The 71,840-nt window shown below is 44.4% G+C and overlaps 4 protein-coding genes and 3 long non-coding RNA genes across 8 annotated transcripts in view; 1 reads left to right on the forward strand and 6 right to left on the reverse strand.

The window, feature by feature from the left end:
- Positions 1-9,107: 9,107 nt before the first annotated feature.
- On the reverse strand, positions 9,108-11,266 carry LOC120964317 (uncharacterized). Its single transcript, XR_005756181.2, has 2 exons — positions 11,030-11,266; positions 9,108-9,909 (listed from the first exon to the last, which is right to left on the reverse strand). It is a non-coding gene; the product is annotated as an uncharacterized lncRNA (long non-coding RNA).
- A 649-nt stretch (positions 11,267-11,915) lies between these two features.
- Positions 11,916-14,429, reverse strand: LOC109736376 (uncharacterized). Of its 2 annotated transcripts, none has more exons than XM_020295598.4 (2): positions 14,058-14,429; positions 11,916-12,767 (listed from the first exon to the last, which is right to left on the reverse strand). In XM_020295598.4, exons 1-2 carry the CDS (start codon positions 14,074-14,076, stop codon positions 12,214-12,216), a joined length of 573 nt encoding a protein of 190 aa, XP_020151187.1. In that variant the 5' UTR covers positions 14,077-14,429; the 3' UTR covers positions 11,916-12,213. The 2 variants fall into 2 exon arrangements, with proteins under 2 accessions (XP_020151187.1, XP_020151188.1); XM_020295599.3 differs by having other exon boundaries at positions 14,275-14,423.
- A 32,071-nt stretch (positions 14,430-46,500) lies between these two features.
- Positions 46,501-47,637, reverse strand: LOC141023281 (uncharacterized). Its single transcript, XR_012184066.1, has 2 exons — positions 47,108-47,637; positions 46,501-46,897 (listed from the first exon to the last, which is right to left on the reverse strand). It is a non-coding gene; the product is annotated as an uncharacterized lncRNA (long non-coding RNA).
- A 4,365-nt stretch (positions 47,638-52,002) lies between these two features.
- Positions 52,003-54,585, forward strand: LOC141022551 (uncharacterized). The gene is made up of 3 exons (XM_073498812.1): positions 52,003-52,058; positions 52,424-53,811; positions 53,973-54,585. Exons 1-3 carry the CDS (start codon positions 52,003-52,005, stop codon positions 54,212-54,214), a joined length of 1,686 nt encoding a protein of 561 aa, XP_073354913.1. The 3' UTR covers positions 54,215-54,585.
- A 3,004-nt stretch (positions 54,586-57,589) lies between these two features.
- On the reverse strand, positions 57,590-59,113 carry LOC109736384 (uncharacterized). The gene is made up of 3 exons (XM_045228119.2): positions 58,976-59,113; positions 58,700-58,849; positions 57,590-58,400 (listed from the first exon to the last, which is right to left on the reverse strand). The coding sequence occupies exons 1-3, from the start codon at positions 59,063-59,065 to the stop codon at positions 57,858-57,860; spliced, it is 783 nt and encodes a 260-aa protein (XP_045084054.1). The 5' UTR covers positions 59,066-59,113; the 3' UTR covers positions 57,590-57,857.
- An 8,232-nt stretch (positions 59,114-67,345) lies between these two features.
- On the reverse strand, positions 67,346-68,197 carry LOC109736390 (uncharacterized). The gene is made up of 2 exons (XR_012184067.1): positions 67,866-68,197; positions 67,346-67,776 (listed from the first exon to the last, which is right to left on the reverse strand). It is a non-coding gene; the product is annotated as an uncharacterized lncRNA (long non-coding RNA).
- Positions 68,198-70,168: 1,971 nt separating this feature from the next.
- Positions 70,169-71,840, reverse strand: part of LOC109736383 (uncharacterized) — a 2,150-nt gene continuing 478 nt past the window's right edge. Inside the window, exons 2-3 of the mRNA XM_045228341.1 lie at positions 70,584-71,840; positions 70,169-70,475 (exon numbers count right to left, since the gene is read on the reverse strand). The exon at positions 70,584-71,840 is cut by the window's right edge and continues 247 nt beyond it. The gene's annotated coding sequence lies outside the window, so the exon portion shown is untranslated. The remainder of the gene's footprint in view (positions 70,476-70,583) is intronic.

Here is a 71,840-nt window from a genome sequence, read left to right on the forward strand (position 1 = left end):
TATCCGCTTTGGGTTCGAGCTTATCAGCCTGAAACTTTTCACATAAGCATCGCAGCCCCAAACTTTTAAGAAACAACAACTTAGGTTTCTCTAAACGGTGTCGTCTCAACGGAATTGCGTGGTGCCCCTTTTAAAGTGAATGCGGTTGTCTCTAATGCTTAACCCATAAACGATAGTGGTAATTCGATAAGAAACATCATGGTATGCACCATATCCAATAGGGTGCAGTTATGATGTTCGGACACACCATCACACTATGGTGTTCCAGGCGGTATTAATTGTGAAACACTTTCCACAATGTCTTAATTGTGTGCCAAACTCGTAACTCAGATACTCGTCTCTATGATCATATCACAGACATTTTATCCTCTTGTCACGACGATCTTCAACTTCACTCTGAAATTACTTGAACCTTTCAATAATTCAGACTTGTGTTTCATCAAGTAAATACACTCAGCATCTACTCAAATCATCTGTGAAGTAAGAACATAACGATATCCACTGCATGCCTCAGCACTCATTGGACTGCATACATCAAAATGTATTACTTCCAATAAGTTGCTCTCTTGTTCCATCTTACTGAAAACGAGGCCTTTCAGTCATCTTGCCCATGTGGTATGATTTGCATGTCTCAAGTGATTCAAAATCAAGTGAGTCCAAACGATCCATCTACATGGAGTTTCTTCATGCATATATACCAATAGACATGGTTCGCATGTCTCAATCTTTTCAAAAAACGACTGAGTCCAAAGATCCATCTACATGGAGCTTCTTCATGCGTTCTATACCAATATGACTCAAATGGCAGTGCCACAAGTATGTGGAACTATCATTACTATTTTATATCTTTTGGCATGTGTATCACTACGATCGAGATTCATTTTAGGTGCAAGACCATTGAAGGTATTATTCAAATAAACAGAGTAACCATTATTCTTCTTAAATCAATAACCGTATTGCGATAAACATAATCCTATCATGCTCAACGCAAACACCAAATCTCGATGGTAGAGGGAGCATGCGATGCTTGATCACATCAACCTTGGAAACACTTCCAACACATATCGTCATCTCACCTTTAGCTAGTCTCCGTTTATTCCGCAGCTTTTATTTCGAGTTACTAACACTTAGCAACCGAACAGGTATCTAATACCCTGGTGCTGCTAGGAGTACTAGTAAAGTACACATTCATATAACGTATATCCAATATACTTCTGTCGACCTTGCCTGCCTTCTCATCTACCAAGTATCTAGGGTAGTACTGCTTCAGTGACCGTTCCCCTCATTACAGAAGCACTTAGTCTTGGGTTTGGGTTCAACCTTGGGATTCTTCACTAGAGCAGCAAACGATTTGCTGTTTCGTGAAGTATCCCTTTTGCCCTTGCCCTTCTAGAAACTAGTGGTTTTACTAACCATCAACAATTGATGCTCCTTCTTGATTTGTACTTTCGCGGTGTCAAACATCGCGAGTTGCTCAAGGATCATCATATCTATCCCTGATATGTTATAGTTCATCACGAAGCTCTAATAGCTTGGTGGCAGTGACTATGGAGAACCATCACTATCTCATCTGGAAGTCTGACTCCCACTCGATTCAAGCGATTGTTGTACTCAGACAATCTGAGCACATGCTCAACGATTGAGCTTTTCTCCCTTAGTTTGCAGGCTTAAGAAACTTGTCAGAGGTCTCATACCTTTTGACGTGGGCACTAGTCTGAAATCCCAATTTCAGTCTTCGGAACATCTCATATGTTCTGCGATGTTTCAAAAACGTCTTTGGTGCCACAATTCTAAACCGTTAGCAATACGCACTGAACTATCACGTAGTCATCAAAACGTGTGTGTCAGATGTTTCGCAACATCTACAGACGACGCTGAGGTTCAGCACACCGAGCGGTGCATTAAGGACATAAGCCTTCTGTGCAGCAATGAGGACAATCCTCAGTTTACGGACCCAGTCCGCATAATTGCTACTACCAACTTTCAACTAAATTTTCTCTAGGAACATATCTTAAACAGTAGAACTAAAGCGCAAGTTATGACATAATTTGCAAAGACCTTTTGACTATGTTCATGATAATGAAGTTCATCTGATTATGAACTCCCACTCAGATAGACATCCCTCTAGTCATCTAAGTGATACATGATCCGAGTCAAACTAGGCCGTGTCCGATCATCACGTGAGACGGACTAGTCATCATCGGTGAACATCTCCATGTTGATCGTATCTGCTATACGACTCATGTTCGACCTTTCGGTCTCTTGTGTTCCGAGGCCATGTCTGTACATGCTAGGCTCGTCAAGTCAACCTAAGTGTTTTGCATGTGTTCCGAGGCCATGTCTGTACATGGCGTTTTACATGCTAGGCTCGTCAAGTCAACCTAAGTGTTTTACATGGCGTTATTCAATGACACGCAGGTCATGCAAAATAATAAAGATAACTCCTATGGCTCCTGCCGGTTGTCATACTCATCGACATGCAAGTCGTGATTCCTATTACAAGAATATGATCAATCTCATACATCACATATATCATTCATCACATCTTCTGGCCATATCACATCACAAGGCACATGCTGCAAAAACAAGTTAGACGTCCTCTAATTGTTGTTGCAAGTTTTTTACGTGGCTTGTATAGGTTTCTAGCAAGAACGTTTCTTACCTACGTAAGACCACAACGTGATATGCCAATTTCTATTTACCCTTCATAAGGACCCTTTTCATCGAATCCGTTCCGACTAAAGTGGGAGAGACAGACACCCTCTAGCCACCTTATGCATCTAGTGCATGTCAGTCGGTGGAACCTGTCTCACGTAAGCGTACGTGTAAGGTCGGTCTGGGCCGCTTCATCCCACAATGCCGCCGAAACAAGATAAGACTAGTAGCGGCAAGAAGAATTGGCAACATCTACGCCCACAACTACTTTGTGTTCTACTCGTGCATAGAAACTACGCATAGACCTAGCTCATGATGCCACTGTTGGGGAACGTAGCAGAAATTCAAAATTTTCTACGCATCACCAAGATCAATCTATGGAGTAATCTAGCTACGAGGGGAAGGGGAGTGCATCTACATACCCTTGTAGATCGCGAGCAGAAGCGTTCAAGAGAACGGGGTTGATGGAGTCGTACTCGTCGTGATCCAAATCACCGATGATCCTAGCGCCGAACGGACGGCACCTCCGCGTTCAACACACGTACGGAGCGGTGACGTCTCCTCCTTCTTGATCCAGCAAGGGGGGAGGAGAGGTTGATGGAGATCCAGCAGCACGACGGCGTGGTGGTGGAAGTAGCGGGATCCCGGCAGGGCTTCGCCAAGCGCAAGCGGGGAGGAAGAGGTGTCACGGGAGGGAGAGGGAGGCGCCAGGGCTTGGATTGCTGCTGCCCTCCCTCCCCCCCACTATATATAGGGCCAAGGGAGAGGGGGGCGCAGCCTTGGCCCTTCCTCCAAGGAAGGGTGCGGCCAGGGAGGAGTCCATCCTCCCCAAGGCACCTCGGAGGTGCCTTCCCCCTTTAGGACTCTCCCTTTATCTTATCTCTTGGCGCATGGGCCTCTTGGGGCTGGTTCCCTTGGCCCATATAGGCCAAGGCGCACCCCCACACAGCCCATGTGGCCCCCCCGGGGCTGGTGGACCCCTTGGTGGACCCCCGGACCCCTTTCGGCACTCCCGGTACAATACCGATAAAGTGCGAAACTTTTTCGGCGACCAAAATAAGACTTCCCATATATAAATCTTTACCTCCGGACTATTCCGGAACTCCTCGTGACGTCCGGGATCTCATCCGGGACTCCGAACAACTTTTGGATTACCACATACTAATATCTCTATAACCCTAGCGTCACCGAACCTGAAGTGTGTAGACCCTACGGGTTCGGGAGACAGGTAGACATGACCGAGACGACTCTCCGGTCAATAACCAACAGTGGGATCTGGATACCCATGTTGGCTCCCACATGCTCCTCGATGATCTCATCGGATGAACCACGATGTCGAGGATTCAATCAATCCCGTATACAATTCCCTTTGTCTATCGGTATGGTACTTGCCTGAGATTCGATCGTCGGTATCCCGATACCTTGTTCAATCTCGTTACCGGCAAGTCTCTTTACTCGTTCTGTAACTCACATCATCACGTGATCAACTCCTTGGTCACATTGTGCACATAATGATGATGTCCTACCGAGTGGGCCCAGAGATACCTCTCCATTTACACGGAGTGACAAATCCCAGTCTCGATTCGTGCCAACCCAACAGACACTTTCGGAGATACCTGTAGTGCACCTTTATAGCCACCCAGTTACGTTGTGACGTTTGGTACACCCAAAGCATTCCTACGGTATCCGGGAGTTGCACAATCTCATGGTCTAAGGAAATGATACTTGACATTAGAAAAGCTCTAAGCAAACGAACTACACGATCTGGTGCTAGGCTTAGGATTGGGTCTTGTCCATCACATCATTCTCCTAATGATGTGATCCCGTTATCAACGACATCCAATGTCCATGGTCAGGAAACCGTAACCATCTATTGATCAACGAGCTAGTCTCCTAGAGGCTTACTAGGGACATGGTGTTGTCTATGTATCCACACATCCATCTGAGTTTCCTATCAATACAATTCTAGCATGGATAATAAACGATTATCATGAACAAGGAAATATAATAATAACCTATTTATTATTGCCTCTAGGGCATATTTCCAACAAGTAGGTTGTCTAGATATGCAACTAGGTGAGCAACCTATATGATGCAACAACAACAAGCACACAAGCAAGCAAGAGATGCAACACAATATAAGCTTGCACAAGTAAAGGTACGAGATAACCAAGAGTGGAGCCGGTGAAGACGAGGATGTGTTACCGAAGTTCCTTCCCTTTGAGGGGAAGTACGTCTCCGTTGGAGCGGTGTGGAGGCACAATGCTCCCCAAGAAGCCACTAGGGCCACCGTATTCTCCTCACGCCCTCACACAATGCGAGATGCCGTGATTCCACTATTGGTGCCCTTGCAGGCGGCGACCGAACCTTTACAAACAAGGTTGGGGCAATCTCCACAACTTAATTGGAGGCTCCCAACACCACCAAGAAGCTTCACCACAATGGAATATGGCTCCGCGGTGACCTCAACCGTCTAGGGTGCTCAAACACCCAAGAGTAACAAGATCCGCAAGGGATTAGTGGGGGGAATCAAATTTCTCTTGGTGGAAGTGTAGATCGGGGCCTTCTCAACCAATCCCTAGAAAATCAACAAGTTTGATTGGCTAGGGAGAGAGATCGGGCGAAAATGAAGCTTGGAGCAACAATGGAGTTTGGGGATGGAAGAGGTAGGTCTTCTTGGAGAAGAAGACCCCTTTATATAGTGGGGGGACACATCCAACCGTTATGCAGCCCGCAGCCCGCATCTGGGCGATACAACCGTTGCTGGAGCGGTAGTACCGCTGCCACAGCGGTAGTACCGCTGTGGCAAGAAGACATAGGAAAATCAGGGCTGAGGGAGAAGAAGTACACGCACTAGGGCGGTACTACCGCCCTAAGGGTGGTACTACCGCCGATAGCCGGTACTGCCGCTTCCTACAGCCGCTGGAAAACAGGGGAGGGCAGCGAGCTGAGCGGCAGTTGGAGCGGATGTAGGAGCGGTACTACCGTTGATAAGCGGTACTACCGCGCCCTACTGCCGTCCCTACTACCGCTCCCCTGCGTGGTCCTTTACGGAAACCTGACACGAAAAATCAAGACCACAATAGGGGCGGTAGTACCAGCGGCACTAACAAGCGTTACTACCGCCCTGGCAGCGGTACTACCGCTTAGCGCAAAGCACCCCTTGTTTTGCACATCACGGAAACTCCAAAGAAGCAGGAAGAAAGCGAGGGTGCAAGGAGAATGTGAACATGATGATTTCACCCATACTCTTCCGAAGCGGATCCCTTCTTGATAGTATGGTTATCCCTACGACTCAATTCCACCGAAAAGAAACGAAGGAAAATAATACGTCTAAAGTGAAGTCCCCGAGGGGTAACAATCGCATAGTGCTCTTATATTAGATAACCTAAAAAGCTTAATGCATACTATTAGTCCACAAACGTATTGTCATCAATCACCAAAACAACCGGCGAAAATAATGCCCTAACAGCGCCGCCGTGCTACGAGCCGGTGGTGCGACAGTAGATGTGCTGCCAGCCGGTCCTGCGACAATCGACGTGCTACTAGCAAGTGTTGCGACGGTGCCGCCATGCGGCAAGCCGGTGCTACAATGGGGAAGAACAAAGCAAGAACAAAATGTGGAGTGTTTGCGTTGACCGGTATGACCACAAGGAACGGTTAGATTAAAGAGACATTTGCGTTGACATACCCACCGCCACCCAGGCAACACAAGAACCAACGGTTGGCTTGTTCCATCGCACGGCTCGGAAGGCGGCTTAAAACTCACACAAATCATCCGGCTGACGCCTAGTGCGGGCCTTTGATTATCGAGTTGAAAGTTGTGATTTGATAGAGTTGAAAGCTATGATGCCCCCTCCCTTTTTACCCCATAAAACTCCCTCTCCCAGAAATACAATGGGGAAAAACATGAAAAAGTGAAACAAAGGGAGGCGAGAAACTAACCACAACCGTCGACAGAGTAGGGATCTGACAGGGAAAACGGTCGAAGCAGAGGAAGAGAGGAGCCGGCGATTGCGATTCGTCGGAGGACAGTGGGTGGCAGAGGCGGCGGCCGCGCTAAGGACATGATTGAGCCTAAGCAGCAGGTTGAGACGATCCGTGCGCAGATGCAGGAGGTGGCATCGTTCTTGACGAATAAGATGAACGCATCTCAGGCCGTACAACTCATGGAGAGGGAAGACATCTCGAACCACATCTCAATTCTGTGCGATAACTTGTCCAAATTCAGAGCATTGCTCGTCGAGATCGGATTCGATGCCGCGGGCAGCCGATCATCTATGAAGAAGAATGCTCAGAACTTTATGAAGGAGCATTCTGCCCGCATGCGCGAGATCCAGGAGCGGATTGCCGAGGAAAAGAAGATCCGGATCCGCGACAAGCTGCAGCTGATCCCTTTCCAAGAGCCCGAGCAGTACATGCATGAGTACTGTACGAGATTTGTCGTACAGTAGGAGGAGGAGGAGGAGACGGAGCTGACGAGATTTGTCGAGCAGCAGATTGCAATGGAGGAGAGACTGTACGCCACCTACCGCAACAGCAGCAGCAGGAACGGTTCATCGGGCTGGACCTTCAAAGCCGAGAGTAAGAAAGCATTACTTAATATGTTGAACAAGAATTATGGAACCTAGGGAGTACTCCATTAACTCGATTAATCTCTTCAATTTGCTTTCTACTCTTAATCAATGTGTAGATTCATGTTGATTCCTCACAGCTCCTTGCTTGATTTGCTTGCTGCCGCAGCCACGTTGAGCCCCATGTACTTTACACACTGCACGCCAGACGACCTTTATCATGCCACCGGGACCAGCTTGCAGATCTTCTCCGTCAAGATCGCTGGGATCAAAGGCGACTTGAAGTGGCCTCTCTATGTGTACGGCGTGGTCGCTGCCAGGGACAGAGTCGATTTCAACCGCAACATTCTCTTCCATCGAACAAGGAAAAATGCCCAACAAGTCACACAAGATGTATGTATGCTTTTGGTTTCCTGTTTTCTCTCCATTTTCCTTTTCTTTTCTTTTCTTTTCTTGACGTATGTTGCATGTGTCATTGTTGATTCGTTTGTTGCAATTAAGTGTATATAACGATGCTTGCAGGATCCTTTTTTGCGCTTGACCGGCCCAGCTCAGGCAATTTTGCCTGAGCTTGAGCTTGAAGTCGAACTAAGGGTTAAGGGCAGAACAGAGTCTCGCGACAGAGCATTGATCAATCAAGCATACCCTTACACCCATTGCTGTGCTGGCCTCTACACTATTGGCTTTCACAACTGCCGTTGTAGAATCGAGTTAAGCCTGGAGCAACTTGAAAATTCAGTTCAGGCCACTATCTTGAGTGTCCGCGTCGTTAAGGGCGCCCCGTGCACGTTCAAATACGGGGGTCGAGTTGCTTGCTCGTCGCCACCTCATGAAGTTGTGATCATGGATAGTCAAGGCTCTGTTCTGGAGGTTACTGACCCCCCATCGACGCAAGTTGTGTTGCTTGATTCTCGTCACTGCGATGGTGGAGAAATGCCAATGGATACTGATGGTTACCTTGATCTCACAAGGCGTGTTGTTTCTGTAGAATTACGACAAAGCAATGTTTTTTATCCTGAAACGTTTGAAGAGACCTTCAAAGTTGTCATACAAGCCTATTCACAGTCTGGTGATGTTGCGGCACAAGGTCATGTCAAGCTCGCCCCGAAACTTTGCAACATAAGTCAAGCTGTATGTGACCTTGGCGACTCCAAGGTGGAGATCACCATTGCTTGGTCGGTCCATGTTGCAAGTAACATGTTCCTTTGAGGCGTGAAACTACACCCTTGTATTACTAGTATACCGGTTTTTTGTATGGATCAGATATTTACACCCTTGCATTACTAGTATACCGGTTTTTTTGTATTTATGTATGGATCAGATATTTAAATATTTGTGTATCGTACCCTGTTTTACAAGTACTGTTTTGTTGATTGTCCAACTATTTATGAATGGATCAGATATGTAACTATTTGTGTATCGAAATCTACTCTAGTTAGTTATGTTCCATGAAGTATTTCTGTTTTGATTGTGTCCAGCAGCTGTATTAATTATGCAAATGTATGAATCTTGGCCAATATGTCATTGTTTATAATCTCTAGGCTCTAGACACAAGTACTTGGGTTTCTCAGAAGATAGATCCCTTCTCTTATAAATAACCCCAGCTGATGGGTATGATCGATCTGATGGGAACTGCTCTGCTTATTGCTGAACGACCTAGGCCACCACCCACCAGAAAAAGCAAGATGGTTTGTGACCATCAATTTTGAGTTGTACAAGTGTATGCAGGCGTGTCAACTTGTTAATGGACTGCCGAGTGAATTGCTTCCTTATTATGCAAAATAAAGGGTCCAGACTTAATCAGTGGTATTCAGAAACTCAATTAAATTGGAGCCCCAACAAACACTTCATTCTTCACAAAACAAATCGAGTAGAGAATAATGCCAAAAGGTTGATCTTCATATTAAACTCCAAGCTGTCATGGAAGAAACAAGCCAGAAACACTGAAACTGATCTTACATGTTTCTCGTGTGCGGTCGTTTGACTACATACAGCCGGTTTGGCTAGTTTCATCAACAGGCAGCACAACACACCTGACACATGAATTTCCCAAAATTTCGATCGATAAACCGCAAAAGTTTCGACAACTTTACATATACAACTTCTAAATGTCTCAAGACTTAGGTTGCGCTCTAAAAGGCACTCCAATGTATTCTTCCAAAAAGACAATAATTACAACTCTTTAAGTTGATCGTGCAGACTGGTGCACACTCACACTGGGCTGGGTGACCCAAACGTGTTCTTCCTTCAGCTCCAGGCCTTGCTCTTGCATCCACCACGGCCTTTAGAAAAATCCAATCCCTCTACTCTTACATCATCCAACCACCTTCTTTGTCACCGCTCCTAAAGGATCATATCAATGTCTTCGCCATTACGGTCACCCATAATCTCCAGCAACCCCCCTCCCACATCAAACTCACCTTCTTCTTCAAAGTCAACATCATCATCATTTTCATCCCCACTGTCAATACCCTCCTCAGCATCGTCATCATCATCATCATCGTTGTTACCTGGATCGTCGTCGTCCTGCTCTGTGTCCCCTGCGTCCTCCGGATCTGAATCATCGTCTATTGGTCGCTGTCTGCCAACTTCAAATAAGCGAGCAGAAGAGAACATCTCGCCAGGGTCAGCCATAGCATTGACACCAGGAAGGGAATCATTTGGCTAGACAGTGGTGGATCTGCAAAACACATTTGACTTTGTACTTAACACTAAATACTTAATGAGTTAAATGCAATTTTAGGACTATTTCTCGAGATTATGATGATGTTTAGACCAAATTATACCATATATAGTGCAAATTTTCAAAACAATTGGACACTGGCACCCCCAAGACTGATATTCTAGGTCCACCACTGGGGCTCGGTAGCAAGATCAAGGACACCCCGGTCTATTTGGATGGTTGCAATATCTGTGTAATGCAGGGAACAGAGGATGCCTCTGTCTTTTGGCTTCCCATTGCTTTCTTCTTTCCTTGGATGGCCCCGCACTTTTGGCTTCTTGGTGGGGTTTGCTGCTTTGTTTTCTCCAGAAGCATTTAGCAAACGGAGCTAGGCCTGGCAGAGGCGGAGCCAGGATTTCTCAAAGCCTAGGGCTAAAACCAGGTGACTAAAAATAATGTGAAATACCAAGCATACTAGTGTGTGTTAGAAGTATGCCAAAAATTCACATTAAAGATGAAATATTAATTCATTATTACCATGAGAAATTTTTTAATAAAACAAATAATTTAACAAAGTGCATAATCGAAAACATTGATACCAAATTAATGAAGAGCTGCTTAATTTGAGGCCATCGTTACTAGCAATATTAGAAGGACCTGGAGTTGCAAACGCAAAATCGTGTATTTAAAATCAAGACAATGGACATAGACCAGGTCAATTGTTCATATCAAATTTGCCAAAAAAAAAGGGGGGGCAAACTTAATATACCATTATCACAAAGTGCAAAAAAGGTTATATCCCCTTGCGTTTCCTCGTTCGGTTTTTGGAGACCGGGGTAAGGATAAATGTCATCTGGATTAAGCTCCACATTTTTTTTCATTATTAGCTCCGACTCCCGTTAATTCTGGTATTGTTGGATGTAGGCTGGCCGGAAGTTGCTTCAAAAGAAATTTAACCGTGCGTGTGTGCATCCGTGTGTGTGTGTTCCCTCTTTATCTTGGATTTCTATCATTTTTTCTGTTAACAAATAACTGAAATAGAATTCACTAAATAATAGTACAATTTAACATCTAGATTTAGAACGCTAGATCAAATCACCCATAGCAAAAAATAGATCACACGACAAACTTGAAATACCTCTAGCCAGTTGTGGAGACGCAGCAGAACAAGTGGCCGCCGGAATTGGAGATGGGGCTTGCTGCGATGAGGCGACGAGGCCAAGTACAGGTCCGGATCGTTCTGTCTGTCGAGCCGTCCAGGGGCTGGGGCGGCGGATGAAACGAGGCACCGAGTCAACGAGGGGTCTTTCGATCGACAGGCGCATGGTGAATGTAATTTTTCTGGTCGATCCCTCAAAAAAAAAAATTTCTGGTCGATCGAAACGTCGGGCGATCGATACCTTTGGAATCGCAATCGACCAATGACCAAACGTGGGCATGGGTTCCTGCTGAGCTAGTTAGTTGGGCTGCCGTTGAGGCCTTGGGCTGGGTATTCAGGCCTGGGGCTGGGCTTCTTTGAATGTGAAAATCTGAAAATTTTCTACTGGATATAATGGCACTAGTTGGGCCACGCCTGGGGCTATAGCCCCAGTTGCCCTAGGCCCAATTTCGCCCCTGAGGCCTGGTCCTTGATTGTTGCTCTGCCAGTGGAATGGCTGTTATTGCTTCTACAACTTAAATGTGCCGCGGTCGCTCTGCTCTTGGTCGAGAAGTGTCGGGGCCTGCGGTTTGCTGCTTCCTGCTGGCCCTGGGGGTGTGTTGTGTACAACATTCCTGTCATGTACCCCAGTGTTGTTGTATCTCAACAGAAATATTTATGCCTATAAAATAACACCTATATAAGGTTCCACATTTTCTTTATGAACCACTCAGACATGGATTTTGCCAATAACCAGCAAAAGCAGCAGCAGCAACAGGTGCATCTGAAGCTAAATCAACCTATAATGGTTATTCAAACTCATCCCTAACAAACGAGCACGGTTATTTATGTAAACATGCCAGGGCGTTGCAAGGAAAAGCAGCCATTTTACCTAAATATACTCATCGGGAAACATTAATTCAAACCATGCAAATTCATGTTTCGTTTTCTAGTATGTAAGTAAACATGGAATCAGGCCCTAAATTCATCAAGGACACTCATGGCATCTTGCCAGCACCGGTGCAGTACCTCACCAGAATTCTAATCTACACCTGATGATGTTTCAGGTCTCACCGAAAATCCATTCAGATTATTCAATCATCCCGACAAACCGATTTTCAGGTTATACAATCATCCCGACAAACCAAAATCGTGTGTACGACACCTCGCTCACTCGCTCCGACTCACTGAGCAGCCCCCATCCGACTCGCCATGCGAACGCACGCCTCGAACCTTTTGACCGCCTCGGCGCACTTGAGCGGATCCTGGGTGTTGCTCCGGTAGCAATCGGTGCAGCCTGCCCTCTCGTCGGTGCACGGCGAGGGGTTCTGGTAGAGCAGCTTGAACTCCTTGTCGTGCAGCTCCTTGGCCCTCCTGGTAAGCTCCTCACGCATCGTCGCTTCCTGCTTCTGCAGCTTCTCCAGCACATTCTCGCTCTCCGCCACCACGTCGCGTATGGTTTCAACTTCCTGGATTGCCGGCAGGGGTGGTGGAGGAGCAGGGGTCACTGGTAGGTACATGGGGGGCGGCAGCGCCCACCCAGGAGCGGGGGCAGGGCTGCTCTTGGGCTCGCTTGGAAGTTCCCGGCCATTGTCCTGAGGCTCCTCTTGTCGCTCCACGACCTTCTTCGGCTTGGGTTTCCTGGTCCTCCTTTTCACCTTCTCGTCATCGCGTGTGAGCTGGTCGATCAAGCTGGTGCTTATCCGGATTGTGTAGTCACCCATGGCAGACAACAATCCTGAAACAGCATGGCAATCAAAAGTCAGGCATTAAAAAGCAAGTGTTATGGATGTTCAAACAAACAAAAGTCTCATGCATGTCAAAGTAGAATGAATATCTGGGACCCATCCTGAATGCTTTCTAGTACAGTGTTATCCACATGTTAAATAGAATGAATTTCGTGGCAATAACAGTATGAGCAAACAAATTCAGAATGCACACAATGCTTTCCAGTTAGAATTTTGAAAGTTTCGTCCATTCCTGTTAAAGTGTTGCGTAACAGAATGAATAAGTACGCTCTGCACAGAATTCTACATTAAGAAGACGAGGACACCCACAAATGCTGAATGCTTCCCAGTTAAAATGTCAGCAACTAGCACGATCAACATTTTATTCTCAAGCTCTCAGATGTTACAGACATAGATAAGCATGTGCAAAGTAGTAAATAAAAGCTCATTAGTTTGCATCTTTCAAGAAACAGCAGGTCACCTGGTGGCCGCTATTACAGAAGCAAATGATGGCGGAACCCGCTTGTTTCAGAGGCTGATGGGTCTAAAAAATGGAAAGCAAGCTGACTGCTTTAAGTATAATAATTATACTGAACTTCACAACACAAGGATAAGGCAGCAAAGAGATCTCTCAGCGACAAATTGGACAGATGAATTGGTTGTAGAAGAAAGATCTGGATGAGTTTTCACACGTGGAGATGTTAATGGCAGCTCAATGACATTGATGGAAGAGGTAGAGAGATCTGCCGTGGAAACAAACGAGGGATGGAAGGAGAAGGGATACCAGATCTGGCAAGCAGTGGAGAAGAGGTACGCAATGCACTGACATTGATTGGGCTCTAGAAACAGGGGAAGGACAACACGCACCAGCCTGAGGAGAAGAGATACCAGATCTGGCCGACAGATGACAAGAGATGCACAACATTTCAATCTACGTCCTACCATTATTTTGGGGAGGGTTCTGGGTTCTCTAAGGATTAAAAGACAACCTACCTAGCTGACCAGAGGCGAGAGCACAAACTGTTGAGGTGCATCTGATTAGGTCATATTTTAGTTAAGTATCCAAATAATTCCACTCAAAATATGGAGTACCGCTTTAGTCAAACAGACTAACACATCTTCCTACAATTCTTCCACCTGCCACTTGTTTGCGCAAGAGTTCTTGACACTATATATGTAGACGAATTATTTGCCCTCGCAACCCTACTGAGATATACGCAACAGATAAACAAGTATCAAGCCATATCTAATAACTCTACATAGACTACAGATAAACAAGCATCAGCAGGGCGTTAAAGCACCGTCGTTCTGCAGCCGCATCCCCGGGTCTCCAGGGGCGTCGTCGGAATTAATCACCCAATTTGGTTCCCGAATCCCGTCAGAGATCGATCCCCAAATCCCCGTGGCAGAGCACGCGGGCGGATGCGCCGCCGGATGGGGCACCACGGCGGAAGAAGTCAGGGTGGTATGTGAGCGAGAAAACGAAGCGCCGTCCAAGCAAAGCTAGGGATTCCTTACCGGGAGACTTGCTCGCCTTCGATGGGGTGGTCCGGCGGGAGGAGGAGAGGGCGGCGAGGGTTTCCGGCGGCGAGACGCTTCGGGACGGGCGGGCGGGCGGGCGGACAGGAGGAGGAGCAGCAGACGGTTGACGCGGCCTCTCCGGGCTGAATCCCACCGACCAAGAAAACCCACGGTGGTTAATCTATTCTTGTCTACCCAAAAGTCATACTCCTATATACTTTGTCAAAAAAGAGTCATATATACTCCTAAGAAAATTTAAAATTAAAATTACAAGAACGACCCCGGTAAAACTAGAAATTACAAATAGGTTCAAATTCGTTGGCGCCGCTTCCACCTGGCTCCACACTTGTCCATATCGCCGGAGCAACGGAGACGTGTAACTGTGGGTGCAAAGTCGTCAGAAGTTATTAGAGGACGGCAACGATGACATAAACTTGGAGAAGAAGGGGAAGGTTGGACGAGGAGACCCAACCCCACATCAACGCCTAACGCAACGCCAAATGATCACCCCCCCCCCCCCCCAAACACACGCGCATAGCTCGATGGAACGTATTCGGGGGAACCAACCATGTGCCTCATGGGGCGTTGAGACTAGTATATCGTTGCTAAAGAGGATAGGGTTGGAGGTACTAATCCTTTTGCGTTTTCGCCTCTACAGTCCAGATGAATGACACGAGGACTCTAAAACCACAAAAATTAGGACAAAACTCTCTACGAGTGCAAAGATTTCCTTGGTGTTGAAACACTTGACACGAGAAAGACCGACGAACTCAACTCGCCATGATGACATGATGGGTGGCGGCTAAGGGTTTGGTTTTGGTAGAAATCTATCGAGAAATAAAATTCACTTGGTGAACTAAGACATAGACATGCCCTAAAAATTATTGAGCAATAATTCGACATTGCTCATTAATTAATTAGGTACGTTAAATCGGAGAAGGACGTGAAACGCACACGAATAACAAGAAATGGTTCTCTCGCTCCGGCGGCCAGTGGCGGGGAGAAGAATCTATACGCCCATTTTGCGTCATGTTTTCCTACTGTTATTTATATTGTTTTAAAGCTTTATTTCACTTTATGATGCAACTGTAATGTTTTTTCTCTCTTATTATGCAAGATGTATATGGAGAGGGAAATTATCGGCAGCTGGAATTCTGGACATGAAAAGAGCTACAACAGAGAAAGCTATTCTCCGGAGCTCCAAATGACGTGAAAACTTACGAAGGATTATTTTGAAATAAATAAAAAATACTGGAAGAAGAATCACTAGGAGGGGGCCCACGAGTGAGCCACAAGCTCAGGTGGCGCCCCCTGGGGCGCACCACCCAGGCTTGTGGGGCCACCAGTAGGCCTCTGTGGCCTTTCTTCTCCTATATGAAGCTATTTTCCCTTAAAAAATAGAAAGAAGACTTTCGAGACGAAGTGCCGTCGTCTCGAGGCGGAACCTAGGCAGTAGCACTTTTGCTCTCCGCCGGAATGCTTCCCTTCGGGAGGGGGAAATTGAAGCCATCATCATCACCAACGTTCCACCCATCGTGGGAGGACTCATCTCCATCAACATCTTCACCTGCGCCATCTCATCTCAAATCCTAGTTCATCTCTTGTATTCAATCTTTGTCCCAAAACCACAGATTGGTATCTGTAGTCGCGACCCACCCTGGGATTTCCGACTGGGCTGTATAGCATAGGTTATTCGGAGATGGGCCAGGAGGAAAAAGCCCAGTAACAACCAGCATGCGCTTCTCGTCTGTTTCACTGCTTGTCCCGCAGCGAACGCAGCCACGCACGAGATCGATCCGCCGCCAATGGAGCGCCCGAGCAGCCTGCCTCGCCGTCGCGGCGTCGCCTCGCCGGACTGCCCTGCCGCCCGCCGCCCGCGGCCTGACTGCGTAGGCGCGCACGGCGCACCACCGCGCAGCCGTGCTGCTAGCTAGAGCCGCCTAGTCCGCTCAGGTGCTCAGCAGGCAGCAGTTGATACTCCCCATCCCTGATCAGGCCTTCTTCATGGAGAAGTAATGAGGTACTGCATCATCTTCCGTATTTTACAGTACAAATACACATAATTTTGTAGTACATCCCCATCTGAATTTGACTCGTATACATAATGCTTGAAGGAAATATGCCCTAGAGGCAATAATAAAGTTATTATTTATTTCCTTATTTCATGATAAATGTTTATTATTCATGCTAGAATTGTATTAACCGGAAACATAATACATGTGTGAATACATAGACAAACATAGTGTCACTAGTATGCCTCTACTTGACTAGCTCGTTGATCAAAGATGGTTATGTTTCCTAGCCATAGACATGAGTTGTCATTTGATTAATGGGATCACATCATTAGGAAAATGATGTGATTGACTTGACCCATTCCGTTAGCTTAGCACTTGATCGTTTAGTATGTTTCTATTGCTTTCTTCATGACTTATACATGTTCCTATGACTATGAGCTTATGCAACTCCCGTTTACCGGAGGAACAATTTGTGTGCTACCAAACATCACAACGTAAATGGGTGATTATAAAGGTGCACTACAGGTGTCTCCGAAGGTACTTGTTGGGTTGGCATATTTCGAGATTAGGATTTGTCACTCCGATTGTCGGAGAGGTATCTCTGGGGGTAATGCACATCACTTAAGCCTTGCAAGCATTGCAACTAATGAGTTAGTTGCGGGATGATGTATTACGGAACGAGTAAAGAGACTTGCCGGTAACGAGATTGAACTAGGTATTGAGATACCGACGATCGAATCTCGGGCAAGTAACATACCGATGACAAAGGGAACAACGTATGTTGTTATGCGGTTTGACCGATAAAGATCTTCGTAGAATATGTGGGAACCAATATGGGCATCCAGGTCCCGCTATTGGTTATTGACCGGAGACGTGTCTTGGTCATGTCTACATAGTTCTCGAACCCGTAGGGTCCGCACGCTTAACGTTTGTTGACGATATAGTATTATATGAGTTATGTTTGTTGGTGACCAAATGTTGTTCGGAGTCCTGGATGAGATCACAGACATGACGAGGAACTCCGGAATGGTCCGGAGATAAAGTTTGATATATGGGATAATAGTGTTTGGTCTCCGGAAGGGTTTCGGAATTCACCGGAAGGGGTTCCGGATGTTTCCCGAAATGTTTGGGTACGAGAACACGTTATTTGGGCCAAAGGGGAAAGCCCACGAGGCTTTTGGAAAGTGAAAAAGGAAGTTTTGCGGAGATCAGAGGCTAGACGCCAGGAACCCTGGCGTCTAGGGGGTAGACGCCGGGAACCCTGGCGTCTAGCCCTGGAGTCCGTGTAGGACTCTTGCCTTTCGGGAAAAACCGACTTTGAGGAGGCTTTTAGTCCAAGTTTCGACCCCAGGGCTCAACATATAAATAGAGGGGCAGGGCTAGCACCAAAGACACATCAAGAAACACCAAGCCATGTGCCGGCAACCCCGTCCCCTCTAGTTTATCCTCCGTCATAGTTTCCGTAGTGCTTAGGCGAAGTCCTGCGGAGATTGTTCTTCACCAACACCATCACCACGCCGTCATGCTGCCGGAACTCATCTACTACTTCGCCTGTCTTGCTGGATCGAGAAGGCGAGGACGTCATCGAGCTGAACGTGTACAGAACTCGGAGGTGCCGTGCGTTCGGTACTTGGATCGGTCGGATCGTAAAGACGTACGACTACATCAACCGCGTTGATAAACGCTTCCGCTTAGCGATCTTCAAGGGTATGAAGATACACTCCCCCTCTCGTTGCTATGCATCACCATGTTCTTGCGTGTGCGTAGGAATTTTTTTTGAAATTACTACGTTCCCCAACAGTGGCATCCGAGCCAGGTTTTATGCGTAGATGTTATATGCACGAGTAGAACACAAGTGAGTTGTGGGCGATACAAGTCATACTGCTTACCAGCATGTCATACTTTGGTTCGGCGGTATTGTTGGATGAAGCGGCCCGGACCGACATTACGCGTACGCTTACGCGAGACTGGTTCTACCGACGTGCTTTGCACATAGGTGGCTGGCGGGTGTCAGTTTCTCCAACTTTAGTTGAACCGAGTGTGGCTATGCCCGGTCCTTGCGAAGGTTAAAACAGCACTAACTTGACGAAATATCGTTGTGGTTTTGATGCGTAGGTAAGAACGGTTCTTGCTAAGCCCGTAGAAGCCACGTAAAATTTGCAACAACAAAGTAGAGGACGTCTAACTTGTTTTTGCAGGGCATGTTGTGATGTGATATGGTCAAGACATGATGCTATATTTTATTGTATGAGATGATCATGTTTTGTAACCGAGTTATCGGCAACTGGCAGGAGCCATATGGTTGTCGCTTTATTGTATCCAATGCAATCGCCATGTAATGCTTTACTTTATCACTAAGCGGTAGCGATAGTCGTAGAAGCATAAGATTGGCGAGACGACAACGATGCTACGATGGAGATCAAGGTGTCGCGCCGGTTACGATGGTGATCATGACGGTGCTTCGGAGATGGAGATCACAAGCACAAGATGATGATGGCCATATCATATCACTTATATTGATTGCATGTGATGTTTATCTTTTATGCATCTTATCTTGCTTTGATTGACGGTAGCATTTTAAGATGATCTCTCACTAAATTATCAAAGTATAAGTGTTCTCACTGAGTATGCACCGTTGCGAAAGTTCTTCGTGCTGAGACACCACGTGATGATCGGGTGTGATAGGCTCTACGTTCAAATACAACGGGTGCAAAACAGTTGCACACGCGGAATACTCAGGTTAAACTTGACAAGCCTAGCATATAACAGATATGGCCTCGGAACACGGAGACCGAAAGGTCGAGTGTGAATCATATAGTAGGTATGATCAACATAATGATGTTCACCATTGAAACTACTCCATCTCACGTGATGATCGGACATGGTTTAGTTGATTTGGATCACATGATCACTTAGAGGATTAGAGGGATGTCTATCTAAGTGGGAGTTCTTAAGTAATATGATTAATTGAACTTTAATTTATCATGAACTTAGTCCTGATAGTATTTTGCAAATTATGTTGTAGATCAATAGCTCGCGTTGTTGCTTCCCTATGTTTAGTTTTGATATGTTCCTAGAGAAAAACTATGTTGAAAGATATTAGTAGCAATGATGCGGATTAGATCCGTGATCTGAGGTTTATCCTCATTGCTACACAGAAGAATTATGTCCTTGATGCAACGCTAGGTGACAGACCTATTGCAGGAGCAGATGCAGACGTTATGAACGTTTGGCTAGCTCAATATGATGACTACTTGATAGTTTAGTGCACCATGCTTAACAGCTTAGAATTGGGATTTCAAAGACGTTTTGAACGTCATGGACCATATAAGATGTTCCAGGAGTTGAAGCTAATATTACAAGCAAATACCCGAGTTGAGAGATATGAAGTCTCCAACAAGTTCTATAGCTAAAAGAGGGAAGAGATTGCTCAACAAGTGAGCATGTGCTCAGATTGTCTGGGTACTACAATCGCTTGAATCAGGTGGGAGTTAATCTTCCAGATAAGATAGTGATTGACAGAGTTCTCTAGTCACCATCACTAAGTTACTAGAACTTCGTGATGAACTATAGTATGCAAGGGATGACGAAAATGATTCCCGAGCTCTTCGTGATGCTAAAATCGACGAAGGTAGAAATCTAGAAATGGCATCAAGTGTTGATGATTGACAAGACCACTAGTTTCAAGAAAAGGGCGAAGGGAAGAAGAGGAACTTCAAGAAGAACGGCAAGCAAGTTGCTGCTCAAGTGAAGAAACCCAAGTCTGGACCTAAGCCTGAAACTAAGTGCTTCTACTACAAAGGGACTGGTCACTGGAAGCGGAACTGCCCCAAGTATTTGGCGGATAAGAAGGATGGCAAAGTGATCAAAAGTATATTTGATATACATGTTATTGATGTGTATTTTACTAATGTTTATAGCAACCCCTCTGTATTTGATACTAGTTCAGTTGCTAAGAGTAGTAACTCGAAACGGGAGTTGCAAAATAAACAGAGACTAGTTAAGGGTGAAGTGACGATGTGTGTTGGAAGTGGTTCCAAGATTGATGTAATCATCATCGCACACTCCCTATACTTTCGAGATTAGTGTTGAACCTAAATAAGTGTTATTTGGTGTTTGCGTTGAGCATGAATATGATTTGATCATGTTTATTGCAATACGGTTATTCATTTAAAGTCAGAGAATAATTGTTGTTCTATTTACATGAATAAAACCTTCGATGGTCATACACCTAATGAAAATAGTTTGCTGGGTCTCGATCGTAGTGATACACATATTCATAATATTGAAGCCAAAAGATGCAAAGTTAATAATGATAGTGCAACTTATTTGTGGCACTGCTGTTTAGGTCATATTGGTGTAAAGCGCATGAAGAAACTCCATGCTGATGGATTTTTGGAATCACTTGATTATGAATGACTTGATGCTTGCAAACCATGCCTCATGGGCAAGATGACTAAGACTCCGTTCTCCGGAACAATGGAGCTAGCAACTGACTTATTGGAAATAATACATACTGATGTATGCGGTCCGATGAGTGTTAAGGCTTGCGACAAGTATCGTTATTTTCTGACCTTCATAGATGATTTGAGCAGATATGGGTATATCTACTTGATGAAACACAAGTCTGAAACATTTGAAAAGTTCAAAGAATTTCAGAGTGAAGTGAAGAATCTTCGTAACAAGAAAATTAAGTTTCTACGATCTGATCACAGAGGCGAATATTTGAGTTACGAGTTTGGTCTTCAATTAAAACAATGTGGAATAGTTTCACAAACTCATGCCACCCGAAACACCACAGCGTAATGGTGTGTCCGAACGTCGTAACCGTACTTTATTAGATATGGTGTGATCTATGATGTCTCTTACCGATCTACCACTATCGTTTTGGGGTTATGCATTAGAGACAGCTACATTCACGTTAAATAGGGCACCATCTAAATCCATGGAGACGACACCGTATGAACTGTGGTTTGGCGAGAAACCTAAGCTGTCGTTTCTTAAAGTTTGGGGTTGCGATGCTTATAAGAAAAAGTTTCATCCTGATAAGCTCAAACCCAAATCGGAGAAGTGCGTCTTCATAGGATACCCAAAATCTTGGGTACACCTTCTATCACAGACCCGAAGGCAAGATCTTTGTTGCTAAGAATGGATCCTTTCTAGAGAAGGAGTTTCTCTCGAAGGAAGTGAGTGGGAGGAAATTAAAACTTGATAAGGTAATTGTACCTTCTCCCGAATTGGAAAGTAGTTCATCACAGAAATCAGTTCCAGTGATGCTTACACCAATTAGTGAGGAAGTTAATGATGATGATGATCATGAAGCTTCGGATCAAGTTACTACCGAACCTCGTAGGTCAACCAGAGTACGTTCCGCACCAGAGTGGTACGGTAATCCTATTCTGGAGTTCATGTTACTTGACCATGACGAACCTACGAACTATGAGGAAGCGATGATGAGCCCAGATTCCGCAAAATGGCTTGAGGCCATGAAATCTGAGATGGGATCCATGTATGAGAACAAAGTATGGACTTTGATTGACTTGCCCGATGATCGGCGAGCCATTGAGATTAAATGGATCTTCAAGAGGAAGACGGACGCTAATAGTAGTGTTACTATCTACAAAGCTAGAATTGTCGCAAAAGGTTTTCGACAAGTTCAAGGTGTTGACTACGATGAGAGTTTCTCACTCGTATCTATGCTTAAGTCCGTCCGAATCATGTTAACAATTGCCGCATTTTATGAAATCTGGCAAATGGATAAACAAAACTGCATTCCTTAATGGATTTATTAAGTTATATGATACAACCAGAAGGTTTTGTCAATCCTAAAGGTGCTAACAAAATATGCAAGCTCCAGCGATCCATCTATGGACTGGTGCAAGCATCTCGGAGTTGGAATATACGCTTTGATAAGTTGATCAAAGTGAAGGAAATATGCCCTAGAGGCAATAATAAAGTATTATATATTTCCTTATATCATGATAAATGTTTATTATTATTCATGCTAGAATTGTATTAACCGGAAACATAATACATGTGTGAATACATAGACAAGCAGAGTGTCACTAGTATGCCTCTACTTGACTAGCTCGTTAATCAAAGATGGTTATGTTTCCTAGCCATAGACATGAGTTGTCATTTGATTAACGAGATCACCTCATTAGGAGAATGACGTGATTGACTTGACCCATTCCGTTAGCTTAGCACTCGATCGTTTAGTATGTTGCTATTGCTTTCTTCATGACTTATACATGTTCCTATGACTATGAAATTATGCAACTCCCGTTTACCGGAGGAACACTTTGTGTGCTACCAAACGTCACAACGTAAATGGGTGATTATAAAGGTGCTCTACAAGTGTCTCCAAAGGTACTTGTTGGGTTGGCGTATTTCGAGATTAGGATTTGTCACTCCAATTGTCGGAGAGGTATCTCTGGGCCACTCGGTAATGCACATCACTATAAGCCTTGCAAGCATTGTGACTAATGAGTTAGTTGCGGGATGATGTGTTACGGAACGAGTAAAGAGACTTGCCGGTAACGAGATTGAACTAGGTATCGAGATACCGACGATCAAATCTCGGGCAAGTAACATACCGGTGACAAAGGGAACAACATATGTTGTTATGCGGTCTGACCGATAAAGATCTTCGTAGAATATGTGGGAGCCAATATAGGCATCCAGGTCCCGCTATTGGTTATTGACCGGAGACGTGTCTCGGTCATGTCTACATAGTTCTCGAACCCGTAGGGTCCGCACGCTTAACGTTACGATGACAGTTTTATTGAGTTTTGATGTACTGAAGGAGTTCGGAATCCCGGATGAGATCGGGGATATGACGAGGAGTCTCGAAATGGTCGAGACGTAAAGATCGATATATTGGACGACTATATTCGGACTTCGGAAAGGTTCCGAGTGATTCGGGTATTTTTCGGAGTACCGGAGAGTTACGGGAATTCGTATTGGGCCTTAATGGGCCATACGGGAAAGGAGAGAAAGGCCTCAAAAGGTGGCCGCACCCCTCCCCATGGTCTGGTCCGAATTGGACTAGGGAAGGGGGCGCACCCTTCCTTCTTTCTCCTTCCCCCTTCCCTTCTCCTACTCCCACAAGGAAAGGAGGAGTCCTACTCCCGGTGGGAGTAGGACTCCCCCCTATGGCGCGCCTCTCCCCTTGGCTGGCTGCCTCCTCCTTGCTCCTTTATATACGGGGGCAGGGGGCACCCCAGAGACACAACAATTGATCCTTGAGATCTCTTAGCCGTGTGCGGTGCCCCCCTCCACCATATTACACCTCGATAATACCGTTGCGGAGCTTAGGCGAAGCCCTGCGTCGGTGGAACATCATCATCGTCACCACGCCGTCGTGCTGACGGAACTCTCCCTCAACACTCGGCTGGATCGGAGTTCGAGGGACGTCATCGAGCTGAACGTGTGTAGAACTCGGAGGTGCCGTACGTTCGGTACTTGATCGGTCGGATCGAGAAGACGTACGACTACATCAACCGCGTTGTGATAATGCTTCCGCTGTCGGTCTACGAGGGTACGTGGACAACACTCTCCCCTCTCGTTGCTATGCATCACCATGATCTTGCGTGTGCGTAGGAAATTTTTTGAAATTACTACGTTCCCCAACAGTGGTATCAGAGCCAGGTTTTATGCGTTGATGCTATGCATGAGTAGAACACAAGTGAGTTGTGGGCGATATAAGTCATACTGGTTACCAGCATGTCATACTTTGGTTCAGCGGTATTGTGAGATGAAGCGGCCCAGACCGATATTACGCGTACGCTTACGCGAGACTGGTTTCACCGTTGCGAGCACTCGTTGCTTAAAGGTGACCGGCGGGTGTCTGTCTCTCTCACTTTAGTTGAACCGAGTGTGGCTACGCCCGGTCCTTGCGAAGGTTAAAACAGCACCAACTTGACAAACTATCGTTGTGGTTTTGATGCGTAGGTAAGAACGGTTCTTGCTAAGCCCGTAGCAGCCACGTAAAATATGCAACAACAAAGTAGAGGACGTCTAACTTGTTTTTGCAGGGCATGTTGTGATGTGATATGGTCAAGACATGATGTGATATAATGTGTTGTATGAGATGATCATGTTTTGTAACTGAGTTATCGGCAACTGGCAGGAGCCATATGGTTGTCGCTTTATTGTATGAGATGCAATCGCCATGTAATAGTTTTACTTTATCACTAAGCGGTAGCGATAGTCGTAAAAGCAATAAGTTGGCGAGACGACAACGATACTACGATGGAGATCAAGGTGTCGAGCCGGTGACGATGGTGATCATAACGGTGCTTCGAAGATGGAGATCACAAGCACGGTGCTTCGGAGATGGAGATCACAAGCACCAGATGATGATGGCCATATCATATCACTTATATTGATTGCATGTGATGTTAATCCTTTATGCATCTTATCTTGCTTAGTTTGACGGTAGCATTATAAGATGATCCTTCACTAAATTATCAAAGTATAAGTGTTCTCCCTAAGTATGCACCGTTGCGAAAGTTCTTCGTGCTGAGACACCACGTGATGGTCGGGTGTGATTGTTGGAAATATGCCCTAGAGGCAATAATAAATAGGTTATTATTATATTTCCTTGTTCATGATAATCGTTTATTATCCATGCTAGAATTGTATTGATAGGAAACTCAGATGCATGTGTGGATACATAGACAACACCATGTCCCTAGTAAGCCTCTAGGAGACTAGCTCGTTGATCAATAGATGGTTACGGTTTCCTAACCATGGACATTGGATGTCGTTGATAACGGGATCACATCATTAGGAGAATGATGTGATGGTCAAGACCCAATCCTAAGCCTAGCACAAGATTGTGTAGTTCGTTTGCTCAGAGCTTTTCTAATGTCAAGTATCAGTTCCTTAGACCATGAGATTGTGCAACTCCCGGATACCGTAGGAATGCTTTGGGTGTACCAAACGTCACAACGTAACTGGGTGACTATAAAGGTGCACTACAGGTATCTCCGAAAGTGTCTGTTGGGTTGGCACGAATCGAGACTGGGATTTGTCACTCCGTGTAAACGGAGAGGTATCTCTGGGCCCACTCGGTAGGACATCATCATAATGTGCACAATGTGACCAAGGAGTTGATCACGGGATGATGTGAGTTACGGAACGAGTAAAGAGACTTGCCGGTAACGACATTGAACAAGGTATCGGGATACCGACGACCGAATCTCGGGCAAGTAACATACCGATTGACAAAGGGAATTGTATACGGGATTGATTGAATCCCCGACATCGTGGTTCATCCGATGAGATCATCGTGGAACATGTGGGAGCCAACATGGGTATCCAGATCCCGCTGTTGGTTATTGACCGGAGAACGTCTCGGTCATGTCTGCATAGTTCCCGAACCCGTAGGGTCTACACGCTTAAGGTTCGATGACGCTAGGGTTATAGGGAAAGTATGTATGTGGTTATCGAATGTTGTTCGGAGTCCCGGATGAGATCCCGGACGTCACGAGGAGTTCCGGAATGGTCCGGAGGTAAAGATTTATATATGGGAAGTCCTGTTTTGGTCACCGGAAAAGTTTCGGGTGATATCGGTAATGTACCGGGACCACCGGGAGGGTCCCGGGGGTCCACCAAGTGGGGCCACCAGCCCCAGAAGGCTGCGTGGGCGGGGACCAGCCCCAGGTGGGCTGGTGCGCCCCCCACCAAGGCCCAAGGCGCACGGGAGAGTGGGAGGGGGCAAACCCTAGGTCCAGATGGGCCTTAGGGCCCATCTAGTGGGGCGCCCCCCCTCTCCTCCCCTTGGCCGCCCCCCTTGATGGGATCTAGGGCTGGCCGCCAGCCCTTGGGGTGGAAACCCTAGAGGGGGCGCAGCCCCCTCCCCCCCTATATATAGTTGAGGTTTGGGGTTGCCCAAGACATGAGAACGTCTCTCTTTCGGTGCAGCCCTACCCCTCTTCTTCCTCCTCCTCTCCCGCGGTGCTTGGCGAAGCCCTGCGGGATTGCCACGCTCCTCCATCACCACCACGCCGTCGTGCTGCTGCTGGATGGAGTCTTCCCCAACCTCTCCCTCTCTCCTTGCTGGATCAAGGCGTGGGAGACGTCACCGGGCTGCACGTGTGTTGAACGCGGAGGCACCGTTCTTCGGTGCTCAGATCGGAATCAACCGCGATCTGAATCGCTACGAGTACGACTCCCTCATCCGCGTTCTTGCAACGCTTCCGCATCGCGATCTACAAGGGTATGTAGATGCACTCCCCTTCCCCTCGTTGCTAGATTACTCCATAGATTGATCTTGGTGATGCGTAGAAAATTTTGAATTTCTGCTACGTTCCCCAACAGTGATAGGCTCTACGTTCAAATACAACGGGTGCAAAACAGTTGCACACGCGGAATACTCAGGTTAAACTTGACGAGCCTAGCATATAACAGATATGGCCTCGGAACACGGAGACCGAAAGGTCGAGCGTGAATCATATAGTAGATATGATCAACATAGTGATGTTCACCATTGAAACTACTCTATCTCACGTGATGATCGGACATGGTTTAGTTGATATGGATCACGTGATCACTTAGAGGATTAGAGGGATGTCTATCTAAGTGGGAGTTCTTAAGTAATATGATAAATTGAACTTAAACTTATCATGAACTTAGTCCTGATAGTATTTTGCAAATTTTGTTGTAGATCAATAGCTCGCGTTGTTGCTTCCCTGTGTTTATTTTTGATATGTTCCTAGAGAAAAATTATGTTGAAAGATGTTAGTAGCAAAGATGCGGATTGGATCCGTGATCTGAGGATTATCCTCATTGCTGCACAGAAAAATTATGTTCTTGATGCACCGCTAGGTGACAGACCTATTGCAGGAGCAGATGCAGACGTTATGAACGTTTGGCTAGCACAATATGATGACTACTTGATAGTTTAGTGCACCATGCTTAAACGGCTTAGAATCGGGACTTCAAAGACGTTTTGAACGTCATGGACCATATAAGATGTTCCAGGAGTTGAAGTTAATATTTCAAGCAAATACCCGAGTTGAGAGATATGAAGTCTCCAACAAGTTCTACAGCTAAAAGATGGAGGAGAATCGCTCAACTAGTGAGCATGTGCTCAGATTGTCTGGGTACTACAGTCGCTTGAATCAAGTGGGAGTTTATCTTCCAGATAAAATAGTGATTGACAGAATTCTCTAGTCACCATCACCAAGTTAGTAGAACTTCGTGATGAACTATAGTATGCAAGGGATGACGAAAGTAATTCCCGAGCTCTTCGTGATGCTGAAATCGACGAAGGTAGAAATCAAGAAAAACATCAAGTGTTGATGGTTGACGAGACCACTTCAAGTGTTGATGGTTGACGAGACCACTAGTTTCAAGAAAAGGGCAAAGGGAAGAAGGGGAACTTCAAAAAGAACGGCAAGCAAGTTGCTACTCAAGTGAAGAAGCCCAAGTCTGTACCTAAGCCTGAGACTAAGTGCTTCTACTGCAAAGGAACTGGTCACTGGAGGTGGAACTGCCCCAAGTATTTGGTGGATAAGAAGGATGGCAAAGTTAACAAAGGTATATTGGATATACATGTTATTGATGTGTACTTACTAGTGTTTATAGCAACCCCTCAGTATTTGATACTGGTTCAGTTGCTAAAGAGTAGTAACTCGAAAACGGGAGTTGCAGAATAAACAGAGACTAGTAAAAGGCGAGGTGACGATGTGTGTTGGAAGTAGTTCCAAGATTGATATGATCATCATCGCACACTCCCTATACTTTCGGGATTAGTGTTGAAACTAAATAAGTGTTATTTGGTGTTGGCGTTGAGCATGAATATGATTTGATCATGTTTATTGCAATACGGTTATTCATTTAAGTTAGAGAACAATTGTTGTTCTGTTTACATGAATAAAAAACCTTCTATGGTCATACACACCAACGAAATTGGTTTGTTGGATCTCGATCGTAGTGATGCACATATTCATAATATTGAAGCCAAAAGATGCAAAGTTAATAATGATAGTGCAACTTATTTGTGGCACTGCCGTTTAGGTCATATTGGTGTAAAGCGCGTGAAGAAACTCCATACTGATGGAATTTTGGAATCAATTGATTATGAATCACTTGATGCTTGCGAACCATGCCTCATGGGCAAGATGACTAAAACGCCGTTCTCCGGAACTATGGAGAGAGCAACAGATTTGTTGGAAATCATACATACTGATGTATGCGATCCGATGAGTGTTGAGGCTCGTAGCGGGTATCATTAATTTCTGACCTTCACAGATGATTTGAGCAGATATGGGTATATCTACTTAATGAAACAGAAGTCTGAAACATTTGAAAAGTTCATATAATTTCAGAGTGAAGCGAAAATCATCGTAACAAGAAAATAAAGTTTCTACGATTTGATCGTGGAGAAGAGTATTTTAGTTACGAGTTTGGCCTTCAGTTAAAACAATGTGAAATAGTTTCACTACTCACGCCACCTGGAACACCACAGCATAATGGTGTGTCCGAACGTCATAACCGTACTTTATTGGATATAGTGCAATCTATGATGTCTCTTACCAATTTACCACTATCGTTTTGGGGTTATGCATTAGAGACAGCTACATTCACGTTAAATAGGGCACCATCAAAATCCGTTGAGACGACGCCTTATGAACTGTGGTTTGGCAAGAAACCAAAGTTGTCGTTTCTTAAAGTTTGGGGTTGCGATGCTTATGTGAAAAAGTTTCATCCTGATAAGCTCAAACCCAAATCGGAGAAATGTGTCTTCATAGGATACCCAAAGGAGACAGTTGGGTACACCTTCTATCACAGATCCAAAGGCAAGACATTCGTTGCTAAGTATGGATCCTTTCTAGAGAAGGAGTTTCTCTCGAAAGAAGTGAGTGGGAGGAAAGTAGAACTTGATGAGGTAACTGTACCTGCTCCCTTATTGGAAAGTAGTTCATCACAGAAATCTGCTCCTGTGACTCCTGCACCAATTAGTGAGGAAGTTAATGATGATGATCATGGAACTTTAGATCAAGTTATTACTGAACCTTGTAGGTCAACCAGAGTAAGATCCGCACCAGAGTGGTACGGTAATCCTGTTCTGGAGGTTATGTTACTAGACCATGACGAACCTACGAACTATGAGGAAGCGATGATGAGCCCAGATTCCGCGAAATGGCTTGAGGCCATGAAATCTGAGATGAGATCCATGTATGAGAACAAAGTGTGGACTTTGGTTGACTTTCCCGATGATCGGCAAGCAATTGAGAATAAATGGATCGTCAAGAGGAAGACGGACGCTGATAGTAGTGTTACTATCTACAAAGCTAGAATTGTCGCAAAAAGGTTTTCAACAAGTTCAAGGTGTTGACTACGATGAGAGTTTCTCACTCGTATCTATGCTTAAGTCTGTCTGAATCATGTTAGCAATTGCCGCATTTTATGAAATATGACAAATGGATAAACAAAACTGCATTCCTTAATGGATTTATTAAAGAAGAGTTGTATATGATGCAACCAGAAGGTTTTGTCAATCCTAAAGGTGCTAACAAAATATGCAAGCTCCAGCGATCCATCTATGGACTGGTGCAAGCATCTCGGAGTTGGAATATACACTTTGATAAGTTGATCAAAGGATATAGTGTTATACAGACTTGCGGTGAAGCCTGTATTTACAAGAAAGTGAGTGGGAGCACTACAGCATTTCTGATAAGTATATGTGAATGACATATTGTTGATCGGAAATAATGTAGAATTATTCTGCAAAGCATAAAGGAGTGTTTGAAAGGAGTTTTTCAAAGAAAGACCTCGGTGAAGCTGCTTACATATTGAGCATCAAGATCTATAGAGATAGATCAAAACGCTTGATAAGTTTTTTCAATGAGTACATACCTTAACAAGATTTTGAAGTAGTTCAAAATAGAACAGTCAAAGAAAAGAGTTTCTTGCCTGTGTTACATGGTGTGAAATTGAGTAAGACTCAAAGCCCGACCACGGCAGAAGATAGAAAGAGAATGAAAGTCCTTCCCTATGCCTTGGCCATAGGTTCTATAAAGTATGCCATGATGTGTACCAGATCTATTGTATACCCTACACTGATTTTGGCAAGGGAGTACAATAGTGATCTAGGAGTAGATCACTGGACAGCGGTCAAAATTATCCTTAGTGGAATGAGGATATGTTTCTCGATTATGGAAGTGACAAAAGGTTCGTCGTAAAGGGTTACGTCGATGCAAGTTTTGACACTAAATCTAGATGACTCTAAGTCTCGGTCTAGATACATATTGAAAGTGGGAGAAATTAGCTAGAGTAGCTCCGTGCAGAGCATTGTAGACATAGAAATTTGCAAAATACTTACGGATCTGAATGTGACAGACCCGTTGACTAAAATTATCTCACAATCAAAACATGATCACACCTTAGTACTCTTTGGGTGTTAATCACATAGCGATGTGAACTAGATTATTGACTCTAGTAAACCTTTTGAGTGTTGGTCACATAGAGATGTGAACTATGGGTGTTAATCACATGGTGATGTGAATTATTAATGTTAAATCACACGGCGATGTGAACTAGATTATTGACTCTAGTGCAAGTGGGAGACTGAAGGAAATATGCCCTAGAGGCAATAATAAAGTATTATATATTTCCTTATATCATGATAAATGTTTATTATTCATGCTAGAATTGTATTAACCGGAAACATAATACATGTGTGAATACATAGACAAACATAGTGTCACTAGTATGCCTCTACTTGACTAGCTCGTTAATCAAAGATGGTTATGTTTCCTAGCCATAGACATGAGTTGTCATTTGATTAACGAGATCACCTCATTAGGAGAATGACGTGATTGACTTGACCCATTCCGTTAGCTTAGCACTCGATCGTTTAGTATGTTGCTATTGCTTTCTTCATGACTTATACATGTTCCTATGACTATGAAATTATGCAACTCCCGTTTACCGGAGGAACACTTTGTGTGCTACCAAACGTCACAACGTAAATGGGTGATTATAAAGGTGCTCTACAAGTGTCTCCAAAGGTACTTGTTGGGTTGGCGTATTTCGAGATTAGGATTTGTCACTCCAATTGTCGGAGAGGTATCTCTGGGCCACTCGGTAATGCACATCACTATAAGCCTTGCAAGCATTGTGACTAATGAGTTAGTTGCGGGATGATGTGTTACGGAACGAGTAAAGAGACTTGCCGGTAACGAGATTGAACTAGGTATCGAGATACCGACGATCAAATCTCGGGCAAGTAACATACCGGTGACAAAGGGAACAACATATGTTGTTATGCGGTCTGACCGATAAAGATCTTCGTAGAATATGTGGGAGCCAATATAGGCATCCAGGTCCCGCTATTGGTTATTGACCGGAGACGTGTCTCGGTCATGTCTACATAGTTCTCGAACCCGTAGGGTCCGCACGCTTAACGTTACGATGACAGTTTTATTGAGTTTTGATGTACTGAAGGAGTTCGGAATCCCGGATGAGATCGGGGATATGACGAGGAGTCTCGAAATGGTCGAGACGTAAAGATCGATATATTGGACGACTATATTCGGACTTCGGAAAGGTTCCGAGTGATTCGGGTATTTTTCGGAGTACCGGAGAGTTACGGGAATTCGTATTGGGCCTTAATGGGCCATACGGGAAAGGAGAGAAAGGCCTCAAAAGGTGGCCGCACCCCTCCCCATGGTCTGGTCCGAATTGGACTAGGGAAGGGGGCGCACCCTTCCTTCTTTCTCCTTCCCCCTTCCCTTCTCCTACTCCCACAAGGAAAGGAGGAGTCCTACTCCCGGTGGGAGTAGGACTCCCCCCTTTGGCGCGCCTCTCCCCTTGGCCGGCTGCCTCCCCCTTGCTCCTTTATATACGGGGGCAGGGGGGCACCCCAGAGACACAAACAATTGATCCTTGAGATCTCTTAGCCGTGTGCGGTGCCCCCTCCACCATATTACACCTCGATAATACTGTTGCGGAGCTTAGGCGAAGCCCTGCGTCGGTGGAACATCATCATCGTCACCACGCCGTCGTGCTGACAAAACTCTCCCTCAACACTCGGCTGGATCGGAGTTCGAGGGACGTCATCGAGCTGAACGTGTGTAGAACTCGGAGGTGCCGTACGTTCGGTACTTGATCGGTCGGATCGTGAAGACGTACGACTACATCAACCGCGTTGTGATAACGCTTCCGCTGTCGGTCTACGAGGGTACGTGGACAACACTCTCCCCTCTCGTTGCTATGCATCACCATGATCTTGCGTGTGCGTAGGAATTTTTTTTGAAATTACTACGTTCCCCAACACAAAGCATATAGTTTTAATACAGACTTGCGGTGAAGCCTGTATTTACAAGAAAGTGAGTGGGAGCACTACAACATTTCTGATAAGTATATGTGAATGACATATTGTTGATCAGAAATAATGTAGAATTATTCTGCAAAGCATAAAGGAGTGTTTGAAAGGAGTTTTTCAAAGAAAGTCCTCGGTGAAGCTGCTTACATATTGAGCATCAAGATCTATAGAGATAGATCAAGACGCTTGATAAGTTTTTTCAATGAGTACATACCTTGACAAGATTTTGAAATAGTTCAAAATGGAACAGTCAAAGAAAGAGTTCTTGCCTGTGTTACAAGGTGTAAAATTGAGTAAGACTCAAAGCCCGACCACGGCAGAAGATAGAAAGAGAATGAAAGTCATTCCCTATGCCTCAGCCATAGGTTCTATAAAGTATGCCATGCTGTGTACCAGATCTATTGTATACCCTACACTTATTTTGGCAAGGGAGTACAATAATGATCTAGGAGTAGATCACTGGATAGCGGTCAAAATTTTCCTTAGCGGTATAAGGATATGTTTCTCAATTATGGAGGTGATAAAAGAGCCTGTCGTAAAGAGTTACATCGGTGCAAGCTTTTACACCAATCTAGATGACTCTAAGTCTCAATCTGGATACATATTAAAAGTGGGAGCAATTAGCTAGAGTAGCTCCGTGCAGAGCATTGTAGACATAGAATATTTGCAGAATGCATACGGCTCTGAATGTGACAGACCCGTTGACTAAACTTCTCTCACGAGCAAAACATGATCATACCTTAGTACTCTTTGGGTGTTAATCACATAGCGATGTGAACTAGATTATTGACTTTAGTAAACCCTTCGGGTGTTGGTCACATGACAATGTGAACTATGGGTGTTAATCACATACAGATGTGAATATTGGTGTTAAATCACATGGTGATGTGAACTAGATTATTGACTCTAGTGCAAGTGGGAGACTGAAGGAAATATGCCCTAGAGGCAATAATAAATTTATTATTTATTTCCTTATTTCATGATAAATGTTTATTATTCATGCTAGAATTGTATTAACCGGAAACATAATACATGTGTGAATACATAGACAAACATAGTGTCACTAGTATGCCTCTACTTGACTAGCTCGTTGATCAAAGATGGTTATGTTTCCTAGCCATAGACATGAGTTGTCATTTGATTAACGGGATCACATCATTAGGAGAATGATGTGATTGACTTGACCCATTCCGTTAGCTTAGCACTTGATCGTTTAGTATGTTGCTATTGCTTTCTTCATGACTTATACATGTTCCTATGACTATGAGATTATGCAACTCCCGTTTACCAGAGGAACACTTTGTGTGCTACCAAACGTCACAACGTAAATGGGTGATTATAAAGGTGCTCTACAGGTGTCTCCGAAGGTACTTGTTGGGTTGGCGTATTTCGAGATTAGGATTTGTCACTCCGATTGTCGGAGAGGTATCTCTGGGCCCACTCGGTAATGCACATCACTTAAGCCTTGCAAGCATTGCAACTAATGAGTTAGTTGCGGGATGATGTATTACGGAACGAGTAAAGAGACTTGCCGGTTACGAGATTGAACTAGGTATTGAGATACCGATGATCGAATCTCGGGCAAGTAACATACCGATGACAAAGGGAACAACGTATGTTGTTATGCGGTTTGACCGATAAAGATCTTCGTAGAATATGTGGGAACTAATATGGGCATCCAGGTCCCGCTATTGGTTATTGACCGGAGACGTGTCTCGGTCATGTCCACATAGTTCTCGAACCCGTAGGGTCTGCACGCTTAACGTTCGTTGACGATATATTATTATATGAGTTATGTTTGTTGGTGACCGAATGTTGTTCGGAGTCCCGGATGAGATCACGGACATGACGAGGAACTCCGGAATGGTCCGGAGATAAAGTTTGATATATGGGATAATAGTGTTTGGTCTCCGGAAGGGTTCCGGAATTCACCGGAAGTGGTTCCGGATGTTTCCCGAAATGTTTGGGTACGAGAACACGTTATTTGGGCCAAAGGGGAAAGCCCACGAGGCTTTTGGAAAGTGCAAAAGGAAGTTTTGCGGAGACCAGAGGCTAGACGCCAGGAACCCTGGTGTCTAGCGTTGGAGTCCGCGTAGGACTCTTGCCTTTCGGGCAAAACCGACTTTGAGGAGGCTTTTACTCCAAGTTTCGACCCCAGGGCTCAACATATAAATAGAGGGGCAGTGCTAGCACCAAAGACACATCAAGAAACACCAAGCCGTGTGTCGGCAACCCCGTCCCCTCTAGTTTATCCTCCGTCATAGTTTCCGTAGTGCTTAGGCGAAGCACTGCGGAGAATGTTCTTCACCAACACCATCACCATGCCGTCGTGCTGCCGGAACTCATCTACTACTTCGCCCGTCTTGCTGGATCGAGAAGGCGAGGACGTCATCGAGCTGAACGTGTGCAGAACTCGGAGGTGCCGTGCGTTCGGTACTTGGATCGGTCGGATCGTGAAGACGTACGACTACATCAACCGCGTTGATAAACGCTTCCGCTTAGCGATCTTCAAGGGTATGAAGATACACTCCCCCTCTCGTTGCTATGCATCACCATGATCTTGTGTGTGCGTAGGAATTTTTTTGAAATTACTACGTTCCCCAACAATGTTGAAGTACATCATTCTGATTTTGGCTAGATGTGTATGACTTCATAATTTTGGCTAGATGTATGACTTTATACTTTGACTGAAGGTAATTAGTTAGAACGTCCATATGGATTCCTGAAAAAAAGGATATTCACATTGTTGGGGAACGTAGTAATTTCAAAAAAAATCCTATGCACACGCAAGATCGTGGTGATGCATAGCAACGAGAGGGGAGAGTGTTGTCTACGTACCCTCATAGACCGTAAGCGGAAGCGTTTAATCAACGCGGTTGATGTAGTCGTACACCTTCACGATCCGTCCCGATCAAGTACCGAACGTACGGCACCTTCGCGTTTAGCACACGTTCAGCTCGATGACGTCCTCGCCTTCTCGATCCAGCAAAAGGGGCGAAGTAGTAGATGAGTTCCGGCAGCACGACGGCGTGGTGTCGGTGTTGGTGAAGAACAATCTTATTAGGGCTTCGCCTAAGCACTACGAAAACTATGACAGAGGATAAACTAGAGGGGACGGGGTTGCCGGCACACGGCTTGGTGTTTCTTGATGTGTCTTGGGTGCTAGCCCTGCCCCTCTATTTATATGTTGAGCCTTGGGGTCGAAACTTGGAGTAAAAGCCTTCACAAAGTCGGTTTCACCCGAAAGGGAAGAGTCCTTCTCGGACCCCAGGGCCAGACGCCAGGGTTCCCGGCGTCTGGACCCAAACGCCAGGGACCCTGGCGTCTAGCCCCTGGACTCCGCAAAACTTCCTTTTGCGCTTTCCAAAAACCTTGTGGGCTTTCCCCTTTGGCCCAAATAAAGTGTTCTCGTACCCAAACATTTCGGGAAACATCCGGAACCCCTTCCGGTGAATTCCGGAACCCTTCCGGAGACCAAACACTATTATCCCATATATCAAACTTTATCTCCGGACCATTCCGGAGTTCCTCGTCATGTCCGTGATCTCATCCGGGACTCCGAACAACATTCGTTCACCAACATACATAACTCATATAATACTATATCGTCAACGAACGTTAAGCGTGTGGACCCTACGGGTTCGAGAACTATGTAGACATGACCGAGACACCTCTCTGGTCAATAACCAATAGAGGAACCTGGATGCCCATATTGGCTCCTACATATTCTACGAAGATCTTTATTGGTCGAACCGCATAACAACATATGTTGTTCCCTTTGTCATCGGTATGTTACTTGCCCGAGATTCGATCGTCGGTATCTCAATACCTATTCAATCTCGTTACCGGCAAGTCTCTTTACTCGTTCTATAATATCATCCCGCAACTAACTCATTAGTTACAATGCTTGCAAGGCTTATAGTGATGTGCATTACCGAGTGGGCCCAGAGATACCTCTCCGACAATCGGAGTGACAAATCCTAATCTCAAAATACGCCAACCCAACAAGTAGCTTCGGAGACACCTGTAGAGCACCTTTATAATCACCCAGTTACGTTGTGACGTTTGGTAGCACACAAAGTGTTCCTCCGGTAAACGGGAGTTGCATAATCTCATAGTCATAGGAACATGTATAAATCATGAAGAAAGCAATAGCAACATACTAAACGATCAAGTGCTAAGCTAACGAAATGGGTCAAGTCAATCACATCATTCTCCTAATGATGTGATCCCGTTAATCAAATGACAACTCTTTGTCTATGGCTAGGAAACATAACCATCTCTGATCAACGAGCTAGTCAAGTAGAGGCATACTAGTGACACTTTGTTTGTCTATGTATTCACACATGTATCATGTTTCCAGTTAATACAATTCTAGCATGAATAATAAACATTTATCATGATATAAGGAAATAAATAATAACTTTATTATTGCCTCTAGGGCATATTTCCTTCATTCTCCCACTTGCACTAGAGTCAATAATCTAGATTACACAGTAATGATTCTAACACCCATGGAGCCTTGGTGCTGATCATGTTTTGCTCGTGGAAGAGGCTTAGTCAACGGGTCTGCAACATTCAGATCTGTATGTATCTTGCAAATCTCTATGTCTCCCACCTGGACTTGATCCCGGATGGAGTTGAAGCGTCTCTTGATGTGCTTGGTTCTCTTGTGAAATCTGGATTCCTTTGCCAAGGCAATTGCACCAGTATTGTCACAAAAGATTTTCATTGGACCCGATGCACTAGGTATGACACCTAGATCGGATATGAACTCCTTCATCCAGACTCCTTCATTTGCTGCTTCCGAAGCAGCTATGTACTCCGCTTCACATGTAGATCCCGCCACGACACTTTGTTTAGAACTTGTCCAACTGACAGCTCCACCGTTCAATATAAACACGTATCCGGTTTGCGATTTAGAATCGTCCGGATCAGTGTCAAAGCTTGCATCGACGTAACCATTTACGACGAGCTCTTTGTCACCCCCATAAACGAGAAACATATCCTTAGTCCTTTTCAGGTATTTCAGGATGTTCTTGACCGCTGTCCAGTGATCCACTCCTGGATTACTTTGGTACCTCCCTGCTAAACTTATAGCAAGGCACACATCAGGTCTGGTACACAGCATTGCATACATGATAGAGCCTATGGCTGAAGCATAGGGAACATCTTTCATTTTCTCTCTATCTTCTGAAGTGGTCGGGCATTGAGTCTTACTCAACTTCACACCTTGTAACACAGGCAAGAACCCTTTCTTCGCTTGATCCATTTTGAACTTCTTCAAAACTTTGTCAAGGTATGTGCTTTGTGAAAGTCCAATTAAGCGTCTTGATCTATCTCTATAGATCTTGATGCCCAATATATAAGCAGCTTCACCGAGGTCCTTCATTGAAAAACTCCTGTTCAAATATCCCTTTATGCTATCCAGAAATTCTATATCATTTCCAGTCAACAATATGTCATCCACATATAATATCAGAAATGCTACAGAGCTCCCACTCACTTTCTTGTAAATACAGGCTTCTCCAAAAGTCTGTATAAAACCATATGCTTTGATCACACTATCAAAACGTTTATTCCAACTCCGAGAGGCTTGCACCAGTCCATAAATGGATCGCTGGAGCTTGCACACTTTGTTAGCTCCCTTTGGATCGACAAAACCTTCCGGTTGCATCATATACAACTCTTTTTCCAGAAATCCATTCAGGAATGCAGTTTTGACATCCATTTGCCAAATTTCATAATCATAAAATGCGGCAATTGCTAACATGATTCGGACAGACTTAAGCATCACTACGGGTGAGAAGGTCTCATCGTAGTCAATCCCTTGAACTTGTCGAAAACCTTTTGCAACAAGTCGAGCTTTATAGACAGTAACATTACCGTCAACGTCAGTCTTCTTCTTGAAGATCCATTTAGTTTCAATGGCTTGTCGATCATTGGGCAAGTCAACCAAAGTCCACACTTTGTTCTCATACAAGGATCCCATCTCGGATTTCATGGCCTCAAGCCATTTTGTGGAATCTGGGCTCACCATCGCTTCTTCATAGTTCGTAGGTTCGTTATGGTCCATTAACATAACCTCCAGAACAGGATTACCGTACCACTCTGGTGCGGATCTTACTCTGATTGACCTACGAGGTTCAGTAGTAACTTGATCTGAAGTTTCATGATCAACATCATTAGCTTCCTCACTAATTGGTGTAGGTGTCACAGGAAACGGTTTCTGTGATGAACTACTTTCCAATAAGGGAGCAGGTACAGTTACCTCATCAAGTTCTACTTTCCTCCCACTCACTTCTTTCGAGAGAAACTCCTTCTCTAGAAAGGATCCATTCTTGGCAACGAATGTCTTGCCTTCGGATCTGTGATATAAGGTGTACCCAACAGTTTCCTTTGGGTATCCTATGAAGACACATTTCTCCGATTTGGGTTCGAGCTTATCAGGTTGAAGCTTTTTCACATAAGCATCGCAGCCCCAAACTTTAAGAAACGACAACTTTGGTTTCTTGCCAAACCACAGTTCATAAGGCGTTGTCTCAACGGATTTCGATGGTGTCCTATTTAACGTGAATGCAGCCGTCTCTAAAGAATAACCCCAAAATGATAGCGGTAAATCAGTAAGAGACATCATAGATCGCACCATATCTAATAAAGTACGATTACGACGTTCGGACACACCATTACGCTGTGGTGTTCCAGGTGGCGTGAGTTGCGAGACTATCCTGCATTGTTTCAAATGTAGACCAAACTCGTAACTCAAATATTCTCCTCCACGATCAGATCATAGAAACTTATTTTTCTTGTTACGATGATTTTCAACTTCACTCTGAAATTCTTTGAACTTTTCAAATGTTTCAGACTTATGTTTCATTAAGTAGATATACCCATATCTGCTTAAATCATCTGTGAAGGTGAGAAAATAACGATACCCGCCGCGAGCCTCAACATTCATTGGACCACATACATCAATATGCATGATTTCCAACAAATCAGTTGCTCGCTCCATAGTTCCGGAGAACGGCGTTTTAGTCATCTTCCCCATGAGGCATGGTTCGCAAGTACCAAGTGATTCATAATCAAGTGATTCCAAAAGCCCATCAGTATGGAGTTTCTTCATGCGCTTTATACCAATATGACCCAAACGGCAGTGCCACAAATAAGTTGCACTATCATTATCAACTCTGCATCTTTTGGCTTCAACATTATGAATATGTGTATCACTACTATCGAGATTCATAAAAAATAGACCACTCTTCAAGGGTGCATGACCATAAAATATATTACTCATATAAATAGAACAACCATTATTCTCAGATTTAAATGAATAACCGTCTCGCATCAAACAAGATCCAGATATAATGTTCATGCTCAACGCTGGCACCAAATAACAACTATTTAGGTAATCCCGAAGGTAGATGTAGAGGTAGCGTGCTGACAGGGATCACAACGACTTTGGAACCATTTCCCACGCGCATCGTCACCCCGTCCTTAGCCAGTGTCCGCTTAATCCGTAGTCCCTGTTTCGAGTTGCAAATATTAGCAACAGAACCAGTATCAAATACCCAGGTGCTACTGCGAGCTCTGGTAAGGTACACATCAATAATATGTATATCACATATACCTTTGTTCACCTTGCCATCCTTCTTATCCGCCAAATACTTGGGGCAGTTTCGCTTCCAGTGACCAGTCTGCTTGCAGTAGAAGCACTCAGTCTCAGGCTTAGGTCCAGACTTGGGTTTCTTCTCTTGAGCAGCAACTTGCTTGCTGTTCTTCTTGAAGTTCCCCTTCTTCTTCCCTTTGCCCTTTTTCTTGAAACTGGTGGTCTTATTGACCATCAACACTTGATGCTCCTTCTTGATTTCTACCTCCGCAGCCTTTAGCATTGCGAAGAGCTCGGGAATCGTCTTATCCATCCCTTGCATGTTATAGTTCATCACGAAGCTCTTGTAGCTTGGTGGCAGTGATTGAAGAATTCTGTCAATGACGCTATCAACCGGAAGATTAACTCACAGTTGAATCAAGTGATTGTTATACCCGGACATTCTGAGTATATGCTCACTGACAGAACTATTCTCCTCCATCTTGCAACTGTAGAACTTATTGGAGACTTCATATCTCTCAATCCGGGCATTTGCTTGAAATATTAACTTCAACTCCTGGAACATCTCATATGCTCCATGACGTTCAAAACGTCGTTGAAGTCCTGGTTCTAAGACGTAAAGCATGGCACACTGAACTATGAGTAGTCATCAGCTTTGCTCTGCCAGACGTTCATAACATCTGGTGTTGCTCCTGCAGCAGGTTTGGCACCTAGCGGTGCTTCCAGGACGTAATTCTTCTGTGCAGCAATGAGGATAATCCTCAAGTTACGGACCCAATCCGTGTAATTGCTACCATCATCTTTGAACTTTGCTTTCTCAAGGAACGCATTAAAATTCAACGGAACAACAGCATGAGCCATCTATCTACAGCAACATAGACATGCAAAATACTATCAGGTACTAAGTTCATGATAAATTTAAGTTCTATTAATCATATTACTTAAGAACTCCCACTTAGATAGACATCCCTCTAATCATCTAAGTGATCACGTGATCCAAATCAACTAAACCATAACCGATCATCACGTGAAATGAGTAGTTTTCAATGGTGAACATCACTATGTTGATCATATCTACTATATGATTCACGCTCGACCTTTCGGTCTCAGTGTTCCGAGGCCATATCTGCATATGCTAGGCTCGTCAAGTTTAACCCGAGTATTTTGCGAGTGCAAAACTGGCTTGCACCCGTTGTAGATGGACGTAGAGCTTATCACACCCGATCATCACCCGTTGTAGATGGGCACGACGAACTTTGGCAACGGTGCATACTCAGGGAGAACACTTTTATCTTGAAATTTAGTGTGAGATCATCTTATAATGCTACCATCAATCAAAGCAAAATAAGATGCATAAAGGATAAACATTACATGCAATCAATATAAGTGATATGATATGGCCATCATCATCTTGTGCTTGTGATCTCCATCTCCGAAGCACCGTCATGATCACCATCGTCACCGGCGCGACACCTTGATCTCCATCGTAGCATCGTTGTTGTCTCGCCAACTATTGCTTCTACGACTATCGCCACCGCTTAGTGATAAAGTAAAGCAATTACAGGGCGATTGCATTGCATACAATAAAGCGACAACCATATGGCTCCTGCCAGTTGCCGATAACTTGGTTACAAAACATGATCATCTCATACAATAAAATATAGCATCATGCCTTGACCATATCACATCACAACATGCCCTGCAAAAACAAGTTAGATGCCCTCTACTTTGTTGTTGCAAGTTTTACGTGGCTGCTACAGGCTTAGCAAGAACCGTTCTTACCTACGCATCAAAACCACAACGATAGTTCGTCAAGTTAGTGTTGTTTTAACCTTCTCAAGGACCGGGCGTAGCCACACTCGGTTCAACTAAAGTTGGAGAAACTGACACCCGCCAGCCACCTGTGTGCAAAGCACGTCGGTAGAACCAGTCTCGCGTAAGCGTACGTGTAATGTCGGTCCGGGCCGCTTCATCCAACAATACCGCCGAACCAAAGTATGACATGCTAGTAAGCAGTATGACTTGTATCGCCCACAACTCACTTGTGTTCTACTCGTGCATATAACATCTACGCATAAAACCAGGCTCGGATGCCACTGTTGGGGAACGTAGTAATTTCAAAAAATTCCTACGCACACGCAAGATCATGGTGATGCATAGCAACGAGAGGGGAGAGTGTTGTCTACGTACCCTCATAGACCGTAAGCGGAAGCGTTTAATCAACGCGGTTGATGTAGTCGTACACCTTCACGATCCGTCCCGATCAAGTACCGAACGTATGGCACCTTCGCGTTTAGCACACGTTCAGCTCGATGACGTCCTCGCCTTCTCGATCCAACAAAAGGGGCGAAGTAGTAGATGAGTTCCGGCAGCACGACGGCGTGGTGTCGGTGTTGGTGAAGAACAATCTTCGCAGGGCTTCGCCTAAGCACTACGAAAACTATGACGGAGGATAAACTAGAGGGGACGGGGTTGCCGGCACACGGCTTGGTGTTTCTTGATGTGTCTTGGGTGCTAGCCCTACCCCTCTATTTATATGTTGAGCCTTGGGGTCGAAACTTGGAGTAAAAGCCTTCACAAAGTCGGTTTCACCCGAAAGGCAAGAGTCCTTCTCGGACTCCAGGGCCAGACGCCAGGGTTCCCGGCATCTGGACCCAGACGCCAGGGACCCTGGCGTCTGGCCCCTGGACTCCCCAAAACTTCCTTTTGCGCTTTCCAAAAACCTTGTGGGCTTTCCCCTTTGGCCCAAATAAAGTGTTCTCGTACCCAAACATTTCGGGAAACATCCGGAACCCCTTCCGGTGAATTCCGGAACCCTTCCGGAGACCAAACACTATTATCCCATATATCAAACTTTATCTCCGGACCATTCCGGAGTTCCTCGTCATGTCCGTGATCTCATCCGGGACTCCGAACAACATTCGGTCACCAACATACATAACTCATATAATACTATATCGTCAACGAACGTTAAGCGTGCGGACCCTACAGGTTCGAGAACTATGTAGACATGACCGAGACACCTCTCTGGTCAATAACTAATAGCGGAACCTGGATGCCCATATTGGCTCCTACATATTCTACGAAGATCTTTATCGGTCGAACCGCATAACAACATACGTTGTTCCCTTTGTCATCGGTATGTTACTTGCCCGAGATTCGATCGTCGGTATCTGAATACCTAGTTCAATCTCGTTACCGGCAAGTCTCTTTACTCGTTCTATAATACATCATCCCGCAACTAACTCATTAGTTACAATGCTTGCAAGGCTTATAGTGATGTGCATTACCGAGTGGGCCCAGAGATACCTCTCCGACAATCGGAGTGACAAATCCTAATCTCAAAATACGCCAACCCAACAAGTACCTTCGGAGACACCTGTAGAGCACCTTTATAATCACCCAATTACGTTGTGACGTTTGGTAGCACACAAAGTGTTCCTCCGGTAAACGGGAGTTGCATAATCTCATAGTCATAGGAACATGTATAAGTCATGAAGAAAGCAATAGCAACATACTAAACGATCAAGTGCTAAGCTAACGAAATGGATCAAGTCAATCACATCATTTTCCTAATAATGTGATCCCGTTAATCAAATGACAACTCTGTCTATGGCTAGGAAACATAACCATCTTTGATCAACGAGCTAGTCAAGTAGAGGCATACTAGTGACACTTTGTTTGTCTATGTATTCACACATGTATCATGTTTTCGGTTAATACAATTCTAGCATGAATAATAAATATTTATCATGATATAAGGAAATAAATAATAGCTTTATTATTGCCTCTAGGGCATATTTCCTTCACACATGGCATATTTGTTGTCATTTTTTTAGCGGGGTCACCTTGTCGTCAAATGCTAGCTCCGCCACTGGGTACCTGTGGGTTGCTGGTGTGTTGATTACATCTTGTAGTTGATGCTAGTTAGTTTTTTTGTTGAAAGATTACATGTTCAGATCCTTAATCATAATATTATACTCCTCTGCTTATGAACATGAATATGATTTGTGAGTAGTTTCGTTAGTTCTTGAGGACATTGAAGAAGTTTTGTTATAAGTAATCATGTGAAGTTGGCATTTGTTAAATATTTTGATGATATGTATGTTGCTCTCCCACTAGTGGTTTCGTGTGAACATCGAGTACACAACACATTACAATGCTTGGGCCTAGGGAAAGACATTGTGGCGAGTGGCAGAAACTTAAACCCTAATTTATGCGCTACTCCGTAAGGGGGTGATTTGGATCCATATGTTTCATGATATGGTTAGATTTATCTTAATTCTTCTTTCGTGTTTGCAGATCCTTTAGAGAGGGGGTAATCATAAGAGGGTTGTTTGTTCAACTAAGAATAACACCCTAGCACCGGTCCACCCACATAACAAATCATCGAAGTAGTGAGTTGAGACGTCTCCAACATATCTATAATTTTTTATTATTCCATGCTATTATAGTATCAATCTTGGATGTTTATTATGATTATATACAATTATATATCATTTTTTGGGACTGGCTTATTAACCCAGTGCTCAGTGTCAGTTGTTGTTTTTTGCTTGTTTTTGACTTTTCAGAAAATCAATACCAAACCAAGTCCAAACACTACGAAACTTTTTGACGATTTTTTCTGATTGAGAAGGGACCCTAGAAGTTTCGGGAGAAGACCTGAAGAGTCGCGGAGGCGCAACAAGCCTGCCAGGCGCGCCCTAGGGGAGCGCCCCCAGGCTTGTGGGCCCCTCGTGGCACCTCTTAACCTATTTCCACTTCTATAAATTCCCAAATATTTCCAATACATCAGAGAGCCACCCGAAACACTTTTTCGCCACCGCAAGCCTCTATTCTTCCGCAATCCCATCTAGAGGCCTTATCTGGTACTCTGCCGGAGGGGGAATCGACTACGAAGGGTTTCTACATCATCCTTGTTGCCCTTCAGAATGATGCGTGAGTAGTTTACCACAGACCTACAGGTCCATAGCTAGTAGCTAGATGGCTTCTCCTCTCTCTCTTTGATCTTCAATACAATGTTCTCCTTCATGCTCTTGGAGATATATTTGATGTAATCCTTTTTTGCGGTGTGTTTGTTGGGATCCGATGAATTGTGGGTTTATGATCAGATTATTCATGAATATTATTTGCGTCTTTTCTGAATTCTTATATGCATGATTGTTATACCTTTGTATTTCTCTCCGATCATCCATTTGGTTTGGCCAACTAGATTGATTTATCTTGCAATGGGAGAAGTGCTTTGTGATGGGTTCGATCTTGCCGTGCTCAATCCCAGTGACAAAAAGGGACACGACACACATTTGTATCGTTGTCATTAAGGATAAAAAGATGGGATTTATTCAGATTTATTGAGTTTACTTTGTCTACATCATATCATCTTGCTTAAGACGTTACTCCGTTCTTTATGAATTTAATACTCTGGATGCATGCCGAACCCCTTATGGCCCTATCTCTAACAACGGCAGAAATGTTTCTTATATCACAGGTGCTTAGCTTTGCATGAGAACGGTACTTCACACCGCCAAATGATCTCTAACAATGGCAAAAATGTTTTTTTATATCCCCAGGTGAAACTCGGTAATGCATCGTGTTCCATCTCTTAACGAACGTTTTATTAACAATGATGTGGCTCAATATCGGGAGTGTTTGATTTTAGGTTAAAACAATCCGTTTACTAGCTGCTATCTTTCTGCCAGGGAGTGATGTCGCTACTTTGTGCATCACACCACAGTCGATTTCCACTGAGCTTCTGAGTCCGGAATTTCCAACAGGATGGCATCGCTCTCGTTCCAAGATGAAGATTGCGCGGTATGAAACCCAACCATCAACAATTTGTGTGACTGTCCACTATGTAAAATTGCGCAGAATGTAACCGCAACTATAAACATCCTCTGTTGTGGTCCGCCAGTCCCTGTGTTTGGTGGTTTATGCCTAAATACTATGGAATCTATGTGTGGAGACGTTCGGATTGATCAACAAATTAAAGCTTGTGGTTCCCCTCATGAATTAATCTCTGGATATTACCAGAATTATTAAAAATGTGTAGTGATATTTCAGCTACTACTTTTGCAGCTTACAGAAACAACTTTTGCATCCCCTAAAAAAATTTATATCCCCTAAAAAGCAACATTTGCAGCATCTGTGTGAGACACTGAATCATTTAGAAGCCAACCTGTGGATATGGCAGATGGTTTAATATTCCATTTGGGTCGCAACACATAAATTTTGCATATGATCTGACAGTTTTGTTGCAAGAACAATTAATTAATATTTAGATGCCTCAGATTTATATAGCTTGCAACTGGGAGTTGACAAATAGTATTAGAGAAGGAAGTTTGTTGCGGTTACAACTTGCGCATCACCACTTATTTTTCTTTTGCGAAAATGCACATCAACACTTTGATGCATCTTACTTATTTACTAGCTGCATCACTGGCAACATCCTGAAGCAGCATCGTCACATTCAGCAGGGCCTCTTGCAGAGGCAGCGCAGCCAGTTGCAAAACCCTCCCTCGGCGAAGCCCTCGATACGGCAGTTGTAGACGCATGCGTGGTGCTCGCAGTAGAGAATGGGGCTCCTCTTGCTCAGCTCCGTGCAGGTCTTGTTGTTGCCCTCAGATGGCCCTTGGGTGGGATCAAGACGAGTGGCGGCACATCCTACAAAGAAAATGTGATCAATTGGTGTTAGTTCAATGAACCTTACAACTATTTGGGCATGCAGTTTATTACAATCCTTTCACTCACATACCAGACCAGCAATAAACTGGTCTCAGAAAGAAATAATATTAGAATGCCGAGGAAAGAAGCAGAGTGTCATATTCTTCAGAAAGAAAGAAGATGAGACCGAGGAAGGAGGCAAATGCTTACCAGGGGGAAGTAGGAGTGGTGGCATGATCAGCAGCAGCAAGCACAGGGCTGGTGGCACCATGAGCTTGAGCTTGAGTTCCGCCATGTCTCTCTCTCTCTCTCTCTCTCTCTCTCTCTCTCAACAAAGAAAGGGAGTAAGGAGGATCAGATTCAGAGGAGAGGGTGCAGATGCAGATAGGCTGGTGTAGTGCCATCATCCATCAACCCCTCCCCTTCTTTATAGGCAGCCATGGATGGCTGAGAAGAGAAAAAAAAAGAGAAAAATGTACGTGGCATTATAATGCAACTATTATATCTTCAAGACGCGATAATGTGCTCTCATTTGGAAACCCTCTGAAAGAAGATGTGGTGGGAGGCTGCACGTCTTCCAGAACTGGCGACTGACCAAAATTGTGGCGGCAGCTGCGGTTACGATGCTCTGCTATCTTCTGGCTCTTGTGCAGTCCCAGCATGTTCTCGGTGCGCGTTTTGAGCGGGGCCGTTGGACTTTGCACCCATAGATAGCAAGATAGATAGACCTTATTCCTCTGATCCTGAGCAATGACACGCAGATGGATAGATAGATGCATGTGATGTGCGTTCAGCAAAAAGGAAGCAAAACAACGCGATCCATTTCCACGGGCTGACCGATGATCCTTATCTTGGCTTAAAATGGTAATGGTGGATGCATGGTGGCGTGCTAATTAAACACATCGTTCTTCATGGACATCTTCTCTAGAGACTTCCCTGGCTAAAGCAGTGTACAACACAACAGATTGATGTAAACCAAGCATTGTTGCTGCGATCCTGAAAATTTGTTCGACGCCACAACCAGTGACTTGGCGATCAGCATCGAGTCCTCCTATTCAGCAACCTGCACGGGGGACAGCGCTCAAACGTGCACCCCCTCCCTCCTCCCGCGCACGATTTGGACCGGCTCATGTGCGGGGGCGTGGCGCCCCTTTTTTTTAATCATTTTTGTTTCCTTATCCCCTTTTTAACTTCGAAAAATGTTCGGGGTAGAGATAAATTTCATGAATTTGAATTCCTTTTGGATTTTAATAAATTTCATGAATTTTAAAATTGTTATAGGATTTCAAAAATGTTCATGGTTTAAAAAAATGCTAAGAAAATCATTAAATGTTCGTCAATTAAAAAATGTTTGCATATTCCAAAAATGTCCACAAAATTTTAAAAATTGTTTGCGAATTTAGAAAATGTTTGGGAAATCATAAATGTTCCTAGATTTCAAAAAATGCTCGCTATTCTTAAAAAACGTTCGCATATTGAAAAAAGTTCATGAATTTGACAAATGTTTGAAATTCATAAATCATCAATTTTGAAAAAATATCCATGGATTCAAAAATTATTTGTGATTTTTTTAAAAATGTTCGCATTTTCAAAAACTACTCATGATTTAAAAAATTGTTCACTATTTATAAAATAGTTACGTGATTTTAAAAAATATACATGTATTCAAAAACTGTTTGCAAATTTTGAAAAAGAAAAAAAGCAAAAGGAACAAGAAGAAAACTACGAAAGAAAACCTAAGGAAAACCAACAGCAAAACACAAAAAACCGGTTTTGGGAAAATTCTAGAACACACAAGAAACAACTAGGCGCAAATCAAAACCCCCCAAAACCCCAAACCAAATCCCCAAAGCTGAAACCCTAACCCTAGCTCCACCACTCACCTGGTACTGCATGCCGTCGGAGGAGGAGTTGATGTACTGCAGGATGGAGTAGTCGTCACTGCTCTCATCCTCGTACAACATGGCGCGGCGGCGGTGAATCGAAGGGCGAGAGCTCAAGAGGGGACTAGGGTTCGAGGAGAGTTGGGTCCGGTATGATTATGTCCGACCCAGACATATACAGCGACCAAGCCGGCCTCGTCCTAGTCAGCGTAGCAACACGCGTCTGTTGGCCAGTGTGTCACCTGACAAGTGGGGTCGTGCGGTTAGATATAGCGTCAAGCGCTGTCATCCACTGTTTATTGGCATGCAACAAAAAAACGACCAGTGATACTGATTCGTCACACCTGCCGCAAGTGTGGTATTTCCATGCAATTAACTCGGATTAAACCTTAGGTTTAACAGCGAGACATTAATTAGTCGTGACTTTGTCAATCTCAAGATTCAACTGCTCGAGGACATTCATAGTATTACATGCGTATTCATAGAGATGAGTGTTACATACGCTTGTATGTATGTGTCTATGCCGTGTTTTAGAAAACCCCGCCATGATGATAATCAAATGTCCGACGGAGCTAGTTTCAGGAAAAAATGTCCGACGGATGAATAGCCGACGATCCAACGATCAGGTGACCGAAAACACGTCACGTAAAACTGGCTCACCTTCCTCGACGGTCCAGCCTAGCGAACCGTCTGCCCCAACGAAATCTCGCGCGCCGCCGCCTTTCTGCCCCATCCATCAAGCTTCAGGTGTTCTTCCGCATTAACCTGCCCGGCCTTCATCTTTCCGATCGCAAGATCTCCGCCTCCGCACGCGATCCACATCTTTGACGGCACCGCAGCAAAAGGGGCCGGGTTGCAGAACCAATCCGCGTACGTACGTCCGGACGGCCCTGGCCCTAGATGTAAAATCTGGAACTGGAGCCATACGGGATCTGATCTTGCTGCAGCCTGCAGGTACACATGAACTTCCAATTTCTTCTCGTTTCTCGATGAAGAAAATCGCAGCCTTCCTAGGCCTGCAGGTACACAACTCATTTCTTTTGATAGTCAGGAGGATACTAGGTGGGTTAGCTTAACTGGGCGAGGGAGGGAGGAACGACGATGATGAATCGCCAGTTTGCCAACATGATAGTGCGCGATGGCGGCAGGGGAATCTACTCCCTATGCCGTCTCGACCTCGCGCGGCATCTCTTCCACCCTTCCACAGCAGCCGCACAAGCAGCAGCACCAGCCGCGAAAGCGAATGAGACGAAGGGTTTGTTACTACTACCAACGACCTCGAGCTGCGGCGACCGTCTGCCCAGTCCCAGCATCAAGTTCTCGATCACTCCGGCCATGGCCGGCTCGCCGTACATGCATTTCTTCTCGCTGCTGAGAGGGCAGGCGGAAGGCTCCGTCATGTTCGTCCCCTGCTACGACAACCCCGTCCTGTACAACATCGACAAGGAGTCCGTCGCCGGCGTGCCCCTGCCCAGCTTCCCCAAGCAGAGCGACTCCATCTCCCTGTCCGTGGCCGGGCCTCGGGCACGCGTCCACCGCCAGTACGACGACGACGGCCAGCAGCAGCTCTATGTCATAACCAGAGGAAATGGCGACGATGGCTTCTTCGAGGTGCTGAACTACAGGAGGACCGGCTTCCCTTGGTATGGTCGATCTCATGCTGGGCCCCTGTGGTGGAGCTGGAAGCCTCTGCCCTCCCCGCAGCTCTACGGACCGGCGTGCCCGCCGGACATCGGCAGGAAAGTGTTCTCCCCCACCGCGGCGGCGGTGGTGGACGACACGACGATCTGCGTGTCGTCCGTGGACGCCGGCAGCGCATGCGCATTCGACACGGCCAGGGGCGAGTGGAGGCAGGCTGGGGGCTGGGTGCTGCCCTGCGACGGCGCGGCCGAATACGTCTCCGAGCTCGGCCTCTGGTTCGGCGTCGAGCACGCCAAGCGCAACCCCGACCACCGCCTGCGCGCCTTTGACCTCTCCTCCTCCTCCTCGCCGCCGGTGGTGCGGCAAACCTGGAGCTACCTCGATCGCCTGCCCGGCGAGTGGCTGACGTCGCAGAGGCACCTGCTGAACCTCGGCTCAGGCAAGTTCTGCATCGCCACCAGCTTTCAGAGCATCGAGAGGCACCCAAACTCATGGGGCTGCCATTCTGACGACGGCCTGGATGATGACATAGCGCTCCATGACCTCACCGTCTTGACGGGAGTGGAGGTGGTGCGCCGTGGCGATGAGCTCCACATGATCAACCACAAGCGCAAAATTTACAGGCTTCAAGACGATTTCGGTATCCACTGCGTGCTCTGAGTCAGGGACTTGACCGATTCAAACGAAAACTTTGCATGATGTGCATCTATACATCCTTGAAGATCATTGCTGTTCTTTTTGTTAGAGTTTGGAGATTGTTGTAGATGTTGGCAACTCTTGCACTTAAAATTGTTGGTTATGCTATCTGCTTGAATAATTGCAGCAAATATTTTGGCTTTTGAACATAAATATTTTGGTCTTCATTGTAGTCCCAGCTCAGTAGGCTTGGGCCAACTCTGAACATAAGTATTGGGCGACTCAAGGACCGGTCCCTCGTCTCGGCGAGCCGCACCGGCGAACCAAGCGTGGAAGTGCACGGCAGCCTTGTACACTCAGAGAACAAGAATAGAACACTTCTGAGGAAGAACGCAGAGTGTCATCTGTATATTATTGAAATCAGATAGATGTTGTTTTTCAGGCAAAGGATATAGGAAGAAATATGCAGATTTAGGCTATTAATATTCAGAAGAAATATGCAGATTTAGGCTCTTAATATGCAAAGGATAGAAATTCTTTTTCAACAGGAACGAAATGAAAACAACAGGAACACACGACACGATCCATTTCCGCAAGCTGACCAATCTGAGTATTTGACAAAAAACTACCACATTAGGGGTATCCGTCCCACAGAACTACAACTTTCAAAAAAGTGACTAATAACTACCGAAAATTTCAAATTTTGTGGCAAAAAACTACCAAGTCGTGTTGATCGTCTATTTAGCCGTTTTAACCGCTTAACTGACAGGGATGACCCACATGGCAGGTCGACGGCGGCCCTAACGGCTAACGGACGCCCGCTCGCGGCCGTTAGTGGCCCGGCTCGGTCGGAACCAGCCAGGGGCTAGGTCAAAACGACCGACCGGCCGGCCGACCGAGCGAACCATCTCTCTCCCCGAGCTCTCTCCTCTGGCGGCGGTGGTAATGGCGGCGTGGATCCAAACCCCGACGGCAATTTGTTCGGCGGCCAACCTCCTGACGTAGTTGGGGGCCGCGTCGACCTTTCGGAGGTCGATACGTGGCTAGGCAGCTCTAGCAGCTGTAGCTTTGCGGCGCAACAGCCTGAATCTGGAGTTGGCGGCGGCGGCGGCTCGACCACCGACGAGCCATCCCAGGAGTTGGCGGCGGCTCCAGCATCGACGACGACAAGAAGTGCACCTCGTGGCCGGCGCAAGCTTCCTCGTGCGGGAGGCGGCAGGTACAACATATCTTCTTCTTTTTCAGTTTTATTGACAGGATGTATTTTAGGTCAATTTCCCTAATGTATGATAACAGAGTAATTGCAAATTGTTAGAAACTTTAGCAGTGTGCATTCTTTATAATAATTCATTCCATTTTTGTCTAGTATTGATGACCCAAAATGGGGAATTTGGTTCCATTTAGAAGGCAGAGATTCTGTTGTTAGAAACATGTACCAGTCAGACATATCATTTGGGACTCTGGTATCTCTTATTAGGAGTGAGGGTTGCTGCTCTGATGATTATATGTACTATGTTAGTGATGCTCATAAAGGGATAGAAGGCTTAGAGAAAATATCTTTTGAAGATGATGTGCAGCAGATGTTGCTCCACTCTTTAAATGAAAAGAGTGTGAACATAAGAGTTGTGAGAGCAAATGAGCTGTGTAATGCAGATGAAAACAGAGATTATTATTTTGTTGATCATTGCATTAACACCCAACAAAGTTGCACTAAGTTGATGGATACAAGCAAAGACAGAAAGGAAGAGCTTAAGAAAAGTGTTCTTCAGAGAGAAGCCGACCTCAATCATTTTGAAGGTGACACTGATATATCAGAATTTCTGTCTGATTCAGATGGCAACAGTGTGGAACTGCAACTGCAAGCAGTTTCTTCATCTGATGATGAGGATAGACCAATGGCACAGAAACTAAAGCCAGTGAGAAATCCTGGTCCAACAATTAGATCACACAATGAGGCTGAGAAAATGGAAAAACCAGATTGGTTGCCTGAAGCTGATGAAAAATGTTTTCCTGGTGATTATGGCATTAGTGATGAAGAAGATGAGCCTGAAGGATCCTATAAACTACCAAGTGGTAGGAAGAGAAGGAATATGAAGTTGAAGGAAAGGGTATGGTTCAATCCCAAACTACCAAACCCAGAAGAACAGTTTTGTAAGGGATTGTGCTTCACCAGTGTTTATGAGTACAGAGATGCACTTAGGGATTTTCACATTAGGACATTGAGGAACTTTCAATACCATAGAAATGCCCCAGATAGGATTATTGTTTGGTGCTCAGAGAGAGCACAAGGATGTGATTTTTATATCACTGCCTCTAAAATAGCTCATGAGAAAACTTTCTGCATCAAGAAGTGTGATATTGTGCACACTTGTGGAGCATGTGCAGAGTCCACAAAGGTTACTACAAAGTGGTTGTCCAGATCAGTACAGGAAGCATTGAGAGAAGACATTAGATCTCCTGTGGATGCATTAATTAAAAAGACAAAGACCAAGTTTTCAGTGGATGTGTCAAGGAGTGTGGCATATAGGGCAAGGAGGAAGGCTGTTGATGTGGTGCAAGGTGATCACAAGCAGCAGTATTTGAGGTTAAGAGATTATCTTCAAGCTGTTCTTGATACAAACCCTGGGAGCAGGTGTATAGTGACAACATTTGAAGATCCAGAAAACCCAGCACCTACTCCTAGATTCAAGTATCTTTTCTACTGTTTAGCAGCTTCAAAGGAAGGTTTCCTTAATGGTTGCAGACCATTTATAGGTAATTTTTGAAGATTTAACTGTTATTAATTAGGTAGTTCTATGCTGTAGCTAATTTGTCACTTAATCCAGGTCTTGATGGATGCTTCATCAAGTTAACCACTGGACAACAAATACTTGCAGCCACAGGAAGGGATGGCAACAACAACATCTACCCCATAGCTTTTGGTGTGGTTGACAAGGAAGATGGAGAGAGTTGGACTTGGTTTTTAACTCAGTTGAGATGTTGCATTGGTAGTGGCAACAAGTTTGGAACATACACCATCATATCTGACAGGCAAAAGGTTAGTGTCTTATGCACAAATATGTTTGATCAATGTGGTTTTAGTACCTACTGGAATTATTTAAGTTTGATCATGTGCATTACTAATTGGTTAATGCACAGGGCTTGCTTAAGGCAATAAATGAGGTATCCCCTTCACCTCAAAGGTACTGTCTTAGGCACATATATGCAAATTTCCAAGCAGCTGGATTTAGGGGGCAGGAACTAAAGAAATGTGTGGACCAGGCTAGCTACTCTTACACAAAACATGGTCATGAATTAGGGATGGCAGATTTGAAAGCACAGTGTGAGGATGCTTGGAAATGGCTAAAAAAGATTGATGCTTCTGCTTGGGCTAGGTTTGCTATGGATCATACATGCAAAACAGATATAGTGGTGAACAACCTGAGTGAAGTGTTCAACAAGATGATACTGGATGTTAGGGCTAAGCCTATAAGGACAATGTTTGAAGGGATTAGGACCAAGCAGATGATCAAGAGGCAGCAGACCAGAGAGAAGTTACAGATTAGCAGGTGAACAATCACACCCAACTATGCAGAGATTTTAGAAGAGAACAAGAAATATGCCAAGTATTGCCAGGCTGATAGAGCAGGTGAAACAATATGGCAAGTTACCAGCAAAGAAAAACAATATTGTGTTGACATGGAAAAATATACCTGTGATTGCAAAAGATGGAACATGTCAGGAGTGCCTTGCAGTCATGCCATATCTGCAATGACAAAGCAAAAACTGCATCCTGAGGACTATGTTAGTGAATTTTTCAAGAAGACATTATATTTTGAGACATACAAAGAAATTATATACCCTGTCCCTGGTCCAGATTGCTGGCCTCAATCAAACACACCAGACATTGAGCCTCCTGTTTTTAAAGAAAAGGCAGGGAAAAAACAAACTGCAAGGAGGAAAGGGCAGTTTGAAGTTCCAGGTCCAAGAGATAGTAGTAGGATGGGGACTATAACATGTAGTAACTGTGGGCTAGAAGGACACAAGTATACAAGTTGCCAGAAGGCTCTGAGGCCTAAGCTTCAGATGAGGAAAAACAAACATCAGGTAATTACATGACTTACAAGTTTCCTTTTTCCATGGTATTTACCTCACTAAATGTGTCCTGGTTCTTGAATGCGGGAAAATAGGGCAGTTTATGCAGATACACCAGCTGCACCAGCTCAAGGCCATGCTACAACTGGAAGAAGAGCCAATCCTACTCCAGGACCTGCTGCAACAGCAAATAGAGCATCACATTCTGCTCCAGGACCTTCTGCATCAGCACCAGCCCCTGTTGGTACATCCAGAAGGGGCAGGCCTGCAGGTAGAGGGAGAAATTCTGGTTTCAGTGCACCAAGATCTGCCACAACTTCTGCACAAGGTTTGGCAGGGACCAAAAGGAAGAGGTATCCAAGCTCCAAATTGAAGGGCTACTTCTATGCAAGTGGTAACTAATGGTAAGTCTGAACTTAGTTTCTGAACTTTTCTGAACTTAGTTTCTGAACTTAGCTTCTGAACTTAGTTTCTGCACTTGTCTGAACTTGTCTGAAACTGAAATTGTCTAAGATGGGCCTGCTGCCCTGTTATGCTTTATTATTTTGGGCTTGGCACTGGGCTCGGTTATTGGATCTCTCTGCCCCCCTCCCAAGCCTGCCATTCTGTCTACAAAAGACGCAGCGATCCTACAACCTCTTTCCCCTAACCCTAAACCTAGCCGCCGCGGAAGCACGCGGACCCTAGTTCAGCCAGAGATGGATCCAGCATTAGGAGAGCTAGTGGATGACCATGAGGAGGTTGATAGGGCTGCTGCGAGGGCCAATCGCAGAGCGCACGCACTGGAGCGACGGCAGAGACTGGCTGCCAGGATTATGGCAGAACGCAACGCCAACGATGTCAAGTAGTTCAATGAGGCGTTCCCAGAAGGAACGCACATCACGGATGACCTTGTCATCTGGTGGGCAAGAGACAGGGCAAGCTTCCATCTATTCCAAGTAACAAGGACTCGGTGGACTAGGATGTTGGCTGCGTTCGAAGGAAGAGAGGATTAGTTCTCTGCATGTTCTCTGCATGTTCTCTGCATGCTCTGTGTTTTCTGTTTATGTATGTCTCTGAACTTATTTCTTCCTTTATACTGCATTTGCGTGCACTTATTGTTGTTACTTCTGAATGTTCAGAGCGGCGTCATCTTCGTCGTCTGCAGAGTGAGAGAGCATGCAACAATGGAGATGCAGCAGCAAATTCTCGTCATCTTCGTCGTCTGTATTAGTACTATGTTTGCTTAAATCAGCTCGAACTATCTATGTTTTATGCGTTTTCATGCGTGGTACTGAATGTTTCGTCTCTGTCTATGTCTGAATCTGGTTAAGGATCATGCTATCTAAGCACTGCTGAATGTTTCTAAATTTGGTTACATTCCAACCTAACTTTCACTTTCCCGATGAGAAATGGCAGCAAATTATCACAAGTTTCAACACACTGAAACTGTGAACATTAAATACAGCACATCTACCACCTGTAAAGACTAGTAAAATCTCCTCACTATTACTACTCCACTGCCACACAACACCTCCCCCCACTTAACTCCCCCACCTCACTTCTGCAGCACCCACAACTACTCTTCCCCTTCCCCTTCCCCAGACCCATGGCTGGTTCTTCCTCTTCCCCTTCCCTAGACCCATGGCTAAACCCATTCCCAACTGGCAAGGGATGGGTTGCCATGCTTCTTGGTTCAGCACGCGGCGACCAAGAACTCTTCCTCGACTACATGAAGGTCGCCATGAGGTACACCAGCGCTATTGGGCTGGTAGATGCAGTAGAGGAAGTGAGGAAGAAGGCGACTAGCGAGGAGAAGCAGCGCATGGAGCAGCGCTATGGAAACCCAGGTAAGGTGGTCATGCCCATCGACATTCTCCTATGGGCAATGAAGGAGGCCGACTCCGGCGATGCTGGGCAGAGGCAGCGGTGGGCAGACCACCGCTATGTCGCTCCAGCACAAGCTACATCAAATGCAAACGCAGCAGAGGTGCAGGAAGACGACGACGACCTACAGATCGTCGCACAGCCAGCTGTGCAGGCTCGCCGCCGTCCTCCTCCCATCATCATCATCGATGAAGACGAAGAGGAAGAGGAGGTGGAGGTGCAGCCAAATCCCACCCAACTGAAGCAAGAGGTACGACGATCCAGACGCTTAGCAGGACAAACAACTAAGTGAATCTGAAACTATAAGTTTCAGATTCAGTTTCATCAGTAGTTGAACTACCTATGTCAGTTTCGTCAATTGAACTACCTATGTCAGTTTCGTCAGTGTCAGTAATCTTCAGTTTTAGCAAGTATTGTTTAGTGAACTCCTATGTGCTATCTATGTAATGCTACCTATGGTGCCTCCTATGTGAACTACCTACCTTTGTTCAGTGTTACCAAGTTTGTGCAATCTGTGAAATGTTACAACAAACTTCTCACGACCATATTGCAGGTAGGATAAAAAAGACAGATAGAAACTGTAGCAGGCTTAGATAATAAGGTTCTTAACTTAGCATCAGGGCATTAAAGATAACATCATCTTAGAGCATTACAGATCAGGGCCATAACAGCACCCCACACCACAACCAAAATGATCTGAAACCATAGGCAGTTCTTAGGCTTAGGCAGTTCATTAGCTAATATTAGTATTGAGATGCATATTTGCATCAGATGAGATGCATATTTGCATCAGACTCCTTCATTGCTAGGCCAGTTATATATAGAGGCCTCATATTTACTTACCAACCATGCCTAAAAAATCACTCCTCCATGACAACTTGTTTGATCTTGTCCAGCTTTTCCTTGGACCCATGACCAACCTTCAGTAGCTCAGAAATGACATGCTCCAGCTTCTTCTTCTCTTCTTTAAGGAGGTCTCTCTCCACTTGTATCTCCTTCATGGCCTTCCTGGTGTTTTGAATGATATCAGCTTGACTCTGCAGGATGCACCTCTGTTCTTTCTTCAGCTTAAGCTTCTCCATTTGAACCTCAATCTTTGCCTGCTCCTCAAGCTGATGCTTCTTCTCCTTAAGTTCATGGCTTGTGTAATCCATGTCATGGGATTTCTGCCCATCCTGGTAATCAAACAGCTTGGATACATCATCCACAAGCTGACTGTACTGATTGGCAAGAGAATCCAGCTCCTTCTTCAGTTTCTCAACCTCTATCTCATGAGCTTCTTTGTCTTGGACTCTACCAAGGTTCTCCTCATGATACATATCCCACAGCTTGGTTAAACACCTCTGCAGAATTACTGGCCAAGGGGCATCTACCCACTCCAGAACACCACAGTTCACACCATCCTGAAAATGCAGTAAAATATTAATGATAACTAAATCCAGTAAAATTCAGTTACAGAATTCATACATACATATCAATGTTTGTCTGAATGCAGTAACAAAGAAATTCAGTTAGACCAATTTTAGATGTTGCCTAGATTCAGTTCCTATCATAGATTTAGCTAACACATGAACACCACACCAGCTTTGTACTTCAGTTTTCAGTAAACAGATACTGAAACAACAAGAATATCAATGTTGTTTGCACTATGTACCACCAAATTAATCTACACATGAAAACCACTAACAATAGTTGCTCTTACCGTAGTAGCACATCCAATGAATCTCCTTCCAGTGTCAGTCCCTTCAAATGCCACAAACCTGCCTGGTCTCTGCCTGTGCATGATGCACTTACGGTCAGATTCAACCACAAGCCCACTGAAACTTGGATCTATCACCGTGTCAGGAGTTTGCTGCAGTACCAACCCCATATATATCAGCCACAACACCTCACACATAAGAACTACATGGAAGAGCAGAGTGAGCTCAAACCCTAACCCTAACCCTAGCATAGGAGAGAACAGAGTGAGCTCACTTACAAAATACTCCATTTGCATGCTGCTGTACTCATCCATGTACTCGTCATCGTCGGCGTCGGATGTCTCGTTGCTGTTGGGCCAGGAAGGCATCCTCGCGCCGCCGCGTCGCAGTCGCCGGAGGAAACAGAGGAAGAAGAGAGCTCAGGGAGAGGAGTGAGTGAGAGATGGTTCGCTCGGTCGGCCGGCCGGTCGGTTTTGACCTAGCCCCTGGCTGGTTCCGACCGAGCCGGGCCACTAACGGCCGTGAGCGGGCGTCCGTTAGCCGTTAGGGCCGCCGTCGGCCTGCCATGTGGGCCATCCCTGTCAGTTAAGCGGTTAAAACGGCTAAATAGACGATCAACACGACTTGATAGTTTTTTGCCACAAAATTTGAAATTTTCGGTAGTTATTAGTCACTTTTTTGAAAGTGATAGTTCTGTGGGACGGATACCCCTAATGTGGTAGTTTTTTGTCAAATACTCGACCAATCTCGAACCGGGAGACGAGCAGTTGAAAATAAAATTGGTACAGATGAAACTTGTTACAGCTTCAACTTGTGTGAATGGCGCATCGACGACGGCTCGCCTTGGCAAACATCTTATTACACCCCCGGAAGCAATGCGCCATCGCTGGCTGCTCAGCAGTTTTTGTTGCAGAAGCAGACTATCTTGTAGGGGTCGAAGTAGTTCCCCTCGCACACCCCGCCGCGGAAGCCCTCCATTTGGCAGTGCTCCACGCATCGGCCGGTCGCGCAGTTGGGAGCAGTATAGGTCTTGCTCGGCTCCCTGCAAGTCGCCCCTTGACATCCTGCAGGTAAAGGAAAAAAGGACAGCATAACATCATCAGATTTCCTTTCTTCTTCTTTGCACAATGAAATGGGGTATGGATCGACAGTAACATCTGCTCAGGATGTGCCATGTTCTCCAGATGGATGAATTTCCTTCAGGCAAGGGCGCAAGGCTTACCAGGGAGCAAGAGGAGTGGCATGATCAGCAGCAGCAGGCACAGGCCTGGCACCTTGAGCTTGGGCGCCGCCATCGCCATGTCTCCAAGGAATGAAGGGAGGAGGGAAGGAAGGAAGGAAGGGGCTAGGAGAAGGCGCAGATCCAAACACGCGAGTGCCGTCTCTTCTTATAGCTAGCCATGGATGATGAAACCTTACAAAATAAGAGAGAAAAGGTGAGTACGATGCATTTACTGCTGCATAATCCAAAATGTTTATTCTGGTCAAATGAGGAGTGCGTGAGAGGAGTATGAGCTGCCCCCATATCTTTTCTGCGTGTGGGCTTTAAATGGTCCATATATTTTCAGTAAATTCCCAGCAGATTGCTTTCCAATGCACAGCACAACATTCAGTGAGGGCAGATTAATAATGTAATTGTGATTGAAAATAAACTTGGAACGGAGGCAACGCACATTAACTAGCATTACTATAAATTTCCTTATTTACTTGCAGATTTAATGAAGGGATAATTTACTTCCTTATTCGTAGGAATACAAAGTCCATATTAGCCCCACAGAATCACTTGTAGCATCTTACCTGATCATGAGAGGTAAGAGTAATACTAGCCATTGAATCTCTCCTAATTAACGGCTCATACCAATTTGGACCATCTTAAAAGAGCTCCCAGAATAAACACCGGTTAGCGAGAGCAGAGAAAACGAGATAATGTGGATCCAAGTACACGAGCAATCTGGGGGCAATCCTCCTTTTCAAAAAAAAAAAAATGTATACGAGCAATCTCTTGTCATAACCATGGATGATCAAAAACAAAGATAAGATGATGATGTGATTTTGTCTGGGTGATGCAATTAATAATGTGTTGTAATGAAATTTGTTTATTTATTTATTTATTATTATTAGTGGTGGCGATGGTGGTAGCCAAAGCAACCAACACATTATTAACATATATGAAACATTTAAAGCCCAGATGTATAAAACTTGAGTGTAATTAATACGGTTTTGCTAATTTACAGTCGGCTGTTTTGTAATTCGCTGACGTTCGAATTTCTGTCCGTTTGATCTCACGTCGAGATTCGCGCTCGGTCCTGCTCTTTTGTGCTGGTTTTCGGGTCGCTTTTGTTTATCGGGCGCGGTTTTCTCCATCCGCCCGTTTTTCCTTGACCCGGCCGAACCGGTGGGCACGGTAGGTTTTTGTCCCTTTTGAATTTGGAGCGGGGTGTCGTTCCCCTTTCTCATTTGGATAAGGTAGAGGGAGTGAGAGCTCGAGTGGCGGCGGAGGGCGAGGTGATTCCTCGAGGCGATTCCCCGTGTTCATGGCGATTTGGAGTTCATCCGCCCCAGGATTTTGACGGCATCCTCTTCGTTCTCGTCGCCCGCGGCTGCGCTGGTTTGTTGCCTGTCTTCTCGCGCTTTTGTGCTTGCTTTTCGTGGCCATGTAGTTCCAGGGTGATTTTTGGGTTCACGGATCACTAGTAGAAAAAGGGGCTTTTGTCCCGGTTGGTAAGGCCCTTTAGTCCCGGTTCATTGAACCGGGATTAAAGGGTCGTTACTAATGCCTCTCCCCTTTAGTCCTGGTTCTTACACGAACCGGGACTAAAGGCCGCGGCCACGTGGAGCTCCACCTTTAGTCCCGGTTGGTAACACCAACCGGGACTAAAGGAAATTTTATGAAATTTTTTTGAATTTTTTTTATTTTCAAATTTCTGAATTATTTTAACCTCTAATCTCTAATCATCACCCCTCATCACTGCTCAATTTATCCTCTAATCTCTAATCACCCCTCATCATTCCAAATCATCTAACTTCCCGAACGGTCACCCATCCTCCCACTCCCCCAGCCTGAGCACGCTTAACTTCCGGGTTCTATTCTCCCTCGTTTTCAAGTTTGCACTTATTGTTTTCCTGACAATAGTAAGATGTCAATCCTATTAACCCTCAGGAATTTTGCTTGAGCATGAAGTGACAACATTTCACTGTTTGAGTTTGAAACTATTATTTAAAAAAACAATAATTATTTAGTAACACTAATATTTCTTGAATAATTAGTTTGACCATTGTTTGACCACAGTTTGACCACAGTTTGACCAAATTTGACCAAAATTCAAAATAACTGAAATAATTATTTAGTAACACTAATATTCTAGAATAATTAGTTTGACCATTGTTTGACCATAGTTTAAATTTTTTTCGATTTTTTCCACTCTAGATCTTAAAAGCCCCGTAACTTTTTTTTCTGTTAGGTTTTTGAGGATTTTGAAAATGTTTAACGGGGTTCGTGACTGAACCGGGACTAATGTGAATACTGTCCTGTGACCAAAGCTCTGTTTTCTACTAGTGGATCCGCGGGATGTGTATGTTTCTGGCGCGGTGTTCTCCATGCCCGTGATGTGTGTGTGTTTTGTGCACGCGTGAATTTCTGGTAGGAGCTTGCAGTGTGCCGCACGTAGTCTCCATGCCCGAGGTGTGTGTGTTCCTGCAGATGTGGAGGAGCGCCCGCCTTAGGGTTCTAGTTGTTGATGTGTAGGTATGCGTAGAGGATAGTTTTTCCTGCAGATGTTGTGGAGGTACGCGTAGTTGGTGTTAGTTTTCAGCTGCGGATCCTGTAGCTTGTGTCTGTAGTTCGAGTTGTGGCTAGAGCGCCTGAATTTTGTGATGTTTGTGTCGTTTTTGTCCGCTGTTGTTCATCCCGGTGGCTTACTGATCATCCCTATGTATTTTTTGTTCATTTTTGTTCTGCACTTTTCCTGAATTACATGCTTGTTTTTATGTATTTCCACCATGATATGAGTGTACATAATATCAAGGGTCTGCAGATTTATGTGCATAAAGTTCTGCTGTGCATTTTTCTCACCCTTTTTTAGTTCACATATATGCTCACTGCATTTTGTCCTGTACAGGGTCACTGCTACCTTATGTGTCATGCCGTGGTCTTGTGTTTTTCTTGTGGATGCAGTCCAAATCCTGTGCCCTCCCCAGTTAGGTTGTTATTGTTGATGTGTATTTTTATGTGTCCTAGAGTTGATGTGGAAGTAGGCGTAGTAGGCATTTATGTTTTAGTGGTGGATCCTATAGCTCCTGTCTCTGAATTCCGAGTTCTGGTTTGTAGCCACTGTAGGCTCTGAATTTTGGTCATCTTTGTTTCGTTTCCTCGTCTCTTGCCCGTGGTTTCGTGGCCGTGTAGTCTCAGATCTAGGGGATTTTGTGGATCCGCAGAGTTTGTTTGCCATGGTGTTTGTCGTGGTTGTGGCGTCGGAGGTTGCAGCGTGCCATGCGCAGTCCGCCATGTCTTCCTTTTCCTGCTGTGGACGGAGGCCAAATTCCTCCTGGTTAGGATCCCATAGGACATTTTTTGGAGGCAGTGTTGTGGCTGTTTGATGTGGAGGTAGGCGTAGAACGCTAGATTTCCCTTGCTGTTGATGTGGAGGTAGGTGTGGTAGGGTTTAGTTTTGAGGGGTGGATCCAGTAGATGTTGAACTCTGAAGGATCGAGTTCAGTGATTTCGCGCTCAGCATAACCTTGTCACTGTTGATGTGGAGGTAGGTGTGGTAGGGTTTTGTTATACTGTAAATTAGTGTAACTGAGATTTTTTTCAGAGTTGGTCTACAGTTCCTATATAGAGCCTCTCTGCAGTTTTAAGTGTTTCAGTGTTTCTCGTTTTATAGCCTGAACCTTGTCACTGTGTAAGCTTTTTCCCTCTAATTACCGTGGGGATAGCTTGTCTTTTTATCAATTTCCCCTACAGTCTCTTCATGTAGCTACCCTGTTGTGCATCACACAGTATTTTTCACCGGTAATTACTATGTAGTTTTGGGTGGTAGTTATACCGTAAATTACATAGTAATTTGACCGATAATTTCTGTGAAATTATAGTGTAATCCTATCCCATGATTTACTGTCTAGTTCGACCGATGTTTACTCCGTAGTCCGATGCCCCCTTTTTACACAGTAATTTGACTGATTTTTTACTGTGTAATTTGTGTGGTAGTTACACTGTAATCATATTCCATTTACACTGTAATCTGTCGCGATTTTGCACAGTATTTTTTACCCCATAATAACTGTGTAATTTGTATTCTAGTTACACTGTAATCTGATGCGTTTTTGCACCGTAATTTCTCCCGTATTTTATTTGTGTAATTTGCATGCTAGTCACCCTATGATTTATGCACGAGTGGCCTCGCAGTTCACCCCTGTTTGTTGTGCAGCCCTGCAGTCTTTGATGTTTTTGTTGAAATCTGAATGATCCCATGACTTTTGTTCATCTATTTTCTGAACCTTACTAAGCACTCGATGGATAAGTTTGTGCAGTCTTGATTTTTGTGAAACCTTTGTGGTGCTTTTTGACCACTCATGTGTGGTGGCTGATGCTTGATCTGCGAGTAAGACCCAGTAAACTAGTCATATGTTTTTGGTAGCAGATGCTCTTGCTTCTGTGAATTACTACTTCAAAGGTTCTTTGGGAATTTGTCTGTCAATTTTGGTTCTGCTAATAACTCTGAGATTTTGTCTTCCTAGTTTGTTCAATATCACCATCACTGCTGTATCTAGTGGCGTGAGGCTTGTAAAATATCTATACATCACGTTTTCTGCTGAAGGTTGTTTTGTCGCCTGCATCCAATTCACAAGCTTGCTGCCTTTGCATTGTAATATGTTGCGCTTTTGCACTGTAACTGTGTAATTTGTATGCTAGTTACACTGTAATCTGATGCGTTTTTACACTGTAATTTCTCCCGTATTTATTGTGTAATTTGTAAGCTAGTTAGCCTGTAATTTCTCTTATGTATATTTTGAGGCCCATTTTTTCTCTCTATTGTTTTTCAGGTAGTATCTCAATGGGTAGACTGCGGAAAGTCTCTCGCAAGGATGTTCCCTTAGTTTCTTCAGTCGAGAGTGCTGATTCTTTGAGAGACCCTTATGTGCCTAATGATTTTGCTGATGATGGTTCTAATGCTATGTCTTTGGGAGTTATTATTTGTCTTCTTATCTTCTTTCCATTTTCATTTTCATTTTCTTTTATATTTTTCTTTTTTTATTAATTTTTGTTATTGTTTTCTTATATATTTTTTTCCTTTTGCAGGGTTGTTCTGGTGATGATGAAGAGTTTGATAAAGCACTTTACAATTTCTATCTGAATAATGTAAGCCATTTTTTCATGTTTCTGGTGATGATGAAGAGTTTGATGTTTTTATTCCATATTTTTTCATATGTTGGTTTGATGATTTTATGTTTTTTGTTTCTTGATCAGAAAGTAAAGTACCTGAAGAGAAAATTATCATCTGCTGGCAGAAGGAATGTTGTAAGTCTTTTTTTCTCTTTCGTTAATCATTGGGTCATTTGTATGGTACCTACACTGTAAATTTACCCTATATGAACTGTAATCTAAATGCCCTTATTACTGAGTGATACTTAGTGTGAAATTTGTATGGTAGTTACACTGTAATCCTATAACCATTGTGTAATTTTGTATGGTAGTTACATTGTAATCCTATTCCTTTCTTACAGTGTAAATTTACCCATATCTACACTGTAATTCGAACGGGAAGTGGAAATTTACCCATATCTACACTGTAATTCGAATGCCCTTTTTTACAGTGTAAATTTACCCATAGTTACACAGTAATTTGACTGATAATTACTGTGTAATTTTGTATGGTAGTTACACTGTAATCCTGCACCTTTTTTACAGTGTAAATTTACCCATACCTGCATTGTAATCTGATGCCTTTTTTTACTCAGTAATTTGACTGATAATTACTGTGTAATTTGTATGGTAGTTACACTATAACCTTACACCTTTTTTACAGTGTAATTTTACCCATATCTACACTGTAATTCAAATGCCATTTTTTACACAGTAAGTTGACTGATAATTACTGTGTATTTTGTATGGTAGTTACAATGTTAGTACACAGTAGTTACAATGTAATTACACATTAGTTACAATGTAATTCCCCCGGTGTAATTTTACCCATGTCTGTATTGTGTAATTTGACTGATAATTTTATGTGTAATTTGTATGGTAGTTTCACTGTAATCCTATTTTTCCATTTTCTGCAGTGTAATTTTCCCCATAATGTATACTGTAATCTGTTGCTAGTTAAACTGTAATTTTACACTTAATTACTGTGTAATTTGATATGCTAGTCCCAATGTGATTTTACTCTGTAATTTTACCCCCTTATGCATTTTGCTCGGTGTAACCTTATGCATTTGTACAGTGTAAACCTGTCAGGTGCTTTTGACGGGTCAAGGAAAGGACAGTAGGGCGACTGGTTCAACCTTTTTGTCGCTGTTAGTTGCTTACCGGGTCACAAATACAGCCCGATCCGTTTTCTTCTGTAAAAACAGACATACAGCTGTCAACAGATTATTGGTTGGAAAATTTGAATGATAACCAAATACAAATCAGTCAATTGTTGAATAGACAGTCCCAATTAATATAGCTGGAACACGCGGTTTTATTTCTTTGATTTGCCAGCAGCAACTTCTGGGGGCAGCTTATACTCCTCTCACAAACTCTTCATTTGACCAGTGGATGGATGGATGGACTTGAGGAAGCATAAGCACTTTGAAGACCCCCCATACCTCCCAGAATAAACACCGCATAGCGAGCGCGGAGAAAGCCAGATGATGAGGATCCAAATATACTCTCTCTGTTTCTTTTTACTTTGCATCTTAAATTTGCCTTGAGTCAAATTTTATAAAGTTTGATAAAGATTATAGAAAAAAATACCAACATTCGCAATACCAAATCAATATAATTAGATCCATTATGGAATATATTTTCATAATGTATTTATTTGGCATTGTAAATGTTGATAAATTTAAACCGAATATGCGGAGTAAAGTGTAAGTGATCTCTTGTCATAGGTATGGATGGTCTGGAAACGAAGAACAAGACAACATAATTAAGTCTGGGTTAAGAAATTAATGTTGTAGTGTACTCGAATGTATTCATAATATTAATAAATTCAAGTATTATTATTGTTGTTGTTGTTATCAATGTTATTAATCAGAGTGGCCAGGACTTGTACAGTTTCTGTTTTTCTATTTATACAACAATTTACTTAGAATCCTTTTGTGCTATTATTTTGTTTCTGTGCTTTTCTTTTCTCTTGTCCTTCAAGGATACATTTCCTCCTGATTTTCCCTTTACTGCTCCGTGCCTCACACAAAGATTAGGGGTTGAAGAGCTAATCGCTGTACCGGGTGAAGGAAAACAGTGTGGCATGATCTCACTGTACAATAGATAATCATAACCAGATCAAAATACTTTTAATGTTTTTGTCTACTGGAGATTGGTCTTTGGATGTTCAAGTAACACTAGAGATGGATTCACATACAAACAATCGAGTAGACATAATCATGTCACAGCAGCTATGTCCATACCTCTGCATTTGTAGCATTCTCTGTTGATTCCAATAACATAAGAGACAAAGGCATCAGTCTCTCCTTATTCAGACCAAGAACAGGTTTCATCAGCAGAGAGGACCATCAAGAGCTTAATGTGACTCCTGCTCATCAGGATGAACCCAAAAGGGAGGCAGACTATTGCAACTTCACCTTTATTATACTGACTTAGGTGAATTCTATGCTAATCTGCTCGTCACGGCAAATACGACATAGAAGTTCACATATACACTTCCTTACAAACACACAACAGTGTTATTACTTCACAAGCATCATCAGCAGGGTTTCCTGCAGAAGCAGACTAAGGCGAGAGGTTCTAAGGAGACGAACTCACACCACCCACGAGGGAAGCCCTCATTGCGGCAGTGCCCAGCGCATGGATTGTCCGCGCAGTGAAAAGTAGTGTAGGTCTTGCTGAACACCTTGCAATAATCGCCAGATTCAGATCCTGCAGTCAAAATAAGGACACCATTTTGCTTAGCAGCATCAAAGAATAGAACACTGATAGACCGTTATATTCTTCAGGTAAAAGCTTACCAGGAAGCAACAGGAGTGGCATGAGCAGCAGCAAGCACAAGCCTGGCATCTTGATCTTGGAGACCTCCATGTCTTTAAGAATAAACACCCAAGGTAGAAAGGAAGCTAGCGGAGAGGAGACGGTGCGGATTCAAATAGGTTAGTGCCTTCTCTTCTTATAGTCATGGATGGCCAGACCATATAAAAATACTATGTACAAAACAGAGAGTATGATGCAATTATATCTTGAAGATGCATTTCTATCTGGATAATGCAATGGTGTGTTGCATCTTCAAAGTTCAAAGCAACCTTGAGACTTTTACGGATGAATACAAACATAGGGATGATGCAGCTCTGTGTTGTATACATTGGCAGATGCTGAAATTTTTGGTCTAGATAGAGCTGACCCATTTTTTTAGAAAAGGAGGATAACCCCTGGCCTCTGCATCGAGCGATGCATACAACCATTTCTTTTATTAATTATTCAACAAAGCCTTACAAAGTAATGCATCAATTAGTCTGGAGCCACCGTCCTGGCAACATTTGTCGCTACTCTTATCAACTTGATGAAGGAGGTGCACATGATCGGAGTCGCCTGCCTAGACCTTACACCAACGCCGATCATCTAAATCCGGAGGCCTCAACAAATCCGCCCAACGGCGGTCGGGGGCACAAACCGGTCCATTGGACTCTCAGCGGGCACCGCATGCGCATACTCTAGAGGTTGCCGCCACCGTCTTCCGCCGATCCATCTTCAGAACTGGTATCAACGTATTGACCTTGCCAGGCCTGTCGTCGACGCCGCCAGACAATGCGACCTCCCTACGCGCGTCCATCATCATGCATCCATCACCGTGACCCTGCTGCGCCACGCCCGCCGAGACTCCATGTCGTCGATGCATCACATTCAACGCTGCTCCACCATTGAAACCATCCACCGGTCCCTCAACCGATGAACACCTCCAATAATGATGCCCCAAGGGGGGAACGACATATGAGCGCCGCCATCATCCGATCGACTGATCAAGGCTTTCCTCTGGAGGTAATGGAAGGAGGTGGGAGCTTCACCTTGATGATGCCTTCAAGAAGGAGACGGCGCCCAGGGCGTCACCATCACCGGCTCTGGCCATCGACCTAAGACAATATCTTCACCGGGATCTGCCCCAAGATTCCAATCGACAACCTGCGCACCGGCCAGACCACCTTCAAAGCCCCAGATCTGGCCGCCCAGATCCGGCGACCACCCACAACAGCACTATCATCGCGGGAGCCCTGACGCTCTGGCCACTGCCGGCGTGCACAACCGCTGGAGCCTGGGGGGAAGGCCACCACCCCACCCCGCCAAAACCCGAGAGCCGCCGGGAAGGATCCCTCTCCTGCTCATCACCGTCACTGAGCCAAACCAACCGGAGCCAAAGCCACTAGACCGCTGGAGCAGCTCTGCCTTGGACTTGGGCGCCACCACACCATGCTGTCGAGGGCCACCTGAACTTCACCCGCCGCCACCCCCCGGGATCCAGGCCGAACGTCGCTTCCGCCGCTCCGGGATCCAGGCCGAAGAGGAAGCTGACAGAGCTAGCACCAACTGTCTTCATGTTTTTCTTTCTTCTTATTTCAAATTTTATAGCTCTCCGTTGTACAAAAAACTAGAAGACTTTATTAATTGGTTTACACAAAGTTTATAATATACATGAAGCAAGTCTGTTCATACCAGAGGAGATGAAATCTCAGTAGTTTTGAGCAAACTCTAGTGTCCAATTGTTCATGCTTACAAAGAATTGAACCAAGAGAATAACACCATGATCTTACAGGCTTGGTTGAGACGCTGATGGAGCTCTTATTCTATTTACCGGCACGCTTTAAATCCTATTGAAGGAGCTCTTATTCTATTGATCAGCACGCTTAAAATCCTGATAAAAGTATTAGAATCAAGGGATAGCTGCTTGCTTGGTGGTTAGATAGCTTTCAGATTATAGCTTCACGTCTAGTAAAGACTCGGAGGGGGAACACCGACATCTAGCTGCTTGGTTCTTTTAGACTATCAAGCACATCCAGCACCAACTACAAATTCATTGCACAAACTCACCAGACACAGTTAACCATGATTTGCAATTACCATGTACGGTGTACGTTGAGCATTTCAGCTTGTCGATCATACAGAAACATACATCTAACACACATTATCCGGATAATTTGACCATGTCAAACACTAGAGGTAGATTCACATGCAGACACTCCATAAGATATAATCGCATCACAACAGCTATATCTATCTCTGCATTTGTGGCTGCTCATCAGGATAGAACACAAAGGGCCGCGAACTCTATCGCAATTTCACCTTTGTTATGTTGCCTTGTGTGAATTCTATGTTGATCTGCTCATCACAGCAAATACAACATAAAAGTCTACATACATAGTAAATTAAACACACAAACGATATATTACTGCTCCACAAGCATCATTAGCAAGGTTTCTTGCAGAGGCAGATTGAAAAGGGAGGGTCGAAGGAGGTGATCACACACTTCGATCCAGGGAAGCCCTCCTTGTGGCAGTGAGTAGCACATGTGTCATCCCCACATAAGAGAGGAGTGTAGGTCCTGCTGACCTCCGAGCAAGTCTTGCCTTCAGATCCTGCAGTAAAAATAAGGACATCTCATTTTGCTCCGCGGCATCAAAGAAAAGAATAGGACACCGAGAAGATGTTATAGTTCTCAGATAGTTATTCCGGTCAAGGCTTACCAGGAAACAACAGCAGTGCCATGAGCAAGAGCAAGCACAAGGCTGGCATCTTGGCCTGGAGGACCGCCATGTCTCGAGGTATAAGCACCCAGAGAGGAAATGAAGCTAGATGAGAGGAGACGGTGCAGATCCAAATGTGTTTACGCCTTCTCTTCTTATAGTCGTGGATGCGCAGACCATGTGAAAAGAAAAGAAAAAGTATGTCTAGAAGATGCAGTTCTATCTGGATGATGCAAAGATGTGTTGCGCCTTCAAAGCACTTTTGAGACTTTATGGAATGAAAACAAACATAGGGATGATGCAACTACGTGTTGTACATTGGCAGATGCTGAAATTTTTGGTCTAGATAGAGTTGACCCATTTGGTTTGTTTATTATTAAATAATAATTATCTAAAGCGGCTAGAGCTTGTATAGTATTTGTGGTTTTTAGTTGTTACTGTGTATTCTGTTGTCCAGGTCATCAATACGTTTTCTCCTGATTTTCCATTTACTATTCCAAGCCACAGACAAAGATTAGGGGTGAAGTGCTAATGACAATAATTTAAGGGGGGAAACAATATATTTATGGAATATGATTATAAATGTACTGAAATAGAACTATTTAGTTAGATGTTCTTATTTTGAGGGAGGGAGTTATGTGTTTAGGCTGCAATGTTTGTCCATTGGAGATTGTTCTTTCAATGTTCAAGTGACATCAGACATGGATTAACATGCAAACAATGCAGAGGATATAATCAAATCAGAGAAGTTATGTCTAGAACGAACGTTCACTGCAAAATGCCACAGCACGGCTTTGCAGCATGCTTGAGATCATGATGATACCACGGCAAACGTTGCAGTTGTTATGGCCCAAAAAAGGCCTACAGAACTATGAAAGCAATGCAGAGAGGAACAGACTTGAGACTCTCGGTCTGAGGTGGATACCATCTTCAGTGAGAAAGATCTCTCGCTTCTCTGGGGGCCAAAGAGGAAGCTGACAGAGCTAGCACCAACTGTTTTCAATGTTTTGCTTTCTTCTTTTTGTCAAACACTGTGCTAGAACACATTATCCGGATAAATTTAACGATGTCAAACACTGGAGATAGATTCACATGCAAACACTCCAGAAGATATAATCGCATCACAAACACAGCTATATATCTATCTCTGCATCTGTAGCTGCTAATCAGAATGAACCCAAAAGGGCCGAGAACTCCATCACAATATTACCTTTATTACATCGCTTTAGGTGAACTCTGTGTTGATCTGCTCATCAT

Source organism: Aegilops tauschii, chromosome 5 (genome assembly GCF_002575655.3).
Source record: "Aegilops tauschii subsp. strangulata cultivar AL8/78 chromosome 5, Aet v6.0, whole genome shotgun sequence".
NCBI classification, from domain to species: Eukaryota; Viridiplantae; Streptophyta; class Magnoliopsida; order Poales; family Poaceae; genus Aegilops; species Aegilops tauschii.

Excerpts from the sequence above, each read along its gene's own strand:
- LOC141022551 (XM_073498812.1), top strand. The coding sequence starts at position 52,003 with ATGGCGGCGTGGATCCAAACCCCGACGGCAATTTGTTCGGCGGCCAAC. Across the intron at positions 52,059-52,423 it reads TCGGCGGCCAACCTCCTGAC|TATTGATGACCCAAAATGGG; the intron begins GTAGTTGGGGGC and ends ATTTTTGTCTAG. Across the intron at positions 53,812-53,972 it reads TGGTTGCAGACCATTTATAG|CTTTTGGTGTGGTTGACAAG; the intron begins GTAATTTTTGAA and ends TCTACCCCATAG.
- LOC109736384 (XM_045228119.2), bottom strand. The coding sequence starts at position 59,065 with ATGCCTTCCTGGCCCAACAGCAACGAGACATCCGACGCCGACGATGAC. Across the intron at positions 58,850-58,975 it reads GCATGCAAATGGAGTATTTT|CAAACTCCTGACACGGTGAT; the intron begins GTAAGTGAGCTC and ends TTGGTACTGCAG. Across the intron at positions 58,401-58,699 it reads TCATTGGATGTGCTACTACG|GATGGTGTGAACTGTGGTGT; the intron begins GTAAGAGCAACT and ends CTGCATTTTCAG.